The sequence below is a fragment of the Cebidichthys violaceus genome, unplaced genomic scaffold (assembly GCF_023349555.1).
Source record: "Cebidichthys violaceus isolate CVI_PGR_0920_01 unplaced genomic scaffold, fCebVio1.0.p SCAF_1, whole genome shotgun sequence".
NCBI classification, from domain to species: domain Eukaryota; kingdom Metazoa; phylum Chordata; class Actinopteri; order Perciformes; family Stichaeidae; genus Cebidichthys; species Cebidichthys violaceus.
This window is the reverse complement of record NW_027176262.1, coordinates 19377583-19449671: the sequence shown is the minus strand read 5'-3', so window position 1 is coordinate 19449671 and position 72089 is coordinate 19377583.

Below are 72089 nucleotides of genomic sequence, written 5' to 3'. Positions count from 1 at the left end.
ATTCATATCTAATCCATACTATTTGAAGTCAATACAACAACAGTGTAATCAGCTGAACCCAGTGGTTGTTGGCCAAAGCTGGAGGAGATCAGGGGTACATCCCAAGTCTCTTTATTGTCATTTCCTCATTCCCCTCTCCTCGCATGGTTTCCTCCATGCATCCCTGGTGGGAGGGACTAAGACGAAGGAAAAGAGGGAAACAGGGATGCAATTAAGAGACTTGGGATGTACCCCTGGCTACCAGAGAGTGTGTAGCCTACAGCAAGCCCCAAGGAACAGAGTTAGACCTGCATGTTGAAGAATTCATAGCCAGAAAGATTTTTTTGCCATAAACATCCCACTGCAGAATTAAAAGAACATTTCCTGAGCAACACAAACACACAAGAAACCAACTAAACAAGTCTCTTTATATTCTTAACTAGATCCTTCTATATGAAACATCCTTTTATATTAAGTCATGTTCACAAACAATTGCCAAACAATGCATCTTATAATGGATAGTATATTCAAACTTTTCAGCCTTTTTGTACCACTAAAAGCCGAATTTTAGAAAAACCCTGCTGCTTCTTGCCTTTGGTGTCCGTAATGCATGGGTATTAGTGTCGCTCTCTGGCTGACTCCCTGCACACATGAATGGCACTAGAATAATATATGCGGCTCTTGATGAGACTTGTGGTGGCTTTTAGACCTTGTGGTTCAAACTGTGATAAATCTATTTAAAAATTTAACGTGTGGGACGCTCAAGAGAATTTTCTTGATATTTTATTTTTTCAGCTATGAGCCACGTATTAGTGTGTAATTCAAATATCCTTTTTGCCTCCCAGGATGTAATTTGGCTTCCGGTTGCGACTATGACCATTTTACCAAAATCCCAGCCCACCTTTGGGGGCATTGGGTAAACTCTTGGCCTGCAACTGCAAATTGCTGAACGGAACAGGCTACTTTGTTCTAATGTGGATGGTTTCTTGGCCATAGGCAGCAGGCCTCTTAGTGTGCATGTTATTATGACTAAGTAGTGTGTTTAAGGAAGTAATTTGGCCCTAATATGCAACAGTTATTTATCTAACCCTACTTGGGCCCCTACAGTTTCACTGTGAAGAGCCGGACTAGTGTGCGCCAATATAAGAATGTCCTTTAGAATACAAACCGCTCAGTGGCGATAATTACGAATCATTTAGAATTTCAGATTTAGTCTTATTTCCTTTTCAAGCCATAAAAATCAATTCAATGCTATTACAGTACATTCTCATTCATCAATGGCTGCCTGAAAGGAAAGAATCGACAAAAAAAGAATGCTTTTGAGTACGACCCATCAGCAGTAATGTGATATTTACGATCTGAAGAACATATAAATTGGCCACAACATGCAAAAGCGCTATAAAGACCCCTCAAAGGGCCAGTGTGTATTATTTGGGGGATCTATTATCAGATTGTTCAGAACTGTGTTTTCATCAGTGTATAATCACCTGAAAAGTTGAGCCATTCATATCTACATAGGAAACAGGTCCTCATTATGGAGTCTGCCGTGTTTCTACAGTCGCCTCGTATGGACAAACCAAACACTGGCTCTAGTGAGGGCCTTTTGTTTTTTTACGTTACCTGAAGTCCACAGTTTGACAACACACTTGTGGAACTGGTACCGCCAGCTGCCGTCTGACTTCCCTTGCTCCTTAAACCTTAATAATATGGGTGAGTTGTATGTATTTCACAGCACCAGTGGTTTGCCACTTGGCTCATGATACCGCAGTCCTGGAAAGGGAGGAGTCAGTGGAGGAGTATTCAGTTGATTGCAATCTGCAATCACACCGCTAGATGCAGCAAAATCCCACACATTTTGCCTTTAATGTAATATAGACAATGAAGGGACGATTGACATATTGAAATCTTTAACTGATAATCTAGTACCACTCAATCAGTACAACGCTGAATAATGGAACAGCATTTAATTTTTATGATCCAGGTCTAAATACATTCAGTTATTTCATTTTTCGATTGTTAGGCTTTATTCAATTTGCGGCTGTGTTCATATTAAATTATTTAGTAGTATTCTGTGAATGAATAATATTATTTGGTAGATGTTTGTCCAAAGCACCACCATATTTTCATGTACTGTATATAGCTGGACTCACCAGTGTTATCCCATCCTAAATCAGTCTAGCATTCTTTGAAACTTCCAAAGCTATTTGTTGCAGTAAAACTGAACATCGTTTGTTGCATAAGGAGGAACTGTGGTTTTTGAAAATGTATAGCCTTCGGGGGAAGCTAAAGGGAAAATGTATTCAAACAATCAACCTCGAGGGGATACTTACCGTAACTGATATAGCAGAATATCATATATGGCCATGAGTTGTGAGTGCCGAGGCAGTTTTATAACAAGTGAATTCCTTCTGCAGGAAATTCAGAGAGTCAGTGAGTCAGCAGAAGTGCTCTGTCAGTAACACCTACACGGCTGATCAGAATAAAACGGTACCAGAGTCTCTGAGCTGAACACTGCATCTGCTGGTTACTTTTACAAAAAGCAGTTTCTGTTGACTGCAGATCCCGACCATACGTCTCCAACGTGTTGAATATTTACACCTTGTTTTTTTTCTAATTTATTTTGACAGCTCAGTATATTAGCAGAAGAATGAGACCGCTGCAAGTTAGATGTGTTATTTGATGCTCGTCACAGTGTGGAGCAAAGTGTGCAGGATGGAACCAAAACAACATGAGGACTGCCACCTGCCACTAACAAATACACAGTTACGTCAAGGTGGTGTGCAGGATTGTCTGTTGCTGTAGTACAAGTTATCACAGACGAGGAATTATGGAGACAAGAGTCGTCGTCATTGGTGGGAAGATTTAAGCACCAGACGTTGTTTCTCAATGCCGTCTAGAACGACACATAGAGGCGTTTTCTGCTCTGGCGTCTTTAGGCTGGAGGCTTTGGGCTATAGGGTGGCGTTAGGAAAGGATCATGGTTATGGTAGACCACTTTGGTAAGGTTGCATTGGGTGGTGGTTCTAAACGTAAAACATGTGGGTATAAATCTTCCATCCACAACAACAAATAAACAAGAACATGTCTTTCGCTTTTGTTGACCTAACAAAGGAGTCCTGCTGTCCTTTGAGAGGACAGTCTCAGGTTAAAATATAAAATTTTATCACTTTGTCGATAATTCAGTTTCCAGTCAGCAACTGTTGTATAATAACTCAAAATTCAGGTTTACTATCTTTACAAATTGTATAAAAGCTGAAGAAATAACAGCATAACAGCTTCACAACAACATGAATGCTGTTGTGAAGCTGTTATTTCTTTAGTCATTTCTTCATAATGTTGTTGTTAAATAAAGTTTTCTGTTAAGTGCGGGGCAAAAAAAGCCCCTGGTTTTGAATACACTGAGGGCTGCAATTAAACTTCAATGCCTGACTCTCCCAAGAGTCAGAAAAACACATTGCTATATCTTCCATTGATTCAATAATTCTTTCTTTTCTCTTACCTTACCAACCAGCTGCACATTGGTACTCTCTTTTCTTGTATATGGGAAATGTTTGCCAGAAAAAAATACGTTACAATTAGTGATTTATTCATGCAGAGTGGACAGCATAAAATGACCATCTGTACGATACAGTTAAATGCTATTTACAGCCTTTAAAATGACCATACTGCCAAGCATTGGGACTGTCAGGCGTAGCATTTGTATCTAGGTTACTGTACCAGCCTGCATGGTTGATTATGATCATGTTGCTGTGTTCACTCCTTGCAGATTACTCTATAATCAGGAAGACATGTTGTCGTACACACACACACACACACACACACACACACACAATATCTGTTCTTCAGGCTTGTCTGGATCAGGTTTTGTAATCAACAGTTACACAGAAACAGACAAGCTTCAAACTAGTCACTCACATGTTTATTTGTCCGTCTGTCCGACCGTCAGAATAATATCTTTTGAAGTATCTGCAGAGTGAAGTGTCCGCATCTGGAATTTAAACATTGTGTGATTTAGTGTGCTGGAGTTGAGGGATCTCTGCAAAGGGCGCTGTACATGCACAGCCAACTTATTAAAAAGAAATCTCAACAACGAGAAGTGAGATGACAAGATGACATAACAAGATCACCTCTCTCCTGTTTTCTATTTGGTGGTGCTGTTGTATGTCTGTCTGTGTGGGCAGCGAAAAGTAAAGAATATCACGCTTGTAACAAAGAAGAAAAGCTCATTTCCTCATTACTGAAGGACAGGTGAACTTGAGTGCTTTCTCCTGAGAGATGCAAGGATCGCTTGAGAACTCATTCAGAAAAGCCCACTTGATTGGATTGGGTGAAGTCTCCTGGAACAAATCCTCTGTGTCACTGTGATGTAACACGTCGCTCTGCTACTCTTCTGCTCTTCCCTAATTTGCTTTGTCTTTCTAATATCTGTGTAACAGACATTTCAGTAACACAGACTTCAGCGATACCAATTACAGTATATGACATCAGAACAGCGCATGTTTTGCTTGTGGATTAGCTGTTTTATGTGGCAGACAAAGGTCTACGTTGAATACAAACTGTAATTTCCAACTCCCCAGTGGCTTGAGGTGTAACCAATGCAGATGGCTTGATTCTTAATAATCAAGTAATAATTGGACACAATAACAGGAACAATACTATGCAATCTGATACAACACCACAAACCACAGCCTCAGATATAACTTCTTTCTTGTTGAAATTTGGTGCCTACATTACCCACATTGCAATGTAACTACAGACGGTTCCGTTGGAGATTCGGGTAGGCCATGCTAGTATCAGCTAATGTAGCCTCAAGCTGCTAGTCTCAAACAGCGATTAGGAGCGGGCTACAGAGGTCTGGGGAGCTTGTTTCTGTCTACCTAGTCAGTTTATTGATATCGCACATTTAAAAACAAAAGGAGTTTTGCCCAGAGTGCTTTCCAGTAGAGGCGGATGAGATAGGATCTGCCTGTGTATACAGGAATACACAATTAAAGACATAAAAAGCTGCATGAAGGCAATAATGCATAATGTAATACAATAAAACAATAAAAGAAAAGTAAAAATGAAATAAGAAGATTAAAAAACAGATTGGAAACCAGTAAGAGGATGTTAAAAATAAGTTAAGAAGAAACTTGACAGAAATGGGACAGAACAGCGAAAAAAAAGTTGAGTCTTTAAGCTTGATTTAAGATTGTAACTACACTGAACTACACAAGTGACAGCACATGAAGCAATGTATCAGACTTCACGCATCACCCTCTGAAGCCACAAAGGGCTTTATACAACGTTTCTAACATATGCACTAGTAATCTTCAAGGCCGACTATTATGTGTAAAATGATTGCACTTCCCTTTTAAGATTAGGTCAGGTTAAAAAACTGTAAGGAGGAGATGGGGTGTGAGCGGTGGTCTCTAGTGGTATAGTTAGATGTTTGATATGCCCAACTACCCACCACTATCCTTTACTCTAAACACACACACACACACACATCACTGACACACGATCAGAGTACAGTTGCCAGTATGTTCTAATCCAAATGTGATAAAAACATTACTGCGTATATATATATATATATATATATATATATATATATATATATATATATATATATATATATATATATATATATATATATATATATATATATTCAGCTCATGTACAGTATCCTAAAACTTTAACATGCGATGATGCACATGAAGACGTGTGGTCTTACTAAACATTTGGAAATAATAAAATTTAATTAAAACACAGTGGTGGAAGAAGTATTCAAATCCTTTTCTAAAGTAAAGTAGTCATAGTCAGTACTTGAGTAAACATTCTACCGCTGTAAAGCGTTATACACACAGAACATCACACTAGATCTGGCGTTACTTCCGAGAATGTACCATCATAATTTGTGAAACAAACAAGAGCGCATTTCAGGAAAACAATGGTTAATTTTTTTTTCTAGCAAGGACAGATTCTATACAACATAATGTAACTTGATACAATGAAATCCTACGCTTACCTGAGAAATGGCCGCACTGTAGAGCTGATGTAACACCTCTATGACACATTATAAGCATCACAAAGACTGGATATTGCAGACCCATTGTATTGTATTGTGTAATATTGAACAAGTTTCTCCTATTGTCCACCTCCTGTATCTGGGCTGGCTAACAAAGCTCCCTGGTTACCACGCAGGGTGGCATAGCAACGGGCAAAGTTAAGCTCCGGCATGCTGTATGGGAATTATCAGCACACCTGCAACATGACTGTTACCAATTACTCTGCCGGGTTCCAGTCACAGAGTGCGCATAGAAGGCTTTAAAGAGATCTCTGTCACGCCCAAAATCAAAGACGGTAGTGACTGGGAGCATATTAAAGGCACCTGAAGTGATTTCTCATTTCCTGTTACATATTAGAATAACCGGGGACAAAGCATCAATTGCGACAAGTGTTTAGCGGGTGCACAAACAATTCCATCTCATTACATTTTCCAATAAGTTGGACGGGGCAATTTCCTTTGAACACTTGACCTTTCAGACAAGCATATTAAATGCATCTGTTTTGCTCTGTGTGTGGATGTGTTTGTGTGTGTGTGTGTGTGTGTGTGTGTGTGTGTGTGTGTGGACTGCTAATGCATCATACTGTAGATGCGTTTCTGCTTTTACCAAAAACTTTAGCAGTCACAATCGATGTAGCTCGTCTGAGGATGCAGGAAACGGGGACAGGCCGTGCAGGATGGGCATTGCGCTTGTTTTTTTTCCCCATCAGCTCTCTGCCGTATTTTAATATTGTGTTAACCTCATTGGGATGCATAGAAGAGAAAAGGGGAGCCAGAGATGAAATTGACTGATTCGCTGCCTTGCACAAATGGAAACAAATTCCATGTGACACTCCTCAGCACAGGGGTATGGGCCCTTAACTCACAGTGGCCACAACCAATAAGCATTATCCCTCCTGCTATACATCATACCCAATCCCTATAGTAAATCCCTTTTTCCCTCTTCCTAATCACTTCTTGTTGGGAGAGTAGCTCCGGTTGGCTGGCTTTGGCTGAAGTTTATTGATACTGTGACTGAAGTTTTGCAAACGGATTCATATTATTTAGAAGTGGTCCTCTAGTCTGGCAGTTCATATGATATGACAAGCCACATAATGAATAGGAGATAACATTTTTAGCCTGGAGGGAGGAAGCACAGAAGCAGAGCAGTGAAAAATCCAGTCTCTGTTTCACATCAGCAAGGACTCATCATCGAGAAATTAAAGTTACTCCCGAGGATCACACAAAACCTTTGTTTAACCATGCAATAAAACACAATGAGGCTCACAATGCATAGGGATCTTTAAAAAAATCTGCTTTTCATCACAGCCACAGACAGTAATGGATTTGATTATCTCTTTTGATCACTGACAATTACCAATCGCTTTGAGGTAATTGTGTCAGTCCGTTAAACTTTTGGGGATTTTTCTTTCCCTAATCTCAATAAGACAGTATAGCAAAAGCAAAACAAATTCTGGCAAAACCACGGATACATTAAATGTGGACGTTTTTGCATTTGGTCAGAGCTAGTGCCTTAGAACGACGCACAGAGCCGGGTTATGGTTAGGATGACAAGGTATAGTGAGCCACCGTTATTGAAAGTTACGTGGTATAATTATTAGTACAACAAGAAAGGAAGGGCAGATGGGGGGGGGGTTCTGGAGGGGTCAAACACTTGTGTCCATGTTAGACCATAGTTAAATGTGACTTTACGCTTTATGTAACGTCGTTTTACGTAACGTCGTTTTACATAACGTCGTTTTACGTAACGGCATTTCACGTAACTTTTTTTACATATCAATGTTTTCACATATCGTTGGTGAACATGATGTTGTTTTCCATAACGTTACCTAAGAAAGTGTGATAAGGCCGGTTGTTGTTGTTTAGTCACGTTGTTAGGGTTGTTGCGTTACGTAATTATGTTATTATTTGAACCAACCAAGTAGTTTTGTTGCCTAAATAACCAAATGTTTCACAAAGTTGACCATGTGTCATTGTGGGTCTCTGCTTTTTTTATTTGATGATGTGTACTTGTTTGAATTAAAAATAGTTATCTTAGAAAACTGTGTCATATGGGATTAATCTACATTGTTTATGTTTTAAATCTGAAAACTATCATGAGATGATTGCATCATTAATAGGTTACTTCTTTACATAATATCATTACCTCTAAGAGATTTTCCAAATATTAAGCATTTCTTTATTCATTATTTTCTGTTAATTGATTACTTGCTTTTTAAAACACAAGACAGCTCTTTGTGGAAAATAGCAAATGTTTATTGTGTGGATGCTCTGAACTAATGAGGTGATCAAAAAGCAAAGAGTGTATGCATAAATGTTCATGTGCCCAGAATGTAATCCAACATGAGTCCCCATTCATTTTTTGTCCTTAACTCAGGGACTCGGTACCAGTAGTGTGGCCATTACTGTCTTGATACTTTATTTAATACAAGTATTGATCCTGCAGATAACTAATAGAAGACTGTAGAGGTACAAATTCACTAATAAAAACCTAACAAAACGTGATTATTATTTTACATAATTTGAAGACTGTAACATAATTCACGGACAAAATAATACATAATACATAAAGTAAAAAGTATGTTGGATGCTTTTTTTCAATTTCACAACATGTGAAATCTAGAGAGCATCCAAGTTGCTGGAGACGTTGCTGAAGAGGTTTGTTGCTGAAGACGTTTGGAAAACAACATTAATTCATGTTGGTTCGCTCAAAAAGTTCCTTGGACTCTAAAAGATAAAACTACTTCACTGATTTCTTAAAAGATTCAAACTGCCACTCACGGTGCAATAAAGTAGGGCTTTTGTTGTGCTGTCACTTTACTGGAGAGGCCACTTATTCCTGGTAGGGAGAGTGGACAAGTGCTTTATGAAACAGGGAACCATTTTGAATCATGTATGGCTCTTAAAGACACATTTATAGCTCAGCCTTTTGGTATAAAAAAAAGCTCTTAGCTCTAGCTTTACTTTATATTATTATAGCAGTGCACTGTGAAGTCTGGATGACACTGTTTTTGTCAAATCATTTTATTTCCCTCCACTGTTGTTTCCTTAACGTGGTCCTGCCGTTTTTTTTTATCTCATGAACTACCCTCCTACGATTGCTAATCAAGATCACAGCCGCAGACAGGAGGGTAGCAGAAATGACACTCCCATAAGTTTCCGATCATACACATCACCATTGGGATTTTTTTTGGGACAGGGGCGGGGAGGAGAATTGCTTTAACTGAAAAGCCACAGAAACTAATTTACACAAGATCAAAAGCATGAAAGAGCACTTCTGTGGAGAGATGATAAGCCTTCAAGGCCACTGCCAGAGCCCCAGGACAGTGCTCTGGTCTCAGCCATGTGGACACTTTCTCTGACCACCTGTGTCCATCACTGTCCAAGAGACAAGCCACGGGGATGCTTTAACGGGAATGCCAGAGCAGCTGATAAATGGAGCGCGACGGTGAGGAGGCAGATAAACAAAACACAGTCTGAGATAAGCTTGTGGACTGGGAGGGTGCTGCATGCTATCGTGTAGAAAGTAATTTTCATACATTACACTTCAAAAGATTGAAGCTGTGTGTGTGTGTGTGTGTGTGTGTGTGTGTGTGAGAGAGTTTGGAAGCGGGACAACAAACTAGAGTGATTATTCATGATCACAGTAATACTTTGTTACCTCTATTATCAGTGTGACTGTGACCTTTGACCCTTCTTATTCTTTGATGCTGGGGATGTTAGAGATGGAGACATTTCAAACTAATTCACTCCTTTAACTCGTACCGAAGACACTCTGAATTATAGTGTCAGATGAAGGCTTGTGATGTCTATGTGAATTTTGGCACACCAGTTGCACCACTATCATTTCAGTTGTGACATTGCTGCAGCTGTTGTTGTTACAGCTGCTTTTTCGAATAATATTGAGTCTTTTACTGACAACCTTTCGTTATCTATATTGCCCACTTTACTGTCACAGTTGTTGTTTTGAGCAATTTACATGATTCAATGTCTTGTGGGTGTTTATAGGGAAACATTTCTCAAACTTTCCGCTGCGGTATTTACACCGATGTAGTGGGTGATTGGCAGCCTTTCATGTACTGCGGCAGCATATGACAGTATCTGCAGGAAGCCCAGTGGAGGAAAAATGTTGTAATTTTTCAGTCGAGACTTTCTTTGATTCTGTCCATTTTGCTGCACTGGCTGCTGGCTTTCGGACCTGAAAAGACACAGAGAGCAACTGTGCAGGAGAAGAAATTTAAAAACCACACAGATCAGATGAAACCGTCTGTGCCGCTCATCTTTTTTTCCTCAGTGCTCTGAAGTCCAATCTCAGCCACCCTGTGTAAACTCGGCTGGAGCTCCGGCTCCAGCTGACAATTCCACAAAAGGCTTTCATCAAAGTTAAACTCTGACGGCTCCATCTGAAGGTGACATTAAAAAAAAAAAAGTTCATCTAAATATGCAAAAATTTGACTATCAGGAACTTGTTAAAAAGCAGTGAATAATCTATCTGTCTGTCTGTCTGTCTATCCATCCATATATATATATATATATATATATATATATATATATATCAGCGGCATTTATATCTTGATGAAGACATTTGGCTTAGTTGATTCAATGTATTAAAGGTGTTTATCAGCTTGAACATATGGATCTTAAAATTAAAGTTAGATTTCATAATGCAGGTTTCAGTTTAGTTACTTTGACTCACAGAGGCCAATAAGAAGAAACATTTTTAGAGTATTCCATTAAAGCATCTGTCACAAGTCATTCACCGTGACCTTACAGTTCTTATCCGAGAACTTACAGTAATAGAATGTCTGATAAATATAAAAGACACGCTGCAGTTTTTCACCCCTCACAAGACTTAGTTGTAAACCTGCACAATTTGACAAAAGTCTAACAATGGTTATTTTTCAACTCTGAGCTCTCCTATCACCACAGCACTATATTTCAATTAACTTATCTAAGGCCCAGTGAAAACGTGCCTATAAAAAGGGAAAGCTGTATCATTAAAATGAATAAAAGTACTATTATCCAACTGCAGATAATTTCCATGACCAAAACCCTGTCACGGTGCAATTCTTTCCACATCTTATTTAGTTATGTAATGTTATTCAATTTGATTTAATGGTCATGTGATTTTGGATTGTCATTTTTTGATTCAGCTGCTCTTGAATTGTGCTTATTAACCATAAGGTGGTATCCCCTCGAGATGAGGATGTGAGCAGCTCCAGCCTAGAGGTTAGCCTGATTTCTGACTGCGAGCTTGACTTATATAGATGGATAGAAAATACAGGTCTGGGATGAGAAACGCTGATCTCTCTCATCCCAGCTCTTATAAAAGCGTCCATCAAGGTGCCCTTAAGCAAAGCACCAGTTTTTAGGTTGTACAAGTGGAGCTAATCAGGAGAAGAGACGTTACACAAAGAAAGGCAGAGTAACGGCCAATGATGAAATACATGCTTAAAGAAATGGTTTTGAAAATAAATAAACTATTATTTGTTTACCACCTTGTCCCCTAAAAGCACAGTGTGTATGATTTGGCAGCTTTTAGCGGTTAGTTTGCAGATTACAACCAACTGAATACCCCTCTGCTCACTACTCCCTTACCAAAACTGCGGTAGCAAGAGCAGCAGAGTGCAAAAACGTGGTAACGTCATTTACCCCCATCAGATGCCAGCCTAACCAAAATAACACCACATTAGGCGTTGGCGGTACCACAGTTTAGCACTCAACGGCTTACATTACCGCAGTTTTACACATATGTTGCAGAGCTACGGTGGCCTTCAGGAATGTAAAAACATGAGAAGTCATTTTTAAGGCCAGTGTTTGGTTTGTACGTTTGTCCGTGGTGCAACACGGCGGCCTCCTTGAAGAGGACCCGCTACCTTTGTAGATAAGACGGGTTCATTCTAAGCTAATGAAAACACAACAATTCTTAGTTTCAGGTGATTATACATCAATAATAACATAGTTATGACTATTGTATTCCATTTCTGCTAAAAGAGCCCCCATAATGCTTCACACTGTACCTTTAATTATAAGGCTGAAACCCACAAGTGATTAGCTTAGCTTAGCATAAAGACTGGATCAGCTTAGTTTAGCATAAAGACTGGAAACAAGGGGAAATAGCTAGCCTTAAACTAACAAGATAAAGTGTTAATCAGGGAGCTTTAGGCGTGTTGATAGGAAGATTCTGTCAACTTTGGATTGAGCCAGGCAATCTGTTCCAACAAGTTTGTGCTTACACAACCAGAAGCTCTTCTTGAAATAATAACTCACCAAGTTGAACAATAGTAAAATTATGTTTTTTTATTTGTCACATCTTTTAGGAAATATTTTCATGCACGGCATCTCCACCAGCTTGAGCTGGTTAGAGGATCAGCCCGGGTCAGTGGGAGGTGGTGACACCGGTAAGTGGCTGGTCACACTGTGGCCTTACTGTGTGACAAGCTCGGGGTCAGAGGAAGTAAGGTCGTGTGATTTAATCGACGAGCTGACTGAGGCTGCTTTATCTGATAAATAAAGAATGTCATCTGACCCGAAGGCGAAGCGGGTACTACTCTATATAGTCATCATGTCAAGTTAATGGTCCTTGGCTGCTCCATCAAACATAGACCTACCATTAACACAGAGGGAGGTGCTGCAGCACCAACAGATTCAGACAAACAACCTGTGTAGAACTGCAGATTGATGTTTCTATTGCTTGTTGTGTGATTTCATGGTGGATAATGACTATTCAGCCTAATCTTTACCTTGATCAGAGGTGTCTACAAGTCTAAACTCAGTCCATTCCTTCTCAGCCTTTACAGGCCTTTGGTCCAGGGCCTACCATTATTGTACTGTACGGTTTGAAAGGGTACCAGAGCAAAAGGACGAACAAAAATGGCTGCAACATCCAGATCCTATAGATACTGGTTTCAATTCTCCAGGTAGCATTAGTTAGTCTGTGTCTGTATATGAGGATTTATGTGCATCAGAAGAAAATATGGTGTTGAATTCAAAACAACTGGAGGTGGGGCTATTGACAAAACTGGTCCCTACGGTGGGAAGGAGCCGTCTGGCTTGCGGTAAATGTGTTAATGTGGTTATTAGAGAAAGCAGTCTCGTGTAGGCCACTCTGCGTGAGGAAATCAGCCTTATAGATGCAGTAATATTTAATCGATACAACATAAGGTGTCGGATAATGTCAGTAGCAGCCGGCGCTCCACGACAACTGCAGCTGTCAGCTGGACTTGCCTGGGGAATTTGAACGACAGACATGGAAGTTATTGTGTAGACAATAACGCAAGAGGTTCGGTTCCTGCACATGTTTTTTTGAAAAACTGTGTTTTTTCAAAACATGGCTATCTATGTAACAAATACATGCACTAATTGTAACAGCATATGGCTGTAAAGATGTTATTAATGATCCGTAAAAACAATACCATTATAACAACTTTCAGCTTTCATTAAATATTTTCATGAATCTTTTTATTTACTGTCCTTTTTTATCTTTTGCACACTGTGTCAGGTAACACACATAGTCTACATTGTACTTTTATAGATGAAGGATGAGGTAACAGCTTATGAAAACAATGGAGACTCCCTCTCATGGAATTCTCGTGGGTGACATTTTGACTCTCCTTTCAGTTGGACTACTCGTCAGGAGCCCTTTGGAAACTTAATTTATCACGAGCCGGATTCATCAAGTTAATAAATCGAGCCAATTATCCCAGTGCCAGCCCATTACTAACTTATGGTAGCTGCCAGCTAACTTCAGAGTGATAGACATTTTGTGGATTTCCAGCCGCGTGGATTTCATAATAAGTTTTGCGGTGAGCAGCATCACTAATACAGCTCCGATGACGCAATGCGATTCACTGTCAGAGGTTCTCAAACTTTCCAAGCTCAGCACCATCAGTGTCACAGACAGAGAGGGAAGATAACAGCGAAGGAGAAGCTTTCAAGTCATTTGAAAATGTTCTGTCTGAGTATGGCATACGTGAAGCAATAATAATGCCATTAGAGTTGACCTAATGGTTTTGAGTCATTTGTCACCACATTTTGTGACCATGAATTTGATGGACTCATGAATAAATTATCAGAAAAAAACATCCCATACATATATGCATGTCCATATTACTGCATTATTCTAGTTATTAGATTGTTTTCTTGTTGGTCCTGCAAATTTCTCCCATACTTTTCCCTTCAATGTTTTTCTTTTCGCTCCTCACACTTTTCAGCTCTGAAAGCTTTGACAATCCAGTTAACTACTGTCAGTTAGCTCACCTCCTGTGCTGTTAGCTTTCTCATTATTCCTGACTTGTGCCTCTGACTCTGTCTCCTCCTGGCCAAATAAAAAAAAAAAAAAAAAAATCTAATGTCCAATCTGCAAAGACAAGAATATCTGTGAGGCTTACGCCTGTGTGATGTGCATCAAAATCAATATAATCAAGGTCTTTTCAGATTTTTCTCTGAGTCATTTGCACCCATAGAATTGGATTTCAGGCTTACAAAGCCAATGTCACTGGCAAACACTTACAGCTGATAGCTCACAGGAAAGAAAAGGAGCTCAAAGAAGCATTGACATTTCTTTTTTTTTTGCAGAAACTACAGCAGCTCAAAAAAGCACCAGAAGTCATGAATTGATGTTATACTGCCATCAAGGTTATTTTACATGCAAGTATTTGGTTATAAACCAAAGACAATTCATATTTTAACTTGATGTTGGCACTAGATCAAAAGTCAAGGGATCACCAAAGTTTTTGCAATTCATCCTGAGATGGACGTATACGTGTGGACCAAATGTCATGGCAATCAATCCAATAGCTATTGAGACATTTCCTCCAAAAACACAAACGTCAACCTCATGCTGGTGTTAGAGGTAAAGTCAGGGAATCACCAAAGTCAGCATGATTCATCCTCTGGGGACCATGCATGGTCCAAATTTCATGACAATCCATCCAATCGTCTAAAAATGTTGAGATGAATAATCATCTGTCATGTTGTTGTCAAATAAAATGGCATTTTATTGTAACATTAATCAAACAACATTATCATTAAATTATAATTAATCAACAGCCTAGTTGAAACCTCCATATCGACCCAGTATTTCCCTCCTCAACACATTAATGGAGAATGGCAGATGCAATTTCAATGGTGCGTGACTTGAGCAGTGAAATTCCGCTCAGCAGCTCGTCGACCTCCATGAGCTCCTCACCTGTGTCGGCTCTGCTTTTTGAGCTCTGAAGACATTCTTCCATATTATCTGTGTGTGTGTGTGTGTGTGTGTGTGTGTGTGTGTGTGTGTGTGAACCAAGAGCTTCACTCTATGTGAAACGACACATTCTGCTTCTCCCTTGGAACATGGCCAGTGTGCTGAACAATGTGACGTATCACACTGTGTATGTTCTTACTGAATAAATAGCCCTGCATTTATGGTAGCTTGTATTGGCGCCTACAAGCCCCCTGATGTCTTCATTCATGTCACTCTCTATATAATGTCAACAAGTCTCTGACACAGCTCATTCTGGCCTGTAATATAATACACTTTGTAATAAGAGGTGAGAAAGCTAGACAAACAGTGTAGAGATTAAAACATTATATTAATAGGCATATATGGTTTCTTGGTGTCATGATTCAATTCAGAGCTAACTCTCGCTCTGTCTATAATGAGGGTCATTGTCTGAACAGAAGAAGAAGAAAGCAGAAAAAGATAAAAGACAAAAGACAAAATGTACCATTTTTAAATTTAAGTTATTCTTTCAAGTTTATTTACTTTTGCTTATGCTTTGAAGCATCTTGAAGGCTTCTTCCCTGTATGAAAATAATAAAAGTCCTTGGTATAAACATTGCAGGCCCTTGCAGATATATTATGGCAATTTTTGTGCATCAGACACAAATCTCCCTTACTGCACTTTTAATAAACACCCTGACACAAACAGAGGAGATTTTTTCTTTTTTCGCTAGCCAGATACAGCTGACAGATCTCAGTGTTAGTTCAAACCTAAATGCTGGTGTGTGTTCCACGGCAGGTCGGCGACACTGAATCATCTCAAATGTACGACTGGATACATTTTCAAAAAGCCGGACACACAATTGCTCATTTTGACGTGGCGGTCTGTGGGCACATCGGCTGTGTCGGCCAGACAAATGTGACCCGCAGAGTGTTCTGTGTTCTCTCCTCCTTCGTCTTCTTTTGTCAGCGGCATCAGCGATGTCGGACAAAGTCTTTCATCTTTTCTATCCTTAAAGAAGACAGTGAAATGTATCAGTGTCTTCTCAGCCAGCAAATCATTGCATTCTCTTTTCCTCAATAATATGGTTGTCAAGTGTATCTTCTCTCTAATCTCCTCCTTCTCACTCTCTTTTTTTTTTTTTTTTTCTCCCCATTGTGACCTGTAAGCAAACAACACAATGGATGTTCCATACTTTAGGTTAATGTACTTTATTAGAGGTTCAGTTTTGCATGTCTGGCTTAATTTAACGGGCCGGAAAGCCTTGGGACAATTCTTCTGACATTTCATTGGAGGCTTATGTTTACGTGAAACCAATAGAGAGATTGGGAGAAACTACAGCTTACTCTGCCTGTTAATGGTGGTTTATAGCCTAAGGAGACAGGATGCAGACAGGGAGCACACAGCTGGAGTAGAGTATGTGTGTGTGTGTGTGTGTGTTGGGGTGGGGGGTAACAGACTGCCAGGATGGTGGGGTCACATCTCCCCCACACATGACAGCAGCAGTCATTCACACAGAGCTCCCTTTTGGTTTCCTAGTTTCCACTGAATGTGTTTTTCTGTTCCACAAATTCACTACGTTAAAGACGAACATATACTGTACAGAAATGGATAATATATGTGGAGAAAAACGCTATTGTTTATCATACTGCATGTATGTATTATGTATGCACAAGATAAGGTAATGTGAATAATAGATGACTTGACTGTATTTTTATGACACAGATTCTTTTTAGGGCACATTTGGCATTGCAATTTATGCGGCGTAAAAACTGTGCAAGCTTTCCCTCCTTATTGAGAGCGTTAAAGAAAAGGAAAAGCACGGACGAGAAATAAAGAGGTGGGATTCTTGCCCATATTCTTGAGCAAATCATTTCTGATCACAGAGAAAAAAAAGTATATATTTCCTATGTCTTGTGGTATTAACTGATTAATTGTAAAATCTGGATCCTGACTGACATAACAGCAGTTGACATCATCCCATGAGTCCAGGTATTACACAGTCTGTGCCCCTGGGGATTTTTTATTATTAATCCAAATGTAGCTGACTCATTGTAGCTGTGAAAAATGTGCGCTAAAGAGCTGTCAGTGTTGCATTTCTTTTTAATGATTGTAGTGACCCAGAGGCAAGCAGAGTGGACAGGAAACAGCAAAATAATGGGTACAGTCGATACAGAAAAAGGTCATCTTAACAAATGGAAAGACCTTGCTGAATAAAGACACTAGAAGGGTTAGTTAATGGCTTACACATGGTGCTGTCCTACAAAGGAGAGCCTGCTCATTACTTCAAGTGAAGGCAAAGGTTATTATATTGCAGTGTTTTTCCGACTGACCAGCCCCAAAGGACAATTTCTTTTAAGAAGTCTCCCATTGGTGTTTCTCCGAGATTGTCATTAGTGTTTCCTAAAGACGGAGGAGCCAGATAATGCAAACGTCAATGTATGTCGTGATTGTGTTTCTCTGAAGTCTCTGAAGAAGGACTCCATCAAGACATTTATGATTATTGTTTACAGTGTTTTACTCTGTACACAGTGTTTTATCAATACTTTCTTCCTGGCTATATTATCCAGGACCTGGAAGGAAATAGCCTATTATTCTCTGTTAAAGCTAAAATCATGTTTCAATTTCTTTCATGAACCACTTGAAGCAGCTAAGCGTATTTGAGAAGGTTGATGTGCTTGCTTGATTCTTGCAGTGTTTGGCTTATATCCACAAGGTTCAATACTCTCATTGTCAGTCACTTTGGATAAAAGCATCAGCTTTATAATAACAATAAATTATATTTAAATCTATTTAAATAATAATAATATTCCTCCAGTTGTAAAGTATCTTATTTGCTTTGTATAATAGTTCAATCCAATTTGATTGGACTCTATTAAATTTAATTTTCATATTTTCACCCGATTCTGGTCTCATTGTTTGACTTTGTAGAGTTGCAATGAACAAGTCGTAATGGGGAGCACATTGTAAGCTTGTATTATAGACCTTTTGTACAGCAGACATACTGACTTGTCGTAGCAGAGAAAGCACAGGTGAATCATATTTTGATGACGAGCCCAGTAAGCCATGCTAGTGAGTCAGCATGAACAATACAAGGACCCAGAAACAGGCTCACCTAAATGGAATTCAGTCAATTTGATGTTATTAACGACACCGTGTTTTTTCCTGCCTTTACGAGCCAAAATGCCCCCAAAAAAGTATAATGAGATGATTCTGTGTAATATGTATCGTTATGCTAAATACACAAACTATTTTAATTAGCTGTTAGAATGCGGGATAATAGTCAAAAGCGATGCTGCCACACAGACGCACCTGAAATACTCCACTTGATGATGCGCATACCCAGCGCACCTTTTACGGCTAATTAAACAGTGCAGACCCCGCCCCTCCGGCGTGCGCCGTGCTCCGGTGTGTGTTTCCTCTTTAAGTGACACATAACGCTTTTCATAAACAAACTGGACCACTACAGGCCAGCTGTTTAACTTGTTACAGAGACCGGCTCAAAGGCCTTCCTTCCGCTTTTTCCCCGGTGTCGGCTTGTCAGCAGTGGCGTTTACTGCACACCATTACTCCCAAAGGATTTACTTCCAGCTGGAGCACAGATGAGCTTTAGTTGACTTCAGCAAGGTGGGTGTCTGCTGCTTGTGCTAATATATGCAGTGTGAGTGGCTGGATTTCTTGTGTCATTGTTTTTGTGCTGTTTGCAGCATGTTTGCAGCTAATTGCCTTTGCTGCTTGCATGTTTGCATGTGACTGTCGTGTATGAACTTTGTCGATGTTGCAGAGGTGAACCATGGATGGTCTTATGTTGTTGTTATTGGCTTTGCATCATATTTCCCAGCTGGTTGCTGCTTTTCTAGTTGTTTATTTTTTTTTTTTTTTTGGGGGGGGGATGTTCTGCAGCACATCTTGCACACAGCCTATTCACATAACCGGTAATTATTTCCCTGTGATATGCTGGGCTTTATGGACAACTCAGCCTGGCTTTGTGACGGCTTGCTTTATTATCCTCCATTTCATACCTACATGTAAACTGCTGAGCTGCTGCTCTGTGGTTCAGGCTATCGGCTGCTTAACTCGGCTGCACGGTTATCTGCTGTTTTAAGAAGCGATCCTAAGCTACACAGCATGAGTACTGCACCTGCCAGGACTTCTTGTGATTTTTAAATGCGTTCATAACTATCTGCTGCATAGCTGACGTGACTAAACCTGCTGCTGCACAGCAAACATTGCTAGGTTCGTATTTATATACATCTCACTTCACTGTTAGTAAATTGTCTGTGATGGTTGTGAGAAACGACTGGTGCTGCTTGCCAACACATAGCCTAGTATATTCTGCTTAATAGCTGGCATCCTGCTCTGTATATATTGTGGTTGTGAGGGTTTTAGTTCATGATCATCACTCATCTGTCTGTATGTTTGCTGAGAATGACAACGTCAGAACTTGTCATTGAACTTGATGTCAAATATTAACTCTTCAATCCTCCGTTCACATAATAAATGTGTTCTATGCGAGCTGGTTGGTGGACAGGTTTGTCGTAAAATGGGACATGATGGATCGCTATTATTAGGCCTGTTTTTTTTTGTCTTGAACTAAAAACTGTCACACTTTGCTCCGCATTGCTACCTTGGTGACTTTACCTTGAATTCAAGGGGACGTGTGTGTGTGTGTGTGTGTGTGTGTGTGTGTGTGTGTGTGTGTGTGTGTGTGTGTGTGTGTGTGTGTGTTAAAGCAAGTCTGTGATGTTGGAAGAGCTGAGAGACTTAAAGCAGTTGACTCTCGATACATCTGCCTTTTGAAAGTATGTTCCAATCACACAAATTGAAACACTTTAAACTTGTTTTGGCAACTACTGGCACATTTCAAAATGAAAATAGCAAAATACTTAAAAGGATTTTCAATGTGTCAAGCTATCATTAAAACATCTGATCGTTGAGGTCAGGTGATTGACAGCAGCCACTGCTTTGACACAGAGGTCAGCGCACTGAATCGCCCAGCGTCCTTCTTGATAAACATAAAGAACCATACAAATGTCTCACCAGTACAATGACTTGACTTTCTTTTAGCACCTCCCATGAACCTCTTGTTAAATCTTCTCTGGAGCCTGAGAAAAGCAGAGGGCTTACTCCGTATTCCTGCTACACAGCAGTATTTGAACAAAAAACGTCAATCCTGACTTCCATTTAGCCTCGCACAACATAGTTTATTAATTATTTTACCAAGTCGCCCAAACCAAATCTACTGACTGTAGGTGTGTCACTGCATTTCTGATGTACTGTCTAAAATCGGACACATTTCTAATTGGAAGGTTTGTAAAGCAGTAGTGATTATTGTGACATTTGCTATTAATGCTTACCGGTATCCTAGAAAATAACTGCTACTCACTTATTTATAATCACCTTTACTTTAATTACTTGTCGTTTGATGGTGCTAAAACCATCAAATATGTTGTCATTATACTGTATCAATGAAATGAGGAGCGATTAATCATTCAGTTTCCAGCTCACTCTGGGTTTTCTGCTCAGTAACCTATGTTATATTTTAGCAATGGGGGCAGAGACAGATCCCAAATAAATATTTTACACCTATAAATAATTCTATTTTGTTTTTTCATGCCTGTGAGGAGCTAGTACCTGCTTTGCAAGCTCTGCAGGCCTCTGTCACACATCCTGAATAGGATGTGCGACACCTCAGACTGCATCTCCAGTTTAGAGTGCAAAGTCAACAATGAGAAAACACAGCTTATTCTGCAGTAAAATGTTGGAATATATATTACCCTGAGGGCATGCTCTGTTGTATATTTTGCTTCAGTTTCCATAATGTGACCATTACAGTTGTTCATCATTATGAATAGTAACTTAAATGTGTCATCTCCATAATGCCATATAAACGTGGATTCTACATGTTTTCTATGCTGTTCCTGAATTAATTAGGCAAGGTAATGCATCATTGAGGAATACAGGATGAGGTTTACCATAAGGCTTATTTTTTTTTATTTATAACCTATTCACCAGTTAGACTTTCATTGTGTCCTGCTGTATGTTTGTCATGTTTTCATTTGGGCAATACCGCAATGTTTCTGGCGCGCCTCAGGGAGCCGCTTTGGTCCTGCTCTCCCTCTGTGGTTGATGATACTAATGAGGCAGTTTGCGAAGATTAAGACCATTATTCACTCATGTTGTGGTGCACTGAGCTTGTTCCAATTACTGTGTCTTACCTCTAGCTAGAACAGTGTTAAATGCTGTAGTTACTTTTTTGTGGAAAAAAGGGAAACAATTTTTCCTTCTTATTTGTCTAAAGTAAAGTGTGAGAAATTATGACTAATAAAAATGGAATTTCTTAAGTAAGCAGAACATTACTTGCTATCTCACAACAACGATGCCAACAACAACAACGTAGACCGTCCCAACAGCAACAAGTTTATCAATAATGTCAATGACAATAAAAATAACAATAACGAGAAGCTCTCACCAAGCTGTGACCATGCTGTATGCTCTTGTAGCAGAAGCTGATTGGCCGCGATGTACTCAGCAGTGTGAGTACCTAAAGAAGGCTAATTTAGACCTCAGTTTTATTTTAAGTAAAATAATTGAAAAAACGTTTTTTCAACAACTGAACAACTTCTTGGCTGTAAACTGTTTTGATGTCTTCCAGTCAGGCTTTCGACAGCACCACAGTACTGAGACTGCTCTTGTTAAGGTTTTCAACGACATCCACAACACAGACAATGGCAGAATTTCAGTCTTAGTATTACTAGATCTCAGTGCTGCATTCGACACGGTTGACCATGACATACTACTAGAAAGACTAAAAATCTGGGTGGGACTCTCTGGCACAGCACTTAACTGGTTTGAATCCTACTTGAAGGACACAGAATACTTTGTGTCTGTAGCTAATTACGCATCAGAGCTGACTAAAATGACATGTGGTGTTCCCCAAGGTTCAATACTGGGGCCTCTTCTGTTCAACATCTACATGCTTCCACTAGCTCAGATTATGGAAAACAACAAAGTGTGTTATCATAATTATGCAGATGACACACAAATCTACATAACTATATCACCAGGGGACTATAATCCCATACAAGGGCTGGGTAAATGCATTGAACAAATCAACAACTGGATGTGCCATCATTTTCTTCAATTAAACAAAGATAAAACAGAAGTAATTGTTTTTGGTACCAAGGACGAACGATTGAAAGTCAGCGCTCAGCTTCAATTACTGATGTTAAAAACCACAAACAAAGCCAGAAACCTAGGTGTAGTTATGGATTCAGACCTCAACCTGAACAGCCATATCAAGACAATCACAAAATCAGCCTACTATCACCTAAAGAATATATCAAGGATTAGAGGACTTATGTCTCAACAGGATTTGGAAAAACTTGTCCATGCATTTATCTTCAGTAGACACGACTACTGTAACGGTGTGTTTACAGGTCTCTGTAAAAAGTCAATCAGAAAGTTGCAGCTGATTCAGAATGCTGCAGCTCGAGTCCTCACTAAGACCAAGAAAGTGAATCACAACACTCCAGTTCTGAGGTCTTTGCGCTGGCTTCCTGTCCAACAAAGAATTGACTTTAAAATCCTGCTGTTGGTTTATAAAGCACTGAATGGTTTAGGGCCAAAATACATCTCTGATCTGCTGCTACCTTATGAACCATCCCGACCCCTTAGGTCGTCTGGGACCGTTCTACTTTCTGTTCCCAGAGTCAGAACTAAACATGTAGAAGCAGCGTTCAGTTTTTCTGCACCACATATCTGGAACAAAGTCCCAGAAAGCTGCAGGTCTGCTGAGACCCTCAGCTCCTTTAAATCCAGACTGAAGACTTTTCTGTTTGCTGCTGCCTTTGATTGAACCAGATTCAAGGATATTAATCAATTTCTGCATTTTACTACTACTGTATTTTATTTCTTAAACTGCACTGCAACTATTATTCTATTGTTTAGCTTTTTAGTGTTTCAATGACTGTTTTTAATGTTTCAATGAATGTTCTTAACTGTTTTTAAATCTCCTTTTCTTTTGCATTGTGTTTTGATGCTTTTAATGGTTTTATGTGAAGCACTTTGAATTGCCGTGTTGTTGAAATGTGCTATACAAATAGCCTTGCCTTGCCTTGCCTTACTGGTAGTTCCGGTAGCTGGAAGCTGATAGCCCAACAAACTGTTCAAAACACTAAATGTTTTTTCCCCCCTCTGTGTCTTTTGGCTGCAAAGGGTAGCCAACGGGGGTCGGAGATGGACTCTGGTTAAAAGTAATATGTGAGGCAGTCAATGCTTCAGGCAATAAAGGGTGTTTTGACAAAACGTGTGTCACCGCAATCTTGAGCGATCCACGAGCATGCAACCATAACTGGGCGCCCAAAATATTATGTAATTTTCTGTAGCAGAATGCGAGATAAGCCGTGGACAGACACAGAGGTGCACTCTGAATTACTCACTCACGGAAGGGAGCAAACACGCACATACACGACCAATCACATTATGAAGATAATGATGTCGACTATACAACACCTCCAACAACAACAATGATAGAAATAACAACAACCATGACCACAACGCCATAAGCAACGGAAACGCCAACAAAAAAACTGCAACAGCAATTTCTAAGTTGCGATGGAGAAGGCAAACTTCTACATTGAATTGCCATCATCTCCCACGCTGCTGCTGGTGCAGCATGATGCAGGTAGGACAGGAGTCAGCAGCGTTGAAAAGCAATCGGTAGAAACCTTGCTGCCGGTCGACAACATAACTCAACAACACCAGTGGGTGTATGTAGATCAGTGTGGGCGCGCTGGCAGTGTATAATGTGTGGTTGCTACCTCGTGATTGGCAGCCCGGTAGCTTAAGTTATCTTACAAGCGTACTTATTTTAAGCCAAAGCATATTTTTTTTAGGTTAGGTTTTGTTGTCTTGACCTAACCACCACAGTTTCACACCGCTAATCACGCGTGAACCTTCTGTGTCAAGATGCTATGCAAAAGGCAGGATGCCATGCAAAAGGTAGGGCTTCTGCCCACTTTGTGAATTATGATGAGTAGGAATGAGTTCATATTGTGATTGGTGGGTGAGTGCATATGACCGTTTAAGGGGGGGCCGGAAAGAAGCCTCGCTGGAGTAAACCAACAGCAAAGGTAGAGGGCGTAGCAAGAACGAAATAGAACGACAGACAACAGAAAACTGCAAAAATAAAATAATACAATTAGTGTTATATGATAAAACTACAAATCATTTAAAAAGCACTTCACAAGGATTAAAAAACCCCAAACATTTATGGAGGTCACATGGGAGCAGGTCTGTTAGAATTACAAGTGAATAAATTATAAAATGTATTCAGCCGCAGGCAGGTTATTCTGAGGTCTAGAAGCCCTGCTGGCAAAGGCACCATCACATCATTTTTAATCTACAGTTTGAACCAATAGAAACCTGCCAAAGATGGTCAGGCCGCAGTCTGTCTCAACGGGAGTGAAATGATCAGTAATGTTAAGTAGTTTAAAACCTGACAGAACACACCTTCAAAACAAAAGAAGTCTGAATGCGCAAACATCATCTGGCACTTCTTTTTGAATCATAAATCTTAAATCTGGTTAGACAAATAGGACACATTTCAGTGGTTTTATAGTATATTTGAAAAAAAAAACTAAACAAAAAGAATTTTTTAATTTCCGTAAAACCATTTTGTGAAGAGAATATCAGTGGCATTTCACTTCTACATTGTTAATGATACAATATCTGTGTGTATTGAGCCTTGTTAAATTATATTATTCAAGGCCTTGCTGCAACACAACTACTCCTGTGACACTGTTTTGTTGTGTGTAAGACACTGTTACAGTAAACATCACAGAAATGTCAGTGGAATAAGCATGCTGCCATCATGGTGTTCTGTCCACAGAGATGTGTCAAGGGAGAAAAAAGCAGCACAGCTCTCCTGTTTTTATTCTAGCTTTGATTTCACTTCGTCTCGAGGTTCCCCATGTGCAGAATTTCTTGGCCTATAAGGCATGTGAGAGATGAAAGAGAATATAGCTTTGTAATGTGTCTGAAGTGGATTACAGAATATTGTGGAAAGTAGTCTCTTCAGAATGAAGAAGGTTAATCTGCAACAGAGCCGATGATATCTCGCTTATCATTCCTCTAATCAAACAGCCTTCTGTAGATATAAGGGATTCAAGTGATGTCATTCTCAGCATCACTTTAAAAAAGGATCATTTATTTACAGATAAGCTTTAAAGTTGCAACAACTGTCAAGTGCTGCATTTTTGACTTCTCTCTTCTATTCTGCACTAATTGAAGTTCAGCAAAGAGTGTGAATCTCAGCAAATAACACCAGGGGTGTAGGAAAACAGGAATGAGATGCCAGCATAATCCCTTACAAAAATAACTTGCATTGTCTAGCTAATTACAGTGGTTGTGCTATTTTACCTTCAGAACTAAACGTGTATATTTAACTTAGTCGATGTCTTCATTACAGCAGGCAATGATAAGCTGTGCTGAAATAGATGTCCCACACATACAGGCGGTAAAATACTACATGTCATCTGTGAAACTTGGAGGGGATTGCTACGGCTGTCGCCCTCTTGGCAGTGACGACACAGCCCAACTCCCAGCGAATCCAAAAATGGCCAAAGAGGTGGAGCTGAGGCGGGTGACGCAGACGGCTGGCGGAGAGCGACACGAGACGACACCCACTCAAACAGCCACCCCTTCAATTATGGCAAACTTTAAGCCTTACATGTTCATTCTGCTGTTGGGCATTTGGGGGTCTCCATTGGATTGACTCTCTTTCAGCCTCAAGTGGCCATTTGAGGAACTGCAGTTTTTGACACTTACGTGTTGGCTTCATTTCTCAGCACCAGAGGTTGCTGCTTGGTCATTGGTCTTGGATAAGTCTAATACAGCTGGGTGGTGGAGCAGAACACCATAAAGTTTAATTTCACTGGTCACTAATCCCCAAAGCGGATTGAGCTATTGATAAGCAGCCAAAAGTCATATGGCCAGTCTGCCTGTTTAGTCAGACTGGCTTATGAATATACTTTTTGGTCTTAAAAAGTATATTTAATAAAAAAAAATAATCCCAATTTTTTTTACTAAAATAACAAAATCACATAGCATATAATATCTATTTTTTATATCCTATTTGGCAAATCCCACATGTTTCAATTTACTCCTCCGTATGATGTATAGTTCCATAGTTTTTACACTTAATTGCAAGATTGCACAAGTTAAATATCTGATTGCTCACGCTGCAATCTCTAATTTTAAACTATGTGTCCACATGAGCTATTACCATTATAGCTATGCAAGAAAGCATTTAGTCAAGATAGATACATCACATCGTTGTATAAGCTATGCTTGTGTGTTAGCTTTTTTTGCTTATACATTATTGATATTATTAAGAAAGCTGTGCTTCCTGCCGCAAAGTGCAGTAGAGAGAAAAGGCTGGAGCTAAGCTGGCTATTTGCGTCACAATCTTCTAAGGTGATCAGGCTTGTGTATATACTGAATACTATCTCGCAAGCTTTATATCATATATACGTTTGTTTTGTTTGAGATATTGTTACTGTTAAGCCTGCCATTTGACTAAGGAGGGGGGTATTTGAGATATGAAGTGTCGTCTTACTGATTGACAAAACACACAATAGCAAATCATATACAGTATAATTGGATTTAGAGAATACAACCTGTTCGGAAAAATCAAATCTTCACCAGAAAGAAAGATTTGAAAAAGGCCGTATTAAAATCCATGTAGTCTAATTTTGTGAAGCTGCAGTTTCTGTGGTTGATTAACGAGATGTGTAGTTAATGCAGTACTTTTTGACAGCTTAGGGTCGCAAAGAATTGTATGAGTTCTGACAGGCGTCGTGGGAAAAGAGCAATGAACCCGGAGAGGAAATTAAAAATTAAGTGGGTCCTATATGCTGTGCCAAAACGGCAACATCATGAAGTGCACCGTTGATATTCAAGGTGATTGCATTGCAGCTAAATAGATTTTAAATGTGAATAGTAAACATAAACCGTTTCTCAAAAGCAGTGTTGAGGTCATCACACATGTATTTGCTTTTCCTAAATCAACACTCCTGGTTGAAAGCAAACTACTTAAGGAGCTGTCCTTGGTGCTGAAATCCTGTGTTGAACCTCTTGGCATTCATTTTAATAAGTATATAACATGCATAACATCATAATGGTAAAGTGTGATGAGAAATGCTTAATTGATGAAGGTCTTTATATACAGACTTTTTTGAATATTGAGATTAAATTAAAAAATATTCTGACATTCTGTGCACAAATAGCTTTTGGACAAGCTGGTATTTTAAAATTGGAAAATGCATGATTGAGTTATTAAAACATGCATTTCTACTTATCACATTTGTATATTGGTTACCTGTAATATGTCCTATGGTAAAGTCAGGGATATTCTTGAATAGTTAAACTGTCGGGGTGTAACGGTTCACAAAATTCTCTGTTCGGTTCAATATGATACAGTGGTGCCACGGTTCGGTACGTTTTGGTACTTTTTCAATAATCGGCTCCACCGAGGGAACATTATATTTCACATGCAATAGAATTATTCAAACATATTGTTCGGTTTGTAATGCTTACCAAACCGTAAGCCTCGTACTGAACGGTTCAATATGAATATGTGTATTGTTCAGTGGCAGGCTGTGCATTTTATACCTGGGCCTTCGTAAAAATGAAGCTCAACACCTACAAATACTCTAACTGCAGAGTGCAGATACTGTACATGAATACCTGCATGACGGGATGCGGCGTCATTAACGAACAATGCGTATGGTCAAAATCAATTCAGCTAAAACACACATTCCGCCACACACCCAAGAGCACGGGCCATTCAAATATTATTCACATCAGAGGGAACAATATTACCCATATCATGAAAACGACACGATAGACAAATTAACAGAGTAGTATTGCTCCTATCACTCCCTCCAAGAAATACACGACACCTTAGTTCTTGTTACTGACGGCTTTATTCGTCTGTCAACACCGAGAGGGAAAATGAGTCCACTGAAAACACATGAATCTTCAAAGATGATCACTTAAAAACGTAAACTAAACTTAATAAAAACTTAAACTTTAACACTTTGCGCAGGGTACAGAGACCGCGGCCGCGTCGCGCATCTGCTTGTTGCTGTGCACCGGCTAAATGTGTCCCCAGCGCAACATAGGACATATAGTTCTTATCACATATTAAAAAAAACGAAAATCCATATTCATAAAAACAAGTTGTACAAATAATAATATATAAACAAGCATATTAAATGACATGCATATTTTTTGATGGCAGTTAAAGCTACTGGTTCACTTACCAAAGCTGCTGTTCACTATTTAAAGACAAGGTCCATCCTGCTTTCTTTGTTAATAAAGAGTTTAATGACACAGTTGTTCAGTACATCCATGTGTTTTAGTTCCAGTAAGAAGTCCTTCTCGATTCATGGACGCCAGTGATGACAGTCGAGCCTCCCCAGTTGTATTTCTTGAATACGTTTTAAGGGGTTTGAGGGCTGAAAATGTCCGCTCGACAGAGGCAGTAGATACTGGGATTGGGACCGCCCAACATGTCACGCTAGTCCACTGACCAATCATGTATGGCTAGGCCAGTTGGAAGGCTCTGACAAGTCAAAGAATACGCCCAACATGTCAAACTAAAGATCTGATTGGTTGAAGACGATGACAATCAACAATATCGTCCCCATTTACTTAAACTGCAGAGGGATTCACTTGTAAGTCTGAAGGCCTCCAGGCAGATTTTTTTTACTTGGAGACAACATAAAGGTGAAATCTGATTGGATAAGAGGTTTACTTAAAACAAGCTGCGCTGGAAACAGAGCTGCAGGCTGGAAGCAGAGCAACAGAGGAAGACAGGAGCTGTGCAATGAGAAAATAAGCTAATGGGAAAAATAATTAGAATATATGTAGTGTATTTGTGAAAAATGATTAAATTATAAAATAGCTATAACTTTGTGATTCTGTCTAGGCCAGCAGAGAAGGCTTTGCTGGCCCTGACGGCCCACCACTGGTATTGTTACACACCTATTAATTAAACTGTTATTTTTTTATGTACAAAATAGTGCAGAAGCTTCATTCTGCTGTTGTCATAGCGGGAGATAAAGAATCCAAACTGGAGCCGAAATGATTGGTTGAAGTAATTGTTTAGTGGATCGACATAACAAGTCATTCTTCATATTTGGATAACTTTGGGTTTTGCACTATTGGTAGGATAAAATCAACGGTTTCACCTAAAGTACAAACAAATTAGGAGATAAGTTATTAAGACTCTGACATGGCTGAAAAAGAAACTCTAGCAAATAAAATAAAAATGCCCAGCCATTTTTCTAGTGACAGATTTATTTTTAATCATTTGATACTTGTTCATTTATTCAGCATCAGTTAAGGAGCCAAAAATGAGACCCTCAGACAGATTATCATTAGTTCTGTTATGTGACCTCAAATATTTGAGGCTAAGGCAATATTTAACACTGTCAGTGCAAGTTGTCATCATTAGACTTCACAGGGTAATGTTGATGTGTCTCATCAGCCACACAATGAAACAAAAAAGTCTCTAAACATTTAAAACTGAATGTCGATAACAAGACAGAATAAAAGCTTGTGAACAGTGAACCTGTGTTAAGGAAGATTACAAGTTTTATACTATGTTTTTTCTTGTTATGTAATGCAAGAATATAAGACCAGCTCCACTGATATTGCATATAGACAAGCATTTGAGTGTTTGTTTATCCATATTTCACATCCTCAGTGAGGTGTGGTCAACATTTTGTAGTACCAGAATAGTTTTTTGACCGAGTTTTACAAAGGTTTGGATAATCAAAGGTCTACTGTACAGCTGATGCTGACCGTTTGTTTTTGGTACTGACCCAAATATGTCCATAGCAAGTATGGAAATTTAAGTGCTTGCTTCAAATGAATTATTCTGTATTTATTCGTTTTAGATTCCTAATCAAATTTCTTCCAATGAAATCATATTTTATTCAGACAAACTTCTTGTACGGCTAGTTTAGTTTAGACATCATTGTGTTAACTGGGCATTGCTGTAATAACTGCAATAACACGACTGATGTGTTTTGAGATTACCAAATGCCTTTTTAGATTTTACACATCCAACGGACATAGAAAAACGTTGATTTGGTGAGTTATTTCTGGCCACCTGATGAATGTAAGTCAATATTCACTCTCTTTTAGCTCAGTTTTGGTCTCTACCAACTCCTGAGGGAAATAATCTGGCTCTTAAACCACTAAAACAGCTGCCTGATGCGGCTAAAATACAGAGACATATTTTCTATCAAATGTTACATCTGCTCCCTTGTTTTATGAGCAAACAGCCTAGGACAAAACATAAAAAAGAGTTATCTAACTCAATAGAAAATGTGTAATAAACCTTGAGTTTTAGTTCTTACATATTAGATTATTCATGACTTTTGTTACGTAAATTGCTTCAGTAAGTGCTTTCGAGAAGATGTGACTCATTTGATACTTGATGCTCACTAACATGAAATACACATTAGTACAGCACTATACGTCTGCCGTCATTGACCAGTGTTACAATGGACCGTCCACATGAAAGTTTTTGCCTCTGTTTGCCATTGTAGCTGTTGACAAAGGCTTGCTGTCTGCTTGGCTGAATGCTATGATTAGTAGATTCATTATATTGTCATGCTCCGATGCTCTTTTGCTCCCCATCTGCTAGCGCGCACAAGCACTTTGCCGACAACTTCACAGGCCTTGTTGGCACCCTTAAACATGGCCAAGATGCAAGCACGAGGGAAAGGCAAAAGGGAATGACAATTAACAATTTCTGGGTTTTCATCAGAGGAAATCCCCCACACACATGGAAGCTTTTCACTGTGTGCATCTTAAGAAACTGTGCATGGGCATCGTCCTCTAATCACAGCGTACAAACAGACCCTACAAAACAACTAAATTGAGGAAAAGAGGAAATTACAGGCAGTCTCCCCTATAAGTGCTGTTATATTTGTGAATTGCTCACGAGGCCTACGCTCTCCATCTCACCCCGTGGATCGTTTGTTGTCTCTTCAAAACTCTTACTGTAGCTGTTGTTCACGCCCACCTCCACTCCCACACCCTTCTTCTTCCTCCCCCCCTCCCTTCATCGTTTCCGGCTGCGTGAAGCTCATCGCATATTTTCAGGATGCTTCTCTGGCAAACACAAATCCAATTTCTGGTGACTAATCTGCATTTTTTTTTTTCATCAGCTCCCTCTCACTGAAAACTACTCACCATTTGCTGGACAGAGACGGAAGTAGCGCAGGCAGAGGGCACAGCTGCAAATGTTTAACCTCGCTTTCAGGTCCAATTGTTGTGCTTAGAGTTTTATTGGCTGTATTTGGATAGGAAAGTCAGACTTGAAGAAATGCAATGTTTGTCTACTGTAGTGGCATGGTTTCGGCTTATTTGCATAGATTTACATTTTAACTGTGGGTAAAGAAATACACCCATCCTTTAATAATGTATATTATGAACAAATGTCAAATGTTTGATCTGTGCGTAGAACACTTCAACTGCAAAATTATAATCAGTGTCGTAATGACTCCTGCTTGACCTCATGACAATAAAAAGAAGTGCTCATTGCACCTCTGTTGCTTTAACCAACCTTACCGGTGGCTGAGCTGCTGTTCTTCACAGTGCTGGTGCCAGGATAACATATGTACGGAGAGAAAAATCCAATTGTTGAGAATCATTGTCAGCTGAGTTGGGGGGCCACGGCTTTTACTCATGATTTATTACAGAAGCGCTGCCACATTTGCCAATAGGAAAACACTTTCAGTGGAGTCGTGGGAATATACAGAGATGGATGAGAATAAAAATTGAATATTTCTCCTGTGCCCACGTCACATTCTCTCCATCCGCCCCTTATTCGTGGCCAGGAAAAGAAAAAACAGCTACATTTGATTGTGTCTAGATATTTGGAGGCCATTTATTTTCGTAGTTATATTTCAGTTTCTTTTTGAATTCTCTCTTTTCTCATTCTTTTGGAAGAAGTCCAGTCTTGCTAGCTATTGCTCTCAAATCAGAGCCGAAGCTCCAGCCAGCTCTCTGCTGCAGATACTGGAGTATCACTTCCCTTGCCTTTCTGAAAGGAAATGCGGGTCCTCTGTTGTCCAGAGTGACTCTTCTTATTCCTTGTGTTTTATCGCCACCCCAAAAGTCTGCTTGTTACATCTGTCAGGCTCTGTATCAGCCGTTCCCTTGTGGCTGTGTGCGATGTCGGGTTATTTTGTTGAGCTGTATCTGTTCTTGCTACGGATAACATCTACACAAGTCACAAGTCACCAGAAGTCATCCAGACAAAAGGTTATAAATGAGTTTCTGCAGTGCTGTTGCTTCTGCTCTCTCAACATATGACATTCTAAATAATATAAAATGAAGGTAACTGATTGGAAAATTGGGATTCCTATATATCTATTATTGCAAAGATTATTAATAATTGTCTCTTTTTTTAATATTTTCAAATCCAGGGCTTTATCGTTGGCAACGTAGCGTCTGCTTAAAAGATTCAAGAAATCCACTGTTTGTCTGTCTTTGTATGTAATCACACCGCGCTAAATATCTGCAACCACATGAGCTAAAATGTTTCAACTTCAGCCCAAAATTTGCATTACTATGCTTTGTGAAAGCCTATCAGCATTGAAATTTTCTTGATGTCATTGATAATCCCAAATGGAGGACAGACTTTTGTCTGTGGGCACCCAGAGCTTTACGACTCAATGTAATTTCTGTACAGAGTACTTTTATGAACCCAGACATGACAGTGTTTCTAGTAGGGTCAGGTTCAGTTGACATCACAACCGTTACCGGTACCTCAAATTCATTACCGTTACCCAGGGGTACCTTTTTTTTGGTACTTTATTCTCTCTGTCATAAAACAAATTTAATTTAATTTCTAAAAGTTAAAACTTCTCAATATAAACACAGCTTAACAATTTTTTTTAAATTTAGAACATTTTACACACCGCACAAAATATTCCCCACAACCTCAAACGTTGTCAGGCGCGTCAAGTTTTGGAAAGTGTAGGCGCATCACGGCTGATCTAGAGATTTGTCATGTCGTCTATTTTTTCTGCACGCTATGCATGGTTCTAAGCAGAAAGACAGTGAAAAGGATCTGTTGATTGCCATACCAGTAACACACCTTTCACTACAGTTTCAATGTCTTTATCTGTAGAATATGTCACAGGCATGCAAAAATAATTTACATATTATTTTTAACTTAACACTTTCCATTCAGAATTATATGACCTCTAGCGTTTCTATGGACAGAATCTCTTCATTGTTTAACATAAGGCTTTTATTTTGAAATATTTGCAGGACTGTGTTATTGAAAATACAGTGACTTGCTCTGCTCCATGAATTAGTGGAGTACCTTTTTAATTGTGGAAATACAGTAGTCATAGCAGAACCCCCCCATATGCTATAATTATATTATGTTAATGTTATGTGGTCGATAGAGACTTAGACATATTTTCAGGTGTGGTCGAAGCTCAAGAAATACACTTTGATAAATGTATAACTTTGTCCTTTTGTGTAGATGGAGTCAAACTGTAGTTTGTTTGTAATATGCTAAGAAAAAGAACACGGTGGCAGTGACAATCAGCATGACTGACGACGCTTCAAACGCCAGCAGCATGGCGGGGCGCTGAGCGGTTGGGGAAAAATCACGTTGGGGGACACAGGCCCTAAGAGGAGATATTGCTCTCCCATAGAGTAAAACATTGTTCTGCCAGACAGCGTTTACAGTAAGAGCTTCCCAGTTTCCATTAAATAGCATATAGCAACTCTTAACATTCCTTTGCACATAATCTCTGAATTTGATTTAAAAACAACCAGACCTGGTGCAACCAGGTAGCTCTCCTCGTGGAGCGGCACCCCACGTACCAAAGCTGAGTGCCTTCCCCTCTCTTTCCACCTTTCCTGTCTATCACTCTGTCCTATTTTAAAAAAAATAAAAACATCCTGCCATGTTTGCCCCATCTGCTCTTGTTTGCTTGGCTTTTTGTCTGTTTGTCAGATTACGTCCCTTCTGGTTTCACCTGTTCTCTGTGATGCCATGTGGGTTTATGTTGTCATGTTTTAACTGTTTGTGCAGATTGTCTGCTTCCCTTTGCTTTTTAAATGTCCCACTTCACACGATGCTGCCTTACTTCTCTAAGCTTTTTGTCGTCTTCAGCTGTTCATGTTTTTTTGTTCTCCTCTCCTAATTTCAGAACAGGTGTTTTATTTGTTGTTTAATGGCCAATTTGACTGAGGAACAGTTGAAGATCAGCTATTTGGCTAACACTGCACAAATACAGTGATGTTGAAGAGAATTAATTAATGAATTAATAAATAACAGGACAAAGACAGCTCGATAACATCTCACTTTTGACATGAAGTGAGCTATACTCATTCTCATTGTGGATTATCACAATTATAATTCATCCAGCCATTTTGTCATGTAGCTATAGATGGATCTCTTTCTTTGTTTCATATTTTAACAAACTGATTTGGCCCTCATCAGAACAGGACATAAAAATGAACTTCTTCACTGCTTGTGTTGAATTCCAAGTGGAATGCTGTAGTTCATCTGCAGTGTGTCTCAGAAATACATTTTGATATCCACAAATGGCTTGTTTGTTCTTTCTTTGCAAAGATAAAGATTTTCCAATCTGTATTATAAAAGTTCTTCACTAGAAGAATACTTTGATTTTATATAAGTCTTGAATATAACTCTCTGTAGAAATAAAGACAATTACTATTTGCCAAGTTCAATACAGGAAACAAATACTTTAACTACCGCCTGAGTTCTCAATTGACCTGTGAATTGTGAATGTTGCGATGTTGGTGCAAAGGGTTGAGTCCAGAACTCAAGTTGTCAAAATCTTTGTATGGTTTTTCCTAGTTACTTGAAACTGCCCTGCTAACTAACTCTCCACTATGCAAAGTGGCAGCACCCCTATGGAAATGTGACATTTTCTTTGTTTCCCACCATCTAATGAGCCAGTTAACATTCAGTTGTTCACCCTAATTGACTCTTATGCTAACCGGATGGAGGCACAGGACTCCAAGTAATTACTCTCTTTATGAGCCATTGTCTAATGAATTCAAGTGGCATATTTACCAGTCGGCTGACTCCGGGTGGAAGTGATGGAATAAGAAGATGTCTACTTTCAAAACTGTAAAAGACACTAAATATTATGTTGTGTATGTGTAGACTGTTTACATATTAAAGCCAATGACAGATGTGAGAGTACCACAGTACCACTTATATCCAGGCTTTCCTTGACACCACAATAACAATATAATTCCTCAATCGCCCTCAGTATAAATAATGAGGCCCACTTGGTGTCATGTCATCACAAGTCGGTAGTAGAAATGTTTTCAAGGCTGAGTTTGTCAAGTAGAGGAAGGATTAAAAATAAGAAACTTAATGATGCGTGGAGTTTACTTTACTTTTTTTTGTGTGTGCAAATAATCAAGTCAAAATGGACCTTGAGATTTCACAACCTTGATTGAGACAAGCATTTTCAAAATTGACCCTGAATTATTTCCATTATTTTTACGTTTCTCTGCCCACTTTTTTTCCATTTTAAAACGTGAATCAGTACAGTTTGACAGTTTGGCATAAAAAACGCTGAGGAGTGCAAGTTGGCTGACACATGCACATCTCATCTTTGACAGCATCTGTACAGAAACTTTGCCGAAAGCACAATAGAATGAGCTGAGGAAGCAGCAAACTGAAATTATTGACTAATAAAAGCTACAATTTCAAGCCTTGTTAATAATTTTGTTTGTTTTACATAAGGGCTACCAGTTTGACTCGGGGAAATTCCCAATGCAAATCTAAAAACTGAACTCTAATAATTTCCAGATATTTTCCTTTATTTGTCATCAATAATAATGATTGAGGTTCGGTTTGAAATTGTTAAAATGTGTAGATTTACAGTAGCGTTTGGTGACCGTGGCCATTATTCGATGACACAGCCCTGGAAGTAAGACTCTAATACAATCATATAGTTGTTTCGCTGCAATTATACTGTATCATACTTTCCCCATGTCATATTACTGTAAGAAGTCATCTTCATCTACAGCTTTGCCTTGGCTCTCGAAACGTCCATTAGCATGTGATGCCAAGGACTTAAATAGGGTAGTGCCATAGAGATTAGTTCTCATCTAACTACTAAGCCTCAGGTAACTAAAAGGAAGACTAGGTTTGACATACAGCAATGCAAATGCAGCCGGTTAATATGTCAGGAATTAATAACTATAGGGGCCACAGCATGAGGGACTTCATCATTTTTACTGAACAAATATGTAATTTACAGAATGTCAACATGAATGTAATCCACTGTCAGTGGGGCTTTTTTTTTTGCCTTGATTTTATTCCCTTTTTGCTTGATGAGTTTAAAATGCACCCGATGCCTTTCGCTAAGGCTGAACCTTCTTATTGAGCTTTGCCACTGAAAACTGCTGCGACTGAAAGAGTGAACCAAAGGAGCTAAATAGTAATTACCTGCAGGTTCATCACTACAGGCGATCCCTTTTATATTGTCATACATTGTTATAAAAATATTGAGAAACGTCGCTTTGAGTCAAGGTTCACATGCTGTACTAGATTCCCTCTGAGCTTTCATTAGAATTTTTTTTTTTTAATTACAGTCATTTAGCAGACGCTTTTATCCAAAGCGACTTACAATAAGTGCATTCAACATTGGTAATCAAAAGAACTACTAGTCACCAGAAGTCATAAGTACATCTCCTTTTCCAAACAAGCATCTAAGAGCATGAAGCAGAGCATAACTCAGAGCCAAAGTACAGTGCAGAAACAAAGAAAAACAGTTAGTGCTATAAGTAAAACAAATACAATAAGTGCAACAAGCTAGTATGAATACAATAAGTGCTAAGTGGAAGGCTCAGGGTAGCACTTCCTGAAGAGGTGGGTTTTCAGCCTGCGCCGAAAGATGGGCAGCGACTCTGCTGTCCTGACGTCAGTGGGAAGTTCATTCCACCACTGTGGGGCCAGGACAGAAAACAGCCGTGACCGGGTCGATCGGCCGCCAGGACCTCTGAGCGACGGGGCGACCAATCGCCCCGAGGCAGCAGAGCGAAGTGGTCGGGCGGGGGTGTAGGGCTTGACCATGGCCTGGAGATAGGAAGGAGCTGTTCCTTTCACTGCCCTGTAGGCTAGCACCAGAGTCTTAGACTGGATGCTAGTGGAATCTGCGCCGCGGGAGACAGGACGGTGGTCAAGCGGGAGGTCGGATAGATGGAGCTTTTACGAGGAGGTGGACCAACGGACATTATCAGGAGCATCACTTAGACCAATAGAGAGCATTGTCTGAGGCCAGGAGGAGACAATTGAATTTTAGCCAGTCACTGAAGCTGATACTAGATTTTGAAAGTAAACCACTGACTTTCGGGTATAAACGCATTGTTCGGAGTGAGACTAGTTCTTGGCGATCTTCTTTTACTGTAAACTGGCGTTTGTCGGCCGGTTGGGGGGGGAGGGTTTGAACTCGGTTTTGCGATTCCTTACTGTCGACAGTGTAATTCAGTTTGTAACTGGCTTTTAGCATTTGTGAATTATTAAATTCTTTTTCATTGTAAGCCGGATCCAGCTGATTTTTCTTGGCGTGATTTCGTTGCTCAAACAACAACGATAGAGCGAGAGGTCCGTGGCCTCCTGCGAGGAGAGGTCCCACTGCACCACAGTTTTCAGAAATAATCATGATATTCAAAAGAAGCATTGTTTATTTTTTAGAGCTACATAGTGTTCTGAGTGGTAATAGTTGTTTGTAAAGTGGCAATCTGCTGGTGAATCACATTTGATATATACCAATGACCAATGACGACGCTATTGACAGCTTTGCACTTTGGGTGCATTGACACAATTTACACTGAATGAACTGAAAATGCCAGTTTTATGATGTTGTTTTTTGTGGTAAATCTGATCTTTCGGTCTTTGTCTCTCTGATTTGAACATTTTAACAAATCTATCTAAGCATGCCACATCAGCAAAGGATTTCAGACAATGCCATCATACTTTAAGAGGGAGCATTAGAGGAGATAGAGAGATCACCCTTCAGTTAGCGAGTTAACATTTTGTCACCTGTGACAGCAAATGTCTGCTTTGCCGAAGTGTCCTTCAGCAAGACAGAAACCGCTGACCAGGCTCTGGGACGCTGTTATTTTTCTATGGCTGTTAAAACAATGAATTTCCCTTTTGAAGGTCCATTAAAAACACCTGTCTAAAGTAAAAGTGGAACACATAATTTCAGCTAATGTGCAGCAGAAGGACACGTTCACAAATGCAGAAAACAAAAAAGTATGCTCGATAACGTTCTGGTGTTTTATATTAAGGCAAAAGACCACATCATCTGCATTATTTTAAGCCCTTTGGTTGTGCTGAGATGGCTGACTAAAAGTACAAAATCTGCACGATCTCTCTGAACTCTGAACTAGCTTTCTTTTTTTTTATCCAAAGCCACTTTACTAATTACATCTTTTCTCAAAAGTTAAAAAGTCACTATAGCACCGAGAAAACTAGTTTGTTAGCTTTGATTTGTAAAGTTTATATATATATCAATTCCCTCAAGTGGACATGATTAATACATTACTTGGGTAAAACCTGCTTACTCTTCAGCCTCCTGGCCTGCCCACACAGGTGAAGCACACATCAGAACAGATCCAATGAATTTCGCAAACATCTTGGCTGGGGCATCTGAGAGGCGCACTCTGCATTGCTGAGTTAGTGAAATTTTGGATGAGCTCCTCATATTAGAGCATCCCCGTATGAGGCTCAGCAGAATGTTGAACATCGAGGTGCTGCTTATTCCCTGCCTGCAGCCGCGCGGCGGAGACGGACATCAGATTATTACCTGCTCTGAGGTCTCCGCATACTAATGACTCCGTCAGTCCTTCATCAGGACAACTTTCCCCCTGAATGTGTGTCGTCATTTAAAGGTTAATGGTGCACAGTTTAGGAGCTCAGATACGCAGCAACCAATGGTGAAAATAACGATTGTGAAATATTTTCACATCGAAAGCTGAACTGAACTGAATAACAAGTTATTAACTTACCACACACTGAAAAAGTGATTATATTCCTTAAAAGGTTGCTGTTTTCTGCTTAAAGTAAAGATTAATAACATCATCTATTACATTTATATCATACAACCAGAATGAATTGTAGTAATGATCTTCTTCTATACCATTTTCAGGCTGCCCTTTCTTTTAATGTAATACTGGGGGCTAATTTGCTAATTAGAATTAAACACAAAGTGCAGCTAAGGCTGATGGGTACGTCATTAGTTTTGCAGGTATTGGTCATAAACTAAAGTATTGGAATTTTGACCTGATGGTGGCGTTACATGAAAAGTCAGAGCATGATTGTGAACCAAATGCTAGTCCATCCAAACACAGATGTCAGCCTCATGGTGGTGCCATAAGAAAAGTCAGAGGATCACCAGAGTCTTTACAATACATCATCTGGGTGCCATGATTGTTGGTACCAAATTTCATGTAAATCTATTTAATAGTTGTTCAGATAATTCCTCTCAAAAATCAGATGTTGTGCAAAAGACACAAAATGAAACGAGTTACAATAGAGATCCAAGAGAAGTCTGTTAGTCTGAATATCAAGGTAATGTATCATAACTTTAAATGCGGTAATAATGACACCAAAGTCATAAGGTTTTCGGTTTGAGGAGCAATGTCAGCCTGAAAAGATAAATCTCTGTGATAAATCTTTGTGATAAATGTCTGCTCGCCACAATTGTAACCCAGATGCAAAGTCGTGTGTTGACAAAAAAAAGCAGCAAGGTTAGCCGTCGCTTTTCATTTTTTACAGCTTACACAGCAAGTACAGACAGTGTACTTGCATTAAGGTGCTCTGTAAACTCATCAACTCACTACATGCCCTTATGCTGCTGTTCCCTGCAGGCCCATCAGCTACTACTCAGACATTAACTTGATAATTAATCACGATAAACACCGGTATCTGGGGTTCTGAAAAAGAGTGCAATCATTTATCACATGCAGGTCTCTACATAAAGCTCTTTTAGAGCATATACATGTTGAGGAGGAGTTGATGTGTGAGCAGTGGGGTTAGAGGAAGGTGGAGGCCCTGGAGAATCCTGAAATGCACATTGGGAAAGCCGTTTTTCATGCGCAACAGACGGACTAGTCTCTACTCTCTACTAACATAGAGTGAGTTTTAACCGGCAGAAAAAGGTCAGCGCCGAGTGAGGTAATCACAGACTCATTGGTATTTATCAACACCCTCCAGATATAATATGGCCATATTGTGCTACGGAGCGGTTAAAAAGCTCACTTGTTGCCCCTGTAAGGCAGACTGATAGCGGAAGTTGAAATGTGGTGGCATTCAGGGATGGAGGCTAACCTTGCGAGGCAGCCGGACTTCCTCCTTCACCCAATTACTCAGAGGACCTGTCCGGGTCTCCATGTCAGCGCTGACCTCACACTGATCTAATTTGACCCCCCCCCCCCCCCCCCTCCAGCCCACACAAGGCGGTCTCTGGTGTCGCTGCCAGTCTAGAAGAGGTCAATGAGACCCACCTTAACAGTCCTCAGTTCAGACCGTTTCCAAGGAATCTATGAATAATCCCCATCGTTCATGTGACAGACAAGCCATAGAAGCAGCACAGAGGATCCTTATGGCTTACTTTGCTGTAAAGCTCTTAATATGGACCGCATTGACTGCACTGAGTGCCTCATAGTGCCGACCTATAGACATATTTCTTCATTCATTTATTTTATTCTGTTATGGGGGAATTAAAACTAATGGAAATTTCTATTAGGGATTAATCCATCAATAATAATAGTCTAGTAACCCCAAGGTGAGTCCTTTGAGAATTGTTCATTTTCAATGTTTATATTGTAAATTGTATATTTTTGTATATAATAATAATAATAATAAACAAACAGTTAAATTATAAAATATAATTTTATGGTTTGAAAACAAATTAACCTTCTGGACCTGATAGACATCATATTTGACTGTTAGTAATGCAACACGCTTTTGGCAGATGTTTTCTTTATGCGCAACAGTCAGAAATAACTGTCAGAGCAAGCAACAAAAAGATGCAGCCCGAAGAAACGCTCGTACATCTCAGTACTCTGAACGCAGGCTGGCCAAAAGAACTAAAACCAGGCTGTGTGGTGGAATCTACTCGGCTTATCGCTTTTCCCCCCTATGTAGCCCAAAGAGACTATCTATATTGACCGGCATGATAATCTCCTTTTATTCTGAATGATTGACAAAAAGACAAATGCATTTATTTTTTTTATTTTGTGAGTAAAGTTAGATCAGTCATAATTGTTTATTTATTTATTATTATTTGGATGAAAGAGATATGCATGTAGGATGTGTTGCAATGTAGGGCTGCCATGAAAAGGTAATATCTGCAGGGGTTTAAAAAGTCTGTGAGATATCAGAAAATAGGGAAACATAACAAATCTTTACATTTGAGGAGGTGGAAACAGTGAAGTTTGGTGTTTTTGCTTGATCAAAATTGTTGATCATTCACTCTGTTAATAATTGATTTAAATTTCAGTAATTTTGATAATTTATTTGTCATGGCTAAATCTACATAAATGCTTGATAGGATTTCCTTTTTTATAGGATTTATGTTGTGTGTTATGTATTTTCACTGTATTAAAACAAGAAATACTTGCAAGCTTTTGTGTCTTTAATCTCAGGAATGCACTTTTGGTTTTTCGGAACTGTGCTTTGGAACTGATGTTAGATGTTAAGCTCTTGAATCCCAAACTCCCTGAAAAGCTCTGCAGCACACTTATGAACACACACACACACACACACACACACACACACACACACACACACACACAATATTTACGAATAGATTAAACAAACATCAAAATGATCCGAAGTAAACGAAGCAATTTGTTTTTTGGTAAATTTTTCCTTTGAGCATAAAAACTGAAGCACTTTGGCCATAAACAGGAGCAAACTCTCAAGGCTGTTTCAGATAGCAGTTCAATCTCAGCGACTTTCTTGATGAATGGATTGAACTACAGTATAAACTTCCCTCTCAAGTGTGACTTTGAGTGACTGTTGGACTTGACGAGTACAAAGGAGAATTCATTCGAACCTTTGTGTGGCCTGCTCTGGCTGTCAGTGAGGCTTCAATACCTGCTGAGGGCTTCCCAATGAAAGGTAAGGTGTTATTTCTAACTGAGGTTCCTTGAGAATACTTCTCATGGGTTAAATGAATGATCAACGACTGAAGAGTGATTTTTCTCCTTGGAGCTACCGCACACATTTAATACTCAACAGAACACTGAATGTGTATTCAAGGACGGATGAGGACTAAGCATCATTTGCTGCCTCGTTTGGCTCCCTCCCTCTCAGAGCTGTTGTCTGATTCGATCTCTGAAAAACCTAAATTTAGATATATGTACTTCTCCATTCGGTCCACTCACCGGGCCTTTTCTGTGTCTTTGTTATTGCAGCAGAGCGTGCTAGAGACTAATAACTATTTCAGACAGTTATTGTTGTGTCTAGGATCTGTGTTTAGTCAGAGTCACAGATGAGTGTGGAAAGAATGATGGAAGATTGGTTCAGACGTGTGCTCATCGAAATGAAGCAAAAGCTGGGTTTTTAAAAGAATCAGACGATTTATATTATTTTGGTTTGGAAGCTTGTACTGATTCAAGTGTTTTTTTTAGAAATCATTTGAAGTTCATTTTAGTTTACAGTGTGTCAGATGAAGGTAACTTAAGATTACTTAGTGTTTAATTGTACCAATTGAGCAAGTCATTAGGTGCTCTCATTCACCTGTTTTATATAAAAATACAATGGAAACATTCATGATGTACATGAAGCATGTGATTTAAACGTCCACTGAAGAGATGAGTTATGGCCGATCAGATCTGTGTGGATGAATGATGCGAATTATGAAACGCACAAACATTTTATATTTCCACCATGCTTTCTTCGTTGTTCTCCACCACTTATGGTTTGGCTGATTCTCTTCTAATTATGTCATCTTGATTTATCTTCTTCTGCAATAGTTTAATGGCACCTGAGAATTTCACTACGAACAAACTTTGTATAACAGTAGACGGAAACGCACATTAATTCTTTCTTTTGCTGATTCTCTAGAGATTAGGTTAAAATTTGGGCTACGTTTAGATGGAAACACCTATCATCTCTTTTATTTGAAATGTTTAGAAATAACAAATATGTGACATGTATGTTAGATACATGTCCAGTGTTGTCTAAACATGACTAAGAATCTATGCTAGTGAGTCTGTGAGGTTGTTCTTTAGCACCGTAGTGCTTTGAGCTAAATGCTAACATCTGCATGCTCACCATAACAATGCTAACATGCTGATGTTTGCATTGTTGCCATCTTAGTTTGTCATGTTAGCATGCTATGATTTGCTGATTAGTACTTTAGTACATTTTAATTAGTAAAAAAGTACAACTGAGACTGATGGGAATGCCTCTATTTCTGCAGGTATCTGGTCGTAAACTTAATATTGAACACATTAAAATGTGTCCTGATTATGGCGCTAAATAATAAGTCAGGGAATCATCTTAGTCATTAAGATTCATCCTCTGGGGACCATGAATATCTGTACAATCCATTTGATAGTTATTTCAGATTGGACCAATTCAAAAAGTTAGTGTCAAAGAATTCCAAACTTAACTTGTAACATCGATCAAAAGTGAAGATTCACTTTTGATTGATTCACAAGATTCACAAGAGAAAAATGGCAGAATATTTCCTAGTACACACCATTTGAATAAGTGATGCGTCAGAACAAGCCTGCAACACATTAATCGATAAGTCCCAGCTGGTCCTGACAGGCAGCGCTCAAACACAACATCGACCTTTATTATGCCGCCTACAGTCAGCAGCAGCCTCTCTTTGCGGTTCTACCACAAGAAGAGAGTTTTAAATGGGGTCACTGAAGTTTTTTGAAGAACCAGGCAATGGAAGACTCTGTCCTCCTGGGACCGGTTTCATGTTCAGGAACGTGTTGTAATTACAGTATGGTCGGTATTTGTTTTGTGCTGCAGCCCCCAAAGACACCCAAACAGTTAGACAAAGAATATAACATTGTGCAAGTGTCATGTAAGGATACAGTTAATTAAGGGTAACGTTTGCTTCTACTGGAGTCCTTATATGTTGAACAGGAGTGTCAGTGGAGCAGAGTAGCTGCTCAGACAGTTAGTGTGAACATGCAGGAGGCACAATTGTAAACAAAAACACTTTAAAGATATAAGTGTTTTTGTACATTTGTCAACAACCATAACTCCTTCTATGGACACCCATAACTGTATGTTGGTGTACAAACAAATAATGCATGACAATATGGTAAATCACAGCTGTAGTAATTTAAAATATGTCTTTATAGGAGAAGTCATAATTGGTGACAACAAGAAAAGTGTTACAGAAAATCTGCATCTAAACAAAGGCATTAATGTAATTTAGAATTGTTGTGTGAGCTGGTATTTTACCTTTTTCTTTGCGTGCCATTTTTGTATTCTATTTGAACGGTGGGCAGCTTGCAAGTCCTTCAATGAGTTGCCGTTTAAATTTGTGACAGTAAATTAGTGCTTAAGACAACTATTACAAGCTAAAGAAAGGGTAATACACTCCAGCATCTGACATGCAACGCCGCCCGTATGACATACTATGTGTGCTAAAAGCACCAAAGGATTCACATCAAATCACGGAATGCTTTGTGATGTGGCTGTTGTGTGTCCCTCTTACGTCCTCTACGACCTCTACGACCTCTACGACTGTGATAGGTAGGATAGAATAGAGCATGTGTGATGCTCAAACGTATTCTCGAAGCTTCTGGAGGTTCCTGTTATTGCAGCAGCGGTACGTGGTGTTGAATTGATGACCTCAATGACTCACTTGTTTTTAAACACACCCCTGTGCAGCTCAAGGACTCAAGCCAGGTCATTCAAACTCAATCAGGAAGTCCGAGGAGCTCAATATGAAGAATAATCAGTTTCCTAAGAACATTACATTTTCTGTGAGCTTTATCAGGTTGTTCTTTTTACATCTTATCCAGGTTCATGAAGGGAACAAACTTCAATAGAACCTGTTTGAATTTCACTCTCGTTAGTCAGGAAAGAAAAACGCTTTATCAATGAAACCCTTTTATTCCATTGTGACCACTTTAATATCTGAAAGAACAGACAATCAACTCTTTTCTCTAGCCCCAAATCTGTGTTTGGAGCACAGGGAGACATTTTGTTTTGGCAGTACAACAGATCCATACTATGTGATTTTCTTCAATCATGAAACGGTACAAAGCATATCCCTGGTGGGTAAGCACAAAGCCTTCAGCTCCTATTTCTATGCCAAGTGTATTTGCACCCTGTGTTGAGTTTCCCCCTCATTCGACTTCCACCCACTGGTACCTGATGCTCACTGCTGACGTATTCCATTACACTCCGTACATGGGCTTCACTCGCTCCTACAGTTTCCAACAGCCAACGCATCCCTCTATTTTTCCATCAACTCCTTTCACTTACACTTTCACTGCCAACCCAGAGGTTGTTTGGTCAAAACTAATTGGACAGTAAAATCCAATCCATTCAAAAGCGAGGCTAAAGATTAGGGAAATTCCATTAGCATATGGTTAGGGGTGACTGCATTTCGGTCCTGTTTGAACTTCAAATGTCATCTCGCTCCCAATTACATTCTAAATTGCAATTTACCTCAGTTAATTACCTTAATTAATATTCAATGGAACACCAAAAAGACTCCTACTTGATTTGTTCTGGTTTTAATTTAACATATCACGGCTCATAATCTGGCCATATACGATATGCATCTCCTTCACTGGGCTCGTCCACTTGAGCATCCTTCACATTAACATATTCTTAGAGTAAATGTGACAAAAGCTATATTTTAGGGTTGGGTTACCAAGAGTGACTCACAAAGATAGCAAGATCAAAGATAGATGTATATCCAAAAACCATTATAAGAAAATATTAAGCTCATAATGATGGCTTTGAAGACAGTAGATCATAGGGCATCATGTCATAATGGGTTTTTACTGATAAAACAATATGAGTCTGTTAATTTTGAGATTAGCAAAGATCTTTTTGACCCATTTTTGTAGAAATTAAGAACAAAAGTATAGAAATACTTTAGAAAAACAAGAGAGTACAAAAGAAATGCAGGGAATGTACTGCAGTGGCTTCTGTAAAATGGGTGCTGCCAGAGCAATTGAGGGTTCGGCGCAGCCTTTTTCACAGGTGATATAAGATGTCAGTTGAAAGTCCTGGCACTTTGAGAACAGCCTTTCTCTCTGGAAATTAGTTCAAACAAGGAGCACTATCATTTCATGCTCCCCATTTTCTGCCTCTGTCAGCTCTCAAGACACCAGTGCATGTTCTCTTTTCTCTAAGCCGACGCTCCGGCAGGTCAAACCGCTGACCCTCACCATTACTTGCACTTGCCTCTACTTGTAAAAAGACCACAGTCGTTATTTCAATCTGCCATGTTGCTGCAATATTGGTAGCATGTGCTATTAAAATCTGTGCAGTGAAAATGTACACAATACTACAACTACCCAAAGGCATAAGCAATGAAAGAGGCCGCTACTGCCGCTACCTCTGTATTAGCTGCCCATAATTCTGTTTTTGTAAGACTGTAATTTTGATTTTGTCCATCGTGCCCTGTAGATTTCCACTCCCAGAAGCCTCAGATTCATTTCGGATTTTTAATAAAAACTGGATTAAACAAATACATTTTAGTGGTGTTATAACAGATTTAGTTTTGGGGGTGCTATTTATAATTTTCATTTATGTCCCTTAGTATAATTGTCAGTTTACATTTCTGTAGTCTTAGTTAAATGACAGAACAAAAGAAAAGAAAGGTAATAGAAAGATATGTATTAAGCTATTTGCAGATTCCAAGAGGTATAGATTTGTTAGTCCATGGATTAAGTTATAATCTATTACACTTATGGGTGCAACAGATCCCAAAACTCACAGTTTGGATCGTATCACGGTTTTTGAGTCACAGATTGGATAATTTTTTCCGGATCAGCAAAGAAAAGGAGGGGTGGACAAATAAAATGTTGCTTTCCATTTATTAATTAAAGAACTTGAAGAACACTTAAAGCTAAGAACTTTGGGCTATAGTCTTACATGAAAACTGCAATATTTAAGATAATTTATTTTCAAAAAGATGAGAATATTTCCATTGTCTGGGGAAAGGGTTGCACTAGATTTGTGTCGGTCTGACTCTTACAGAGGGTGTGTGTCTGCAGCACCAGACTTTAAATCTCCCCTCCACTGTGATGAAGTGACAGTCACAGTCTTTTCCTTTTCATAGAGGCCTGGAACGATCTTCATACTGAAGTGGGTTCGTGAGGGGATTCCGTAGCGTGGCGTAAGCACTTGAAATCCTTGTTTTCCACAACGGAGAATGGCCTCATGTCTGCAGCAATAAAGACCCCAATAGATGCTGTAATAGTTTTAGCCCGGTCTGATTGTGCCACAAATGGTTTCTTAAATGCTGTGGTGATAAGTTGTTGTTTTTGTTGTGCCTTGGCCCCCGTCGCTGACAGACGGGGGCCAAGAGATGGTGACGCTTCAAATGTGTGGACATGCCCGATGTACTGCCATTGTCGTATGTCTTTCTCGTTGAACAGTGCCTACATACCGTTTTGTCCACCACCCTCATCCCATCATTATTAGTTACAGGGAAGCCAAAATGCTCTTAAACATGCGACTTAAATGACGACAGGTTCTTCTGAATTTCCTCCGCTCCTCCCCTTGCCATGACTTCCACCATCAAATACTTTTACATTCACCTAAACACACTTTACTGCTTTATATATTTTCACTGCAACTCTGGATAGATATTCAGAGACGTATTACCTGGAAAAAAGTATGAGCGGCAGTAAAACTTTATTTCACACTATGATGATTAAACTGTAAAAAAATATAGAAATAAATACAAATTGCAATTAATCCGCGGTTCACATGTGTGCCGAACCGTGAGGGCTGATCCGTACGGATCACAGATCGATCCGTGATTCGTTACACCACTAATTACACTGTATATTAAAAAAATTCCCAGAGCTGAGAATCACTAGCTTTTAAAGTAAAAGCTAGTGGATGGATGGATGGACATTTCAGAAAGGTTTTGAATTGAAAGGATTTTTCCATGCGATTACATTAAATATGATACTTTGAGGGTAGAATAAAAGAACTCGTTCCCTCATAATAATCTTGACATGTGGATTGGCCAAAAAGCATTCATATTTTTTTCTGCTGCCAATTAATTAGCTGCTGTATAACAGAATTCACAAAAGGAGAATGTTTTGATAACTGTAATTCCACAGAATTTATTCAATGAGCTTTTAATTTATCAATTCCTACTTTTAGTTATCTGCCATGTTTACCAAATCTCAAATAATCAAATTCTACATGGCATGACATTTCAAAATAGGTTCACGTGTTTTGGCTCAACTGAGATCCATTAGCAGGTAATCCGAGTGCACATGCTTTTTATACTTTTTTGTTTTCAGCCTTAGAAAATGGACATACAAAAGAGAGTTACATCCATTGCACATCATGGATTCATGTCAAAGCCAGACAACAACCTCTTGTTATTAAAAAAAACAACTAAAAATGTATTTTTCAACGTTTGGCTGTACTTAGCTCCGACCTCTTGTGTCACTTCCGGTTGCAAAAAAACAAGAAGATGTTAACATCCAAAATGTCAAACTCAAGACTTCAAATCCAAAGTCCATAAACCAATACCCATTATTCACGTCACGGTGACGTTCGTCCACTTCTTCCATGGTCTTATCTTCATAATCTGACTTCAGGTCAGCTTCCCAGCTATTAATTAATGACCGCAAAAAAGAAAACCCACTTTTAAGTTTTCTTTTCGACAACCCCTCCAACTGGCCCTATCTGCTGTATCAGTCACTGTGATAATAGAACATGTAATCATAGAGGATTCTCGATCCAAGAGCAAAACTATGAGCTTTTATCTGGCAGCTATCCAGCAAAACTGAACCCAGACCTCAGAGAGTAGCAGCATACGTCTGCCCTTCTGGGCTTGTTTAGGAACGAAAATGATAACCTGCTACTTAAAATAGCTAACATGCGTACTACTGTATATACTTTCACTAGCAATTGGCTTTTTTTCCCCAGTTAATGAATAGTTGGTACATCAGGGGAAGTCCTGTCCTGCTTAGTTCTTTACTTTACTTCTCGGCTGTTGGATTAGTAGAGAGGGATTTTATGTTGTTGCTCTGTTTCCCTGCCTTCATCAAACCAAAGTCATAGACTCAATCTAACTTATGGTCATTCATGTATTGCTTTGTACAGTTATTTTTCACTGTGTCCTCAAAAGGCTCAGAGTAAGGCCTCCTTCTCTGCCTGGAAGTAATACAAGAGCAAAGGCATCTGAAGTCAAACACTGATAAAGTACAACACAACAGGGTGCAGATCGAATATATACACACATAAAGAACAACAGTGCAGGTAGGACGCGGTGATGGTGTGTGTGCTGTAAATCAGGAGGTGTTCTGGTTGACAGGAGCGCCATAAGCAGTGCTTTTCAGCACCAAGGACAGCGCCCAAGAGCAAACACAGCAGTTTCTACACTGGAGTGCTGAGATGGCTGCTAAAAGCTCAGTTGATATCAAATTCCTACTTGTTGTTCAAAACATTACAGCACCCTGGTTTTGTGGGATATGTTATAAATGCATTATCCTAACCTCAATAAAGAGAATGTAGGGTGCCAATATTAAAAGGAAGTGGATGAGGTGAACACATCCTGTACCTTTTTGGTTTATACTATTCTTTTACTACAGAATTTCTCCACACTAAACTCCGATAACAGAATACACTAGTCTAATGTTTTACCCTTGTGTTTATCATCTGTCATATGAAAACATCACATTTCCACCCAGTCAAAGAAACTAAAAAGTGTGCATGCTGGTCAATGTTCAGTAATAAAATCCTAGTGCACCTCGGAGCGTCTCCCCTGCCTGGCTGTCAATCACACTGAGCAGCAGAGGAGATTGTGCCAGCGTCTGATGCAGAAGTTGTTAAGCTGACTTCGCTAGCGTTCATCACTGACGCTGAGGGCATTGGAGCAGCAAACAGAAGCAAGTTGCACTGCCCTCTGTTTCATCACAGTTATTGTTGCAGTCAGAACTCTGTCTTCAAAGGATTACAGCGTGCGTGCAGTTATCCTGCGTTACTCTGTGTGCAATGACACGTGGGTTCATTTAACCAGTGTTCTGTTGACCTGATGCGTCATGATACAGTATGATTTTACATGATAGTTCTACATGAAATTATTACTGTATGGTTGGTATGGTTATTACACAACCGTATGCGTTACCTTTTTAAAGCTGGGAACAGTAACATTGGAAAACCAGTAAGAGTAAGCTTGATTGGACAAAAATTATAATTATCCAGTCGAAAAATCCAACCCAGGGTTGCTAAATCTTTAGCTAGCAGCACTAGCTCCTACGAGAACGTCGTCAAGACGGGAACATGTACAGCCCTTCAGTCCTCCCTCCAAAGCCACTCATAATGAACGTAAACAACAAATTATTGTTAGAAATCAAAACTGTTAAGCTAGCAGCTTATGGAATACTCCGGTGACCAGCAATGAGCGCACGGGCAGAGAGCACGCAGGTAGACGGGCAGGTATAGGCGAATGAAATGATTGGACGGGCTTCTTACAGTCCTGCGACAACCACAGATACCCGATTCTCTTCTTTCTTTTTTTTGTCAGAATATTTGATTTATTGATTGCTTTCCAGATGTCAAGAGAATTTCAATCAATATAACAAAAAAAGTTTCTTGAAAACACTACCCACCCTAGTTTTAACACTCCTTTTTATAGATCTAATAAAGCCTCTATTGTCTGTCATGTTGAATAAACATATCTTTATGACAAAAAGACATTATTATGAAACATGTCTGGCAGCATACATAGGGTTTATTGTTTACTTTTTTTCAAATTGTTGAAATATGTCTTTGCTAAAGGTCAAACCTGGAAGCAGAAACAGTAAATCCACTTGCAGTTGAATCTTTCTGTTCACCTCTGTGTCCAACAGTGTGGCCTCAAGATAAAACCCCAAAACTGTTTCAATATCCTCTTATACTTCTCATTTAATCATTTCACTGTAATATCTCCCGACAGGCTGTGTGAAAAATCAATAACGCAGAGTTGGACTCTCATAAGATTGTGATTCGTTTTTGAGACATTTCGTACAGCAGTTGTTTTTTTATTCATTTTTATTTTCTGGACATTGGCTCAAATGCCAAGCTGCAGTGCGTTACAATATAGAGTCAGTGTTGAATAGCTTGAACATTTATTTCTTTGTGTGGGATTGCTCTTATTCCATGGATGGGTATTTAGTTAACATTATCTTAACTTGCTCCATCACTGAGCTTTATTCCCTCCACAACTCAAAGCCAAAGAGCAATCCAGATTCCAGCATGTCCTTGTCTGAAAATAACAGGGCTGGTGATAATCAGACTGGCCGAGCTACCAATTACCTATCTCCCTATTTGAACGAGGCATTTGGCCTCCTCAAATGACTTTTGCAGTTTTATTCATGGCTTTTGTTGTTGCTGTTCACATTACATGGACATCCAAGCCAGGTGTTGTGGTCATCTCCTGCAATGGGCAGGAGCTGGCAGTTGGGTGGCAACGGCTGCACAGTAGCCTTCTGTCCAAAGGACAATGATCAGTGTCAGGTATGCTGATTTAACCATGTCACCATGTCCAGTGTGTGATAGGAACAGGAGAGAGCTGTGACGGGAAATTTGACGATGGCGTCCTTTTGGCTCAGGAACTGCTGGTAAATGGCGGAAGTGACAGACGAGAGGGACACGCTCTGGCAGGCAAGACGAAATTGAATCTCGTCTCGCTTAATGCATCTGAAATGATGCGTCTGTTGCACCTCTGTGTGGACCTGTTTATTCTCTCTCCCTGTATGCCATTCATTTATTATGTAGAGGCCTTAACATATCCAGGTTGCCAGGCAGACTGCAGCCTGGTAGATGAGTGGCTGGGAATTTGGAATACAATCTTTTAGAATCTTCAACAGACCATCTTGTCAGAAACATCTTTTTTTTTTTTTTAGGCTCTGCAGAGTTCTGCAGTCTGCCACCGTGGACTCAATAGGTTTTAAATCGTGGTCATTCACAGACTGTCAATTTGGACATGCGGTGCTTATCCTTGCGATAAACTGCATACGAATAAGGATTGGTGGCTATCCAGCCAATCATTTACCTGCATGCTAATTATTTTGATCGACGGTGGAAATGGGTTGTGTGCTTTTGTGTGAATCGGGTTCAGTTCAAGCTCAGCCAACCTTTTTGCTTTGCAGAGAAAGCAGACATAACAATGCTGGATATTATACGACAGGTTTGTCAGCTTCAGGTTAGCTCACACTGTTTGAGCATTGTCCAAGACATTTAGTTAGATTCTAAAGAAAATTGTTGATTGGCTTCACCATGGCCAAAGGGAATAATGGCAAAATACTTGTCAAGAAATACATGATGGCAATATGAAGATTTTGTAATATGGCCACCTGTGTTTGTACACTTTTCTGCAGCTATATAGAATGTGTGGGCCGTGAAGATGAAATACACTTGTATCAGACCTTATAAGTGTGTCTGAATGCATGATCGACCATATAGATGCCCAATTTCAGCACGTCGCAAGTTTGCCATGTTAAGAGGGGGAACTGTGTATAGACTTGAGGTGGATTTTGACCTGTGAGGTGGTGCTTAAAGAGTTAATCCACATTAGATTATGGAAGGAGGAAAACACTTCTGCACTGACCTCAGTGGGTGGAAAGGTTTCGGCCACACTCAACATCACCAGACCCAGCTGTGATATAGCATGGTACTATAGTGCAATCACAGCTAGGCAGGGTGTGGAAACCGTATGTTGTCAGATTATTAGGCTGGGCGCAGTTACTCTATAAGTGCAGTGAAGAACTCTTCTCTCTCTCTTTTAATGTAATGAAATTGCATTATTCCTTCTCAGAGTGATGTCATAAAATCTTTTTATTTGACATGTACTATTAATTGTAAAATTGCTAAGCCAATGTCACCAGTAATTGACTAATGCTACAAATGTTGTTTCATTAGAGTTTAGAGTGGAATCCAAATAAATGCTGGTTAAAAAAAAATTGTCACAAAAATACTTAAGTATACAATACTTAAGTTTACAATAAGCTTTCTTTAACCTGTTAGAGATAGTACTTATAATATAGTATCACTTTACTTTAAGTGAGTGTCAATCTTAACTTGGTCTAGACATACTGAAACTGAAACAGTTGGGAAATGTGATGCCATACAAGTACATACACTTCACAAAGTATAATAAAGAGTTAAGTGACAGCAGGTGTTGTTTTATAACGGTATAATAGAAGAAGCAGCATTCTATTCACAGCATTATGAGAAGTGCGACATTGATATTGTTGCGCTAGCTTCTTTCAGATTTAATTTATCTCTCCTGACTTTGATCAGTAACCGGGTTTGCCCTCCTTCACATCTGATATATGAAGAAAGATGGCTCTCTATCGGGGATGATTGTATGTGGACCCCCATTTCATGAAAACCTTATCATCCCAATGCAGCTGTCACCCATCTCCCAAATAACCTGCCATCTCCCGGAAAAAAAACCACAATGTAAATGTGGGGTTTTAACTGACACGGTCCCCATTGAAGGGACTCTGCTCCAACTCGGGCGACTAAAATATTATCGCCGTGCAGCGAGGATGCTGATCTGTTCCAGCCACAGAGATGATTGAGGAATCATTGTCCACCTGAGTATTCAGACTCGGGAGCTGATGCCGTCAGTCACTGCCTGTCGCTGTCGATTACACGTGGGTGTCGAGAAGTGTGAAAATCCAGACGTCCCATGTGGCGCCGGTCTGCCTCTGTGCGCCCTTGCCCAAAGTCAAGCAAGTAGCTGTCCTTCCTGGTGAGACGGACGATAACTCTACACTCTCATACCTTTTGGCTTTTAGGGGAATAAAATGGACTCTATGCTTCAAACACAAACACTTAACAGATTTGAATCAAGCCATAGGGGCCTGACAAGTGAGTTGAGTGATTTTTATGAGCTGCACAGTGACATCTCACATGTCTAATGTTTAGTCATTTGTCTTTGTTATACCTGCTATTGCTGGCAGGAACTGCAGCAGAAAGAATGAGTGAAGAGAATGTATGCTATTTCATCTTGACACAATTTAGATATTGCTTCCAATACACACTTCAGAGAATTAGTTTTCATTTTGAGATTTTTATTTTTATTTTATTTTTTTTAACAATGTTTACGATTAACAGGCCTGAGAGGGATTTCAGTCTCTATTCTTCTCTGTAGATGTAGATTCAGTGAATCCACCGCTGCCGGTCTTCTGAGATATTTTGTAGGAGCTTGGAGGAAACGAGGCACACCCACAGGGCCCACATTACTATTAAAGACTGAGTTGGAGAGAGGGTCTGTTTTATGTTTGTTTCTCCCGGGGCTAACAGTGTCTTCCTGAAGAACTACACAGGTCAGCAGGGGCTAAAGCCCGCTTTGCATCGAGAAAAGCGCCTGAGGGAAGATGGGAAGCGCGGATATGTTGACACACAATTCAGTTCTCAAATGGAGGCATTCCATGTGGTGAATACAGAAATTGCAACAAAGCAGACAATAGGGGCGGCCTCTTTTTTTACTATTCATGCACATATCGCACAAGAACGGATGAGGAGTTTAACAAAATTCATCCTGATAGATGTTTGAGTAGGAAGCCTGTCAGAGACATACTGCATTTAATTGATTTACAAGCTCAATGGGGAACTGTAAGCAGTGAGAGGGGAATGTGAATCAGGCTCTGAATATCTCACAAAACATGTAGACCGGTTTAAGCAGAGAAGTGGCTCACTTGTTTTTTGGAGAGTCTTGAGTATGGAATAAATGATAGTAATTAGTGAAAAGGCTTTAAAACGCAGATGTTTCCCTTTAAGCAAGGTTGTTTCCCTGCGGTTGTCATATTGAACATAACAGAAAGCCAGGGTTGCAACTTTGAGATTGAAATGCAAATATTCTGGTCGCTTTGAGAAGTTTGACCACATTTAAATCTGCACTTTTTGTGTCGGCTTTCCTCTTAGAGTTAATGTTTAATAAAGAAGGGTTTATTCTATTAGTCACCAATAGAGAAGTTAACGTAAGGCAATTCAAAAGCAAAATGTACATATGTACACAAAGCATGTGCTTCTAAATATTTAAACTGTTTTGATTTGCATGTAATACAAACTGAAGAGTCTTTTGAGGATATAAATATACAGGTGGACGACGTGAATGAAATCCTATATCACTGTATAAGTCATTTCATTTCCTCCATATCAGTATATATTATGATTACATAAAATTGTGTGACAAATGTAAATGAATAAAACAAAATGGAACAGAACTAAATAATTTTCCTTTCATTTCATTTAAGTAATAACCTGAAAAATGTAAGTACTTCATCATTGTGCAATAATAGCTATGCAATCAAATACTCCCATTACACCATCCTATTAATGGCCTCGTACACCCGGAGATGTTAAAGGGATAGTAACCACAGTATGCAGTTAACGGAATGACACAGTTATGTTGACAATATTCAGCATATCACTCTAATGCCCACACACCTGTATCAACATATCAGAAGTATCTGTTTTTTGATGTCCTGCCAGGTAACTGCAAATGGAAAGATCAATTACCTAATTTTGTAATAACTCATTTTTCACAGCAGAAGGAAATCATGTCTGGCTTACCAATAGCTTGGGAGCACATGCTGTCATCAATATGATTTCTACAGATTTTGCAGCACAGGATGATTTTATCCAGCCTCTTGCATGCAGTCTACATCTAGTCTGGACACACTCGCATAAAGAATGGATGCAGCCCTGTCAGATGCATATTGTTCCAAACAACTCGTGTTTATGATGACGTGTAGCTCGGGTTGGAATCTTCTGTTGTGGCAATAGGTCATTTTATATGGTGAAATAGTTATATTTCTTGATTCACTTTTTCTGGAAGCTCAGTTGAGACACCTTGTTGTTGATAGAATGATCACCTTATGGAAATGCACATTGATGCAACAACGAAGCAGTAGCAAAGGCCAACAACTGCCCAAGAAGTGATGTAATGGTCCAGTCAGGATAAGTTGATACCTCAGAGAAGGAGAACAAAAAATTGTGTTGCAAGCAAATTCACTTACTGCAGTCAACAAAACAAAAAGCCTGAAGCCTGGCTCGATTTCATCAACAATAATTGTAAACAATGATGGCAACAATGTAACAATTTCTTTTGTTGCAAGATGCATTATTAAAGGTCATAGTACATTTTCACATTTGGATTTACACCATGAGAACTGTAAACCTGAGCAGAGTGGCTTGAAACACGGTTTACATCATCATCGATTAGCTGCTAGATGTCTTCCGGTGGGACAGCTGGCGGGAGGTAGGACTGACAGTATTGTCACTCCGTAAATCACAGTCTTGGCGGACTATCACTGCTCTCCAGGCTGATCCTGATAGCATCTGTGTTCATCTCTGGCCTACCACCGATCCTGACCTTCTATCAGATGCCCAGCCTAATCATGCAGCCCTTCTGCCGTCAGCACTCCAAATCCGGGTCCAGCGAGGGCACTTCCACCGTGTTGAAGTGAATACTGTTTAAAGCACTTTCCATTTGCTGCTCTGCAGGGAGGAGGCGATTTGTCCTTGGGGAGGTCCTCTAAGTACAATGGTCAATAATATCTGCGGTGTGTGCTGCAGACAGTCATCCTTTGTAATCTTATAAATAATCATACAGCTAAATCCACAGAAACCTTCACTGAGATGTTTCCTTTTTATCTTCAGTCCCCAAAGCAGAAAAAGAATTTCAAAGTGCCCAGTGTGATTCATGTGACTGTTTTTGATATCCCAATGCAGGCATATCATTCACACACTTAAACATACACAGTCCATTGTGTGAGAACAGCCTAGAGCAGTGAGTGGGATGTGTCCCCATGGCTCTGGCTCTATTCTTAAACATTCTGCTGATTTATTGGACTCATATTGTCAGATACTAAGCAAACCGACTAGTTTTTTTTTTTGAAGCATGGGCCAGTAATTACTCACAAAGGAATGGATTTTGGCCCATTACAGTTACTATAGCAGCAGAGCCTGACTGAGTCTGCCGTCTTTCTGTCCATCGGTCTCTTTCATCCTTCACAGTCATAGTATCAGTCTGAATAAGAAAGATATAAGTAACTTTCTAAATGCTATCCATATTTATGAAAATGCTGTAATGGCCCTGACTCGGTAAACAGACTGCCCTTTTACTTTCACTTGATGTACACTGTATCTGTTGTAGCTAATTGATGTGATCCATCTAATTAACCACTAATGGAAAACTTCTTGAAAACCATTCAACCGTTAATTCTTCATAATGAGTAAAACTCTTTTGGGATGATGAAAACCGTTGCATAGCATTAGCATAAAGGTTCGTTCTTGACATTGGAAACAGCCGCTAACTTGAAATCCATTTACTAATTTGTATCTGGAACTTTCAACCACATTTCATGGAGTGCTGAAAGCAGCAACTATTTTGAAAATCGATTGATCTGTTGATTACTTATTTATTGGATGAAAAGGAAAAAAGCTAAATTTGATTATTTCCAGCGTTTTGTTAAAAAAAAACACATTCCTCCTCTTCTTATACAGTGGCATCTTACTACAGTAAAGATTGAGAAAATAAATCAATGGACATTGGGGATGCAGCCATGCACTGACAATAAATGGGAAATGTAATGATAATATATTTGATCAGATATTGCTCAAGTTTCTACTGTGGAAAAAAAAATAAAGGATTCATTTTAGAATTATTCCCAAAACTCTGTAACTTAACGTTAAAGTTCTAGTGTCTCTCCAAATTAGCATTTCAGTTTCAGTTGGATTTATTAAAGCCTGACAAGACGGTGTGCAGCAGCATAAAAAATATTTTTAAACCTATACAATAATCTCCATTTTATACGCACGTTCACAGGTTAATTTATAAACAAATGTGAAGGAAAGAAAGCCAGAAAACAGTTTTCTCTCCGTCTTTGTGATGGATCAATGCAGACAGAGACAAAACAGGCAGAAGATATGTCTGTCCATTATGTATGTTTTTGTATTAGAACCTGCAATCGTGCCTCTGCATTTTTCTCCCCTGTAACGCTGCCACCGCTGTTTTGAAAAAATTCTAACTGCAGAGACAAAGGAGACGCCGTCATTTCCTGTAATTCATCACGTTGGCTACTCAAGGCGCGGCATTGGCTTGCTTACTGCTCTCACCTTAGGAGATAATTCCACAGTGCCAGCAATGCATCATAATGTAGACTATAGAATACAGATAGAGAATTGTTTTTGCTTTTAACTGCATCTTACTGTTTTCCTCAGGAAAAGTTTTTTGTCATTAGAAGACTCCCTGTGAAGAAGAACATGAAAATAGTTTGAAAGCTGTGGAGACAAGCTAGTAAATTGACCTTAAGCTAAAGATTTATTAAAATACAAGTTTAATATAACATCTTTATTGAAGTAAATAATGCAATAATATATACTTTTCATGTTTTTAGTTGTCATTATAAATAATATGAATATCTTAGATTATGCTAAGACAAAAAGCCTAGCAGGGGATAAAAAGACTAAAGTAATTGAAAGTTGTCGTATCTAATTTAAACCACAGGTGGTGGGAAATTAAATTCAATATCTGTGAAAGTGAAACTCAATCTGACTAATAATGACACACTGAAACATGGAGGAGAGCCAGGAAGAGAACAGATTTCTTGCTAAATGTTGTGTGTTTCACCTCCTCACTGCACTCTGACTAGACCATCACAAAAGCAGCATTGAAGCTCTTATGTTACCTTCCCGTTGCAGCGTTCAGTTGTTGGTCAGAAAAGGCGCCTTTTGTTCACCAAACACTCCTGCATTATTCCTTCAATCAAAGTTGTCGTGACGGCAAATCATTGAACTGTCAAATCCTGTTGTGTAAATGGTAAATTACAGTGGTGAGAGTCAGCCTGAGAGTTCAGGAAAGAATGGGAGGGAAAAAATAACTTTTGATTTGGGATCTGGGATAAGTGACAACTGCAGCTGCACTTTTCTTAATCGCTGCGAGATGCTGACTCTAAGGAAACTGTGTTGACGTCAAATGAAAAATTCTCCCTTGCCTCTTCCAAAATACAAAGTCGATATATATATATATATATATATATATATATATATATATATTTTTTTTTTTTTTTTTTTTTTCCTCAAGAAGTCAGAGTTTCAATAGCTACTGCCTTTAATGTTCTTTTAAGTGGCAATGGAGCCATTTTTCAACAAGGCTTAGGAAGACGTATGGTTTAGGAAGTGATTGACAGGTGTCTCAGCGTATCACAGTGGACTCCTTCTCCTTTCCATTTAGGAATGGGCAGTATGGATGAAATCTGTCACTGTCGCTGTAGACGGTATACATTGTCATGCTGTCCCACCCTTGGCCAAATGGCTTCTATGTATAATACCTAACTATTAGCATTGTCTTACTTGCTATATATATGCCTAATGTAAGTAAGTATAAGTGTTACACATGTCAATACTGTTTATACCATATATATATTAACTACCCCTTACTGTGTATTCTAGTCATTACCCCAATACATATGTTCATCACAATACACTTTACCGCTTCTTGCACTTCTGGTTACATGCTAAGCCTGCACAGTATGAGCTAAATGGAATTGTTTGGAAGTCACAAACAGCAATATGTATAGACAGAATCACAAAGTTATAGCTATTTTATGAGTTAATTCGTTTTCATAAATACACTACATGTGTTCTAAATATTTGTTCCCATTAGCTTATTATCTCATTGCACAGCTACTGTCTTCCTCAGTTGCGCTGCTTCCAATGCAGCTTGTTTTAATTAGAGCTTTTATCCAATCAGATTTCACCTCTATGCTGCCCCTAGGTAAAAAAAAAATCTGCCTGGAGGCCTTCAGACTTAAACTTCAGTAGTTTAAGTAAATGGGGACGATATTGTTGATTGTCATCGTCTTCAACCAATCAGATCTTTAGTTTGACATGTTGGGCATATTCTTTGACTTGTCAGAGCCTTCCAACTGGCCTAGCCATACATGATTGGTCAGTGGACTAGCGTGACATGTTGAGTGGTGACAATCCCAGTATCTACTGCCTCTGTCGAGCGGACATTTTCAGCCCTCAAACCCCTTAAAACGTATTCAAGAAATACAACTGGGGAGGCTCGACTGTCATCACTGGCGTCCATGAATCGAGAAGGACTTCTTACTGGAACTGAACTGCACCAATGTACTGAACAACCGTGTCATTAAACTCTTTATTAACAAAGACAGCAGGATGGACTTTGTCTTTAAATAGAGAGCAGCAGCTTTGGTAAGTGAACTGCTTTTGTTTTTACATCTGCAGTAGCTTTAACTGCCATAAATATTATTTATTATAATATTAATATTATTCATTATTTAATATGCTTGTTTATATATTATCATTTGTACAACTTGTTTTTATGAATATGGATTTCTTTTTGGTTTTATATGTGATAGGAACTATTGTTACATCCTATGTTGTGCTGGGACACATTTAGTCGTGGCACAGCAACAACAAGACACATGAAGCGGCAGAAGTATATATACTCTGCGCAAAGTGTAAAAGTTACGTTTAAGTTAAAGTGTTTAAGTGATCATCTTTGAAGATTCATGTGTTTTCAGTGGACTCATTTCCCTCTCGGTGTTGACAGACGAATAAATCTGTCAGTAACAAGAACTAAGGTGTCGTGTATTTCCTGGAGGGAGTGATAGGAGCGTTACTACTCTGTTAATGTCTTATCGTGTCATTTTTATGGTATGGTTAATATTGTTCCCTCTGATGTGAATAATATTTGAAAGGCCCGTGCTCTTTAGTGTGTGGTGGAATGCGTGTTTTAGCACCGCAGCTTTGCTGTATTGATTTTGACTATATACATTCTCCGTTAATGGCGCAGCATCCCGTCATGCGCGTATTCATGTATCTGCACTCTGCAGTTAGTGTATTTGTAGGTGTTGAGCTTCATTTTTACACAAAACAAATAATAACCTGTAGCTGTGGCATCATAATGAGGTTATTAGGAGGTGGTTCAGCTGTAGTAGGACAGCACTGAAGGCCCAGGTATAAAATATATATATATATATATATATATATATATATATATATATATATATATATATATTTATAGTTATAGTTGACCAGAAAGCTGAAGTGCATACATGATAAATTAGCACTCTGGCTAACTGCTTATTGAAAAATTTCATGTTTTGCATTAACGCTCGTTCCCGCTTCTCGCCTCTGTTTAGTTTCATGTTCAGCATTTGAACAAAGTGCGACGGACACATCAATTAACGATCAACAACGTTAATTACCACTGTGGAACTGTGGAAATGTATTTTTTGAACAAAAGTCTTGCATGACGTGCAGCACAGAGGGGGGAAAAAAGAAGCAGTGAAGTTCAAAGGCAGTATTTCAATGAGCTTGGACAGCGCCTGTACAAAAGGGCTGTTCAGCTTGGTAAGTAGAGCTCCACTGTAAGAATTGAAACGGTTGTCAAAACAAAGTTTCCCTGGAGCTGCTCGCTTGCGGGTGGAAGGCTTGAGGGGGAAATGCACAGAGAGAGGAGAAATTACAGGTAGTGCTTCACACACTCACACTCTACATACAATAGATATTAATTACACAACAGATTAAATGGAGTGACATTATACCAAAAATGGGCTTTTCCTTACAAAACCTTAGGATAATGCTGACCTATCCTGTCCTGTAAACTATTATATAGAGTGTGCTGGGACACCAGCGTTGTTTAATTCACCTCTTCACTATGTCTCAAAAGGCCAAACTGTGCCCTTGGGGGATACAAAAGAGAGCTCTAAAATGCATCATACAAGAGCATCCTTTAAAAAAGCAATTTTCTCAACCTTACTGGCACAATAGTTCAGAGTATGGATATGTCCCAATAAACAAGCTCACAGGGGCCGTTGAAATGTATATCCACTGTACAGCATCCCAGGCTTTCTTTTAAAATCCCGGCACTCAAAAAAATCACATTTTCAATCACCCTTGGAGGCTAGCGTCTGCAGCACACAGCAGTGCACACAGGGGCAGCAGAAAGCAACTATGATGGGATTGATGGAAATGAAGAGGCGGTTAGAGAATGCTTCTTGATAGGAGTGTTGGAGTGGCAGGTGAGCTTTTAAAAGTTTGTAAATTTGTAATTTAGCACGTGGTAGTGTCTAATTTGTGGGTGTTGTTGTTTGATTTGCTAATCAATTATTCTTTTAAGTCATTTATCAAACTAAAATGCCAAACATTTGTGGATTCAAGCCTTAAAATCTTAAGATTTGCTGCTTTTTTGTTTGGGTTTTGGACCGCTTGGTCGAACAAAAACATCAAATGGAAGATATGACCTTTGTCTGTGGGTAATTGGGATGGGAATTTTACACTATTTACGAATAGACAATTGATCAATCGTAAAAATAATTTTCTGCTTAATCAATAATGATATGAATCCGCTGTTGCAGCCTCAGTGTAAGTGTAATTTTTTTTCTCACCTCATTTTCAGAATGCTGTGTTAAAGTAATCTCCCAACAAGGTGACATGATTATATTATTTATGTGCTGAACTGATGCAGTAAGACGGTACTAACCGGAGCAGCTGCATTTCACCACCCTCCAACACACAGAAGTTTTACTAAAGAGAGAAACATGGTCTTCCATTCGGAGCCGCTGATTTTCATCTAGGCTGAGTCCCACTGAAGCTTGAAACCATTACAGTGCACATAGGAGTTCACGGACCAATGGAACCAAATGGACAACATTATCCGCTAGTAGTAACGGGGAAGTAGTTACCTTGAGTGAAGGACTTCAAATATCTTTGGGACTTTTTTTCACGAGTGATGATGAAAGGAACCATGAGATTGTCTGTCTGTTGTAGATGTTAATCAGGTTGAGAAAACAGGGCTGAGCTATAAGCAAAACTTTCAATTTACTATTCAATCTGATGCCCAACCCTCATGAAATGCTTCAGACAACATCACTAAAGTCAGAAAAGGTCTCTCAAAAATCAGACATTTTGAAAATATGTTGCCTCCTAACTCTGGCGGTCTACAAAAATCCAGTACGCTATAGAATCAGCATAAATATGGTGTAGCGCGACCTTGCTTTTTAGATCAGTGGTTCTCAACTGGTCTGGCTGCAGTACCCACCATCACCCCTTAATGACAAGCCGTGACCCACATTTTCAACTTCTCAAATGTATTTAATGAAAAGATGGTGCAGTTTGAACCTGAGCTGAAAATGTCCTCTGCAGTCAAGTAGTAGGGAGCTCTCTTGTGCAGAGAAATTGTTCCTGTCAGTCCCCGTCACACATGTTTCACGTAAACCAGTAAAACTGCTTTGTTTGTTACGTCTGTAGTTTCGTCCTTTTTTAATGCAAAATGACCACTTGCCTTAATTTGAGTTGTGGTCTGTTGTTGTATGTCATCCGGCATCAATTCACCTACTTATAGTGTCATTTGACAGAGGTATAGTTTTCAGTTCATCCTCTGCGGATTGATCCAACAAATGCCGCTTCAGTTTTGACGGCTTCATGCTTTCTTGTGCCAGAACCTCGCTGCACAAAACACACTGAGGTGTTTGTCCTCTTTTGTCCTCAATGTAAGAAAATTCATATCTCATGTAGTCGGTGTCCTACTTGTGTTTCACTCAATTAGCATATGAAAACAAACTTTGCGGGTGTTCTTCTATACTGTGAAATGGCGGGTGTTTATTAGCCTTACAAGGCATTAACGCCAAATACTGTTAAGGAGTGTGAATAATAAAAAATCCCCTTCAAAATAAAAACACAATATATTTTTAGTTTTTTCAGGCAAAGGTCCACGACCCACCAGTTGAGAATCACTGTTTTAGATAATGATCATAATGAGAATGTAACTATATTTAAGTTGTTAAAGGTGTGGATGAACCTGTAATCTGTCCGAAGGTGTCATTTAAACAGCAGGAATGCATGATCAATGGATCTTTTCAGCGAGTAGACCACACACAGCAGCACGCAGGTAGAACAACAGAGCTTCAGGCTACATATCACAATGGCTCACACACAAGAGAAACTTATGTAAGCTGTGTTTGTGGATATTGCTCTTTGAAATTCCTTGAACATACTCGAGTAATATCGGATCACTGCACCATGTTGCTTATGTCCGTACCAAGGAAGTATAATAAAATGCTCTGGTTTACAAAGTTGCATTCTAGATCAGTAGAAAATATGCAACTATTTTGATAACTGATTAATCATTGATGTCAATTTTGATATCTTTGGGATTTGGACTTTAGAGCAGTCCTTTTCCCGGCATTTAATAGACCAAACAATTAATACATAGACGACTACTAATAAAAAAAAATTATCATTAGATTAATTCACACTTAAAATTGTCCTTAGTTGCAGCCCCATATTCTTCAACTTCCATGACTCAAAGTGAGTTACATAGTATGATAGACAGAAAATAAACTGACCACCATTATGCAAATTCAGGAGAAATGCCTGCGCTGGTTGAGTTAGACACAGTTCGAAGCTAATGAGTAGAAGTGTGTTCTAAAACGACCTTTGAACATCCCCATGGTGAAAGGAATATCAGATGGTGGGCGAAAGATAATTCCATAGTTTTGGGGCAGAGACAGAGAAGGCCCTATCCCCATAACACTCAGTCCTGGATCGTGGGCCAGAAGTCTGTGGTGAGGTGCTGAATCCAGAGGCTGCATTATGCACAGGCTTGCGGTGGTGCATTGGGATGAGGGGAGGAGATGAGCCCAGACAGAGGAGTGTATGCACTGTCCAGACGAAGAATAAAACAGCATTTGCGAAATCATCACATCAAATCAACACATTTTGTTGGAATAACAGGAAATTGAAGTGTTTGATGCTCAAAGTCTCCGTTGTGAACCCGCCTAAAAAATGCACCTTTTTAAATTGAAATAGTTTTTTGTTGGTCAATCGCTTTGTGCTGCCTCAAGATACCAATGCAACAACAATGCGCCCAACCACACCTCATTTTGAGACCAACATGGGCAAACTGATGGGGCCAAGTGCATTTGCTACAGGTACTTACACAATGTGGGTGCTTGCTGTGAAAATGACAACCGCGTCTGTCTAAAATTAGCAATGTCAGTTATGCTATGCTGTGCGCCTCTTTGATATGGCCCACAGTGTTCTCAGAGGAGATGGATTACAGACTAATGCCAGCTCTGATGTCAAGTATTTTGACTTTAAAGAAGTTTAGTAAAGTGTTTAACATGATAAAAAGTACCCTGGGAATATAACACTTTTGTCAATAACATTTTAAAAAGTATTGAGTCCTGGAAATTTTGACAGCGAGCTGGTATTTATCCAAGAGAACATGCTCCCCTTGTGTCTCAAGTATTACTGTTATTGAGACACAGTGAGACAAAGGCTTACGTTTCTCAGTTTTGACCAGTGCAACCGTGTCAGGGCTGGCCAAAACAGTATAGTTGAAGAGTGGTAGGTGATATTCTATCAAATAGTTGGAGATGGAGAGACATAAGAGGAGACAGCTAAATCTAGGGTATGGCCTTTAACATATAGTTGGCTGTTCATTGTTGGAGACCAAAGGAATAAAGGGCGACTGTGGCTCAGTAGAAGAGCGGGTCGTCCTTCAATCTAGTCCAAGACACTTAACCCCTAGTTGCTCCCATAGCTTTGCCTACGGTGTGCGAATGTTGTATGAATGAATAGCGCAATGCAAGTAAAAGTCCATTTACCAAGTGAAATAAAATCATGGGTCATGGCTTCAAGGAGACGGCAAAGGTGGATGTTGAAATCTCAGAGAATGATGATATTGTTGAGAATGATACTTGAGCAATGTATGTGAGGAGATCAGAGAATGCACTGATGAAATCTATAGTGGGCTTAGGGGGTCTGTATACTAGCAGGAAGAAGACCAGCGTGGCGTTATCAATCACAAAAGAAATCATAAATTCAAAAGATGAAAAGGGGCCTATAGATATAATGAAGCACTTGAGGACATTTTTGGGACTTGAGACAATCCCACCACCTTGCGCATGTGTCCTGTGTTGATGAAAGTGAGAGTAGCCCAAAGGAGTGGTTTTAATGAGCGGGGAGAGTTCATCAAGAGTGAGTCATTAGATGTTCGGACTCAATAAAATCTTGACGGATACATGCTGCGTTTGACAGCGAGCTCACAGTTACATTTGGAGGGAGGGGAAGGCGTGTTTAGACTTATGGAGATTGTCATAATTTACTGAATACTGTGGAGTAAGGGTGTTACACTGTGTGTATTGTTTTGAACCGTATGGTACAGGTTGTTCGGTTCGGTATGCAACATCCTCTTTGTGCACCCTGTATATACACTTGATTGTAGACAATACAGATTTAAAACAAATGGTTAAAGTGCTTGAGCCTCGCTAAAATGTGCATTCACGTGTGCAATATTTAGTCAGTCTGTAATACCTGCCCTGTGTGAAAGAACATAAGCTACAGCCCAGTTCAGGAATTTTCAACAGGTTAAAGTCGTATGATAGAGCATTGAAGAATCAGAAATACTTTTAATTTACATTAGACTTTTCAGATTTTTTAGCTGTTATTTATTTATTTATTGACAATATGCCAGTATTTGAGTGTCTTAACTGATAAAGTATTGAACAAAAAAAGAAATGAACAAAAATAAAGTTATTTTCTGTATTTTCTTTGTTTTTCCACGGTGGCAGTGAACATTAATTTGATTGTAAGTGTGAATTATTTCATGGTGGCATGAACTCATGGACTCATTTCTCAACTCCCAGGCTGTGATGTGGAAGAAAAGCCGGTCGAGGTGAACACAGGAGGGTGCAGCTCTTCCAGGTTCTTCGGTTTTTCTCTCTGTAACATCGCCAAGGGATTTGAAAGGGCTTGTGGTCCCTGAGCAGGGAGCATATATACATATATATATGTGTGTATAGATACTGTATATTTAGACATGTTCATCGCTTATATCACTTTAGCTTTTCTCTGCTGTTCTCTACTACTAGCCAAGAAAAGGAAAGTTATTGTTGTCATGTTATAGACTTTTTACATTTATCTTGTAATAAAACATCAACACTTTCAATGCTCTATGTGGTATCGAATATCTATATTTTTCAAGGTATTGTCTCAAAATTTGAAATTCTGGTATCAAGACAACAATAGTCTAAAGGAACTTGTAGGTATGTCATTGGCACTTTGTTCCACTTTCTTGCAAAAAAAACATAGAATTAAAATAGCACTTAGCAATGAATCTTGATTGTGTAATCTCTAATCATTTGTTCCTTGGAGTTGTTATGAACCTCTTACACAAAACACTGCTTGAGAAAGTTTATATCATAAATAACTCATGCCTTGTAAGGGATCAATTCTGACTGCATCTCTACAGGTTGGGATCTGTGCCGTAAATACTGAAATTCCTCCATGTTTATTCATCCTGGAGAACAAAACCACGAATGCCAGTGTTGAAAATAATGTGTTTGGCTCTCGTTGTGATTCAGGCCTGTCCTTGCACTTTCCAGCAGCTTTACCGCTCATTGAATCGTACCGCGGAGGTTCTGCTTGGAGGTCAGTCTGTAACGCACACTGACCAGCAGTGCTGAGAGGTCTGGGTGTAGGATCAAGCCATTTTGCCAGGGTCCCGCTGGGTCAGCTCAAAAAGAAGACCGAGACCTGGTAATCCTGGAGAACTCCCGCTGGCATCCTCGTCGACAATCACAACACTCGGGGCTTATCTCGCTGCACGAGTGAATGTCAGAGACTGGGTCTGCTACAGTGAGTATTGTCTCAGCCAGCTAAACCTCTCTTGGGGGGGATTGTATTTCTCATTAGAAATACAATCAAAAAAACAAACAACTACCAAGTGAAACACCAAGCATGTCCATTACCTGCTCTCCCATACGTTGAATCCTTGTTGTCTGGTGAAGACTCAGTTTCTGTTGCTCTCTGTGTTGAGGGAGAGCTGGAGAGCAAAACGGCTTTTCAGTGATTCCCCATTTCCATCACATTTAACCACAATGAGGGCAATTTCTCCAGCCTTGATGAACACAATGGAGAGATGCATAGGATGGAGGAAATGCGATAACATTCTGCTCTAGATTGCATTTGCATTTGAGATTCACAGATTGCACTCGTGATTTCCTGAGTATCAGCTGGCACAGGAGACCTATAACGTCTACTAGAGATGCGATTTGAAGATCTCCGACATACAAAACGACAGCAGCATGAAAAGGGTCGCATTGATCAAAATAAATAAATAAAAGATGCGCTCATAAATACTTAATCAAATGTGAAATGATTTTCTTTTCTTGTCGGTGTGCAAGGGCAACACTGTAGCTGCTGAGCTCTGTGACAACTTTTCAAAGACGGGCGCGCGGGGCTCTCGAAGCCTCTCTGACAGGAGAGAGAATCCACGAAAAAACATGCTTACAAAGATTATATTTACAATACACAGCGGATTGGCAACTGTCAACCTGGAGGTAATTATAGATAGAAATCAAATGCTTAACCCATCTGTTGTACAGGGGTGTTAACTTGCAGGTGTTGGATCTCATCCAGTATCTCTTCACTTAAGAGAGGAGCTGATATATGAGCTTAACAAGACTGAACATTGTTTGATCGTCTTAATACTTAATTACTTTTTTCTCTTTATTGCTATAGCATCATTTTGAACTTGAAATTTTTCAAAAGTTGGATACAAAACAATTGGATTAAAGTATTTGGATGTCTATTATTGGAGTTTATTAGAGATATTACAAGGAGTTTAACCTACACATAGCGCATATAACAACAATAGCAGTAAATAGTTCCTTATTGAGAGTAAAAACAATGCTTGGGAGTATTTGGGATCCCAATGAGGAAGTAAAGCCAATAGTCAAGTCTTCTAAATGTAGTGCAGATTTTAAAATAAATATTTGATTCAATGTGCATTTCCATTAATTAATGTGATGAAAATATGAGGAGCTCAGCGCATTGAGAAATGTAAATAGTTGCTTGCACTTATTCTCCAGACAGGTTTGAAAATTTCAGAAGAAGAGGTGCAACAAGAAGAGAGTTAAAAAAAAAAAAGTCTTTTAGCTTACAAATCTTTAATCATATGAAATTGTCACTGATTTCCCTCTTTCCAAGTGGGTACAGTGCACACATCTTACTCTGTGTCTTGGTTGGATTAACCTGTGCTTCAATAATAACATAGTTTTTTACCTCATCCAATCAAAACCTACATTAATGCACAAGATTCCTTATCAAATCTGAAATGCAGGCACATATGCATATCCTGACAAAATCACTCTCTCACTCACACACACACACACACACACACACACACACACACACACACACACCATCATCATCCTCTTGGCACTGTTTTAAGTCTGCATATTGTGCTTTTTATATGAGAAAAGAAATTATTCACATCAACTGCTTTCATTATACTATTTCTTGAGAGGTTTTCGCTCAAAAGCAGTTTAGAAAAAGAGCACATATCAGTATGTTATTAAGCAGAGTTGTGTGTAGCGGCCAAATGTTAAAGCAAGTGAAGTGTAAGTTTATTGTGAATCTTGCCAAGTGGAATTCACTTCTGACACATGAGCAATAGCCAAAAAATCCAGCAGGAAAGAAACTTGTCAGCCACTGTCGACGGGGTAAAAATATGAAATTGGCCTTGTCTTATCTCACACCAACAGCGTGAACACAGGGCTACATCTCACCTAACTCTTACGTTCTTGTGATTGTTGCAATATCGGCGAGTTTCTACCCCACCAATTCTGACTGTCCTGCAACAGCTTCAACGTTATGTGCTGACTGAGTCATCTTGAAACAAATGCAGAAAAATAAGCTTCGCCTGAAGGGCAGAAGAAACTGTTTATCCTCCAGGCATTCTTTCGCTGAGATAACACAGACTGAGTTTTGAGGATGCCGGAATATAATAAAGCGGGAATCCATTTAAGGTACAGACGTCTAGTGGTGAAAGCTGCGTGTGCTGCGCTGCCTAATCCTGAAGAGATAGCTTCATTAACTGTGTTCATCCCCCTCTCTGTTGCAACAGCCAAATGCAGGAGTATTGAATAGGTAATGGAAGTTGAACTGCTGAGTGACAGGATTTTAACCACACCTGTCTACACGATGGGTGTGCTGAGAGGCCTCTGAAAGCATCAGCCCCATCAATCAATCGTTCCCACCACTGACAACGCGTTGCGGCGCTCTAAATGGGAATTTGTCAAGACAGGGTTTGCAGGCATTCTGGGGTCCGAGTATTTGTTTGGAACATGAAAAAAACTGACATCAGTATGGCTAAAAGTGACGCTGTCCTTAACTACAGGTCACAAATGGTCAAATCAGAGCATGTTCAATATGTTTTGCTCATTAGCACAACGTGCCAAGCTTTAGTTCAATGCAAGCTGGCAAATCTAAAATGTTGGTGTTTTTCTTTGGCAGTGTGGATAACAACTACAGCTGTGGTCTCTTAGCAACAACATAGTTAAGAGAAGTTATCAAGAGAATGTTAATGGGACAGAAAGATACTTTAATTTATTTATTTGCCCTTATGTTTAATGTGATGAGTGGGTGACCAAACCACAGAACAAATACATGAAGTAATAATCTCTTTAATTGCATTACTTTTGTCTTGCAGTGATTAGTGTAAATTGCTTTAAGCCAGCGTGGGTAACATCAATTTCTGTAGAATAAATAAAAAACCTTGATGACCATCGTTTACTAGCAGTTTTCTTGTAAAGCAATGAATGAACGGTCATTTTTCCAGGAGGTCGTTCTGAAGGCAAAATTTCTCTTGAATTTCAAAGTCTCTTTGTGGTTTGTTACTGTGGAAGCTGGCAGTATTGCCAGAGGCTATGTCATGCCAGTTTAGAAATCCTCAAAATCTCAGGTGTAAAGGTTAGAAATGTGGGCTAGTAACCAGAAAAATCATTTCACATTCACAGCAGGATGCAAATGCAAAGCTGAGAAAGTGTCTCGATGATCCTTGCATCTGGTGCGTTTTGAGCAAAGCACTGAAAGGAAAACATCCACCTTAGAATATTCTTACAGGATTACATTCCATCAAGGGATATTCGGTGTTTTCCGTTAAATTCATGAAAAGTTGTATCTTCCGTTTTGAAAAAGGGCATGTGTAAGAAAGATCAATAGTTTAAAGCAACTGTTTTTCCGAGACTAAAGGGAGACAGGTCACGCCTGCTCGTCAAAACTCAACATCTGGTTCGGCTGCGCCGCATTGTGAACTATTGATGCTCCTGCCAGATGATGAATTTTTGCCAGCACAAAACATGGATTGTTTTTGACAAAACTGCTCAAAAATGTGAGCCTTTCCTTTTTGCTTCTGAAGCAGGAAATAAATTCAAACCTGATCTTTACTGTTGATGTGTCAACTACCGAAAAGAAAATCTGTTGATATAAAGTAATTGAATCCTTATCCTGAAACATGACCATAACTGAGCTGGTCTGAGATGAGATTGAGCATTTAAAATTCCCTCAATTTCACTGCATATATTTCGAAATGAAAAATTGTTATTCCTAAATCAAATTAAGACAGAGCGAGATAATCAGTCAGCTACATACATATAATACATCATACAATAATATTACAAACAATAATGAAATGTTAAGGCATTTTTTGACTCGTAGCATTATCAAGCTAGTTTTTATGCATTTT